The sequence below is a fragment of the Zophobas morio genome, unplaced genomic scaffold (assembly GCF_036711695.1).
Source record: "Zophobas morio isolate AGI-343-1 ecotype UQ-CSIRO unplaced genomic scaffold, CSIRO_AGI_Zmor_V1 ptg000223l, whole genome shotgun sequence".
In the NCBI taxonomy this organism is placed as follows: Eukaryota; Metazoa; Arthropoda; class Insecta; order Coleoptera; family Tenebrionidae; genus Zophobas; species Zophobas morio.
Genome location: NW_026972327.1, coordinates 61280 through 131140, shown reverse-complemented (window position 1 = coordinate 131140; position 69861 = coordinate 61280). Strand labels below are relative to the sequence as shown.

General features: G+C 30.0%; 7 protein-coding genes and 1 long non-coding RNA gene across 10 annotated transcripts; 3 read left to right on the top strand and 5 right to left on the bottom strand.

The window, feature by feature from the left end:
- Positions 1-17750: 17750 nt before the first annotated feature.
- LOC135146340 (adenylosuccinate synthetase isozyme 1 A-like) lies at positions 17751-24713 on the bottom strand. Its single transcript, XM_064078506.1, has 12 exons — positions 24588-24713; positions 24243-24417; positions 23858-24012; positions 21607-21747; positions 21282-21354; positions 20582-20689; positions 20118-20246; positions 19121-19200; positions 18550-18715; positions 18402-18500; positions 18191-18264; positions 17751-17773 (listed from the first exon to the last, which is right to left on the bottom strand). Exons 1-11 carry the CDS (start codon positions 24708-24710, stop codon positions 18212-18214), a joined length of 1302 nt encoding a protein of 433 aa, XP_063934576.1. The 5' UTR covers positions 24711-24713; the 3' UTR covers positions 17751-17773; positions 18191-18211.
- Positions 24714-29373: 4660 nt separating this feature from the next.
- On the bottom strand, positions 29374-30038 carry LOC135146337 (pseudouridylate synthase 1 homolog). The gene is made up of 6 exons (XM_064078502.1): positions 29957-30038; positions 29835-29900; positions 29732-29781; positions 29592-29660; positions 29474-29542; positions 29374-29424 (listed from the first exon to the last, which is right to left on the bottom strand). Exons 1-6 carry the CDS (start codon positions 30021-30023, stop codon positions 29419-29421), a joined length of 327 nt encoding a protein of 108 aa, XP_063934572.1. The 5' UTR covers positions 30024-30038; the 3' UTR covers positions 29374-29418.
- A 2528-nt stretch (positions 30039-32566) lies between these two features.
- On the top strand, positions 32567-33181 carry LOC135146341 (uncharacterized). Its single transcript, XR_010283794.1, has 3 exons — positions 32567-32606; positions 32827-32943; positions 33051-33181. It is a non-coding gene; the product is annotated as an uncharacterized LOC135146341 (long non-coding RNA).
- Positions 33182-33627: 446 nt separating this feature from the next.
- LOC135146349 (syntaxin-binding protein 2-like) lies at positions 33628-36667 on the bottom strand. Its single transcript, XM_064078515.1, has 19 exons — positions 36630-36667; positions 36453-36537; positions 36317-36402; positions 36085-36237; positions 35728-35817; positions 35619-35676; positions 35482-35558; positions 35314-35423; positions 35169-35261; positions 35026-35111; positions 34871-34964; positions 34727-34817; positions 34618-34676; positions 34392-34568; positions 34277-34336; positions 34112-34219; positions 33953-34059; positions 33758-33891; positions 33628-33698 (listed from the first exon to the last, which is right to left on the bottom strand). The coding sequence occupies exons 2-19, from the start codon at positions 36530-36532 to the stop codon at positions 33628-33630; spliced, it is 1734 nt and encodes a 577-aa protein (XP_063934585.1). The 5' UTR covers positions 36533-36537; positions 36630-36667.
- A 3256-nt stretch (positions 36668-39923) lies between these two features.
- Positions 39924-42382, top strand: LOC135146338 (dihydrolipoyl dehydrogenase, mitochondrial-like). The gene is made up of 13 exons (XM_064078503.1): positions 39924-39993; positions 40221-40297; positions 40361-40496; positions 40550-40650; positions 40716-40865; positions 41015-41116; positions 41169-41257; positions 41313-41428; positions 41497-41571; positions 41631-41771; positions 41831-41959; positions 42018-42134; positions 42207-42382. The coding sequence occupies exons 1-13, from the start codon at positions 39924-39926 to the stop codon at positions 42380-42382; spliced, it is 1479 nt and encodes a 492-aa protein (XP_063934573.1).
- Positions 42383-42426: 44 nt separating this feature from the next.
- Positions 42427-47459, bottom strand: LOC135146348 (N-acetylglucosaminyl-phosphatidylinositol de-N-acetylase-like). Its single transcript, XM_064078514.1, has 9 exons — positions 47422-47459; positions 43845-43983; positions 43456-43612; positions 43309-43398; positions 43144-43259; positions 43006-43086; positions 42825-42928; positions 42598-42670; positions 42427-42543 (listed from the first exon to the last, which is right to left on the bottom strand). Exons 1-9 carry the CDS (start codon positions 47457-47459, stop codon positions 42427-42429), a joined length of 915 nt encoding a protein of 304 aa, XP_063934584.1.
- A 4241-nt stretch (positions 47460-51700) lies between these two features.
- Positions 51701-57359, top strand: LOC135146347 (uncharacterized). Its single transcript, XM_064078513.1, has 12 exons — positions 51701-51791; positions 53462-53526; positions 53774-53869; positions 54126-54221; positions 54280-54313; positions 54824-54893; positions 54948-54996; positions 55094-55186; positions 55408-55506; positions 56760-56842; positions 56895-57174; positions 57276-57359. Exons 1-11 carry the CDS (start codon positions 51701-51703, stop codon positions 56983-56985), a joined length of 867 nt encoding a protein of 288 aa, XP_063934583.1. The 3' UTR covers positions 56986-57174; positions 57276-57359.
- A 2144-nt stretch (positions 57360-59503) lies between these two features.
- Positions 59504-64729, bottom strand: LOC135146342 (uncharacterized). 3 transcript variants are annotated; one of them, XM_064078507.1, is made up of 24 exons: positions 64646-64729; positions 64538-64580; positions 64278-64337; positions 64168-64222; positions 63912-63974; positions 63777-63829; positions 63587-63721; positions 63428-63489; positions 63157-63255; positions 63036-63096; positions 62850-62974; positions 62712-62778; positions 62510-62580; positions 62335-62409; positions 62171-62275; positions 61951-62052; positions 61809-61895; positions 61544-61682; positions 61414-61474; positions 61068-61122; positions 60947-61011; positions 60824-60887; positions 60616-60755; positions 59504-59641 (listed from the first exon to the last, which is right to left on the bottom strand). In XM_064078507.1, exons 1-24 carry the CDS (start codon positions 64667-64669, stop codon positions 59587-59589), a joined length of 1866 nt encoding a protein of 621 aa, XP_063934577.1. In that variant the 5' UTR covers positions 64670-64729; the 3' UTR covers positions 59504-59586. The 3 variants fall into 3 exon arrangements, with proteins under 3 accessions (XP_063934577.1, XP_063934578.1, XP_063934579.1); XM_064078508.1 differs by having other exon boundaries at positions 63428-63486; XM_064078509.1 differs by lacking the exon at positions 64646-64729 and having other exon boundaries at positions 64538-64612.
- Positions 64730-69861: the final 5132 nt, after the last annotated feature.

The following is a 69861-nucleotide window of genomic DNA, read 5'->3' as shown; positions in this document are numbered from 1 at the left end:
TTCATAAAATTAGTAAAACGTTTGAAAAAAATTAATTTAAAATTTTTTAAAATAAAATTTAACTACTTTTTGATAATAAAAAAGGAAAACACTTTTTATTAATTAAATTTATAAAATTAAGAATTTATTAATTCAAATTAAATTAATTTTAATTAATTTCAATAAACAAATAAAACTTTTTATAAATTAAATTCAAATAAAATAAATAAAATAAAATTTTTGATATCGAATTAAATTTTAATGAATTTTAATAAAAAAACAAACTTCTAATTTAAATTAAATTTAATTAACTTTTTAAAGAAAAGTAAAAACTATTAAAACCTTTTAAATAAGCCATAACGGCCAACGCGCTTATAGTAATTGCGATGTAGCCTTTGAATAAAAAAAGATTCCACAAACTCAAGACAATACCGAAAGGCAACTTTTCCAGAAAGCAATTCAAAAACCACCGCGCCGAGTAATCGGAAGGATTTAAATTTTTATTCTTCTATTTAAAAATTTTTTAAAAAGTATTAAAAAGTATTTTTGAAAAAAAAAATTACTCAAAATTAACCTCGCAAAAAATCATGTATAATGGAACAAAAACACTCGTTCTTCATTCTCAGCGCTTTTGCCTGTGCTTCTTATCTTTCTCCTTTACTTTTTTGCAGGCATGTTTTCGGAATCCTGAGCTAGAGCGGGCACCAAAGCGATCTTGGCTATTATTCTGTCATAAAATTAAAGTTAGATTACCTATCGGCTGTGTATGTTTAGATAGCGTCAGTCAGGGCTGTCAACTTAAAACATTGGTAGCTTTGGTTCAATTGTGATACCCCTCGTAATCGGAATAATGATTGCCTTCTAGTCACCAGGGTGCTATCTTGAAGACAGAACAAGCCCGGTTTTATAGAAATATTTGAAGCTATTAATAAAATAAAAAATTTAAGTTGGCACAAAGACAAACTAAAACACGACAATACAGTTGAAATTTGCCAAGTTTAGAATAGCAACATCAAGTGAGATTATTGGTCAAGAAAAGTTAATTGTTTTTAAAACTGTTATGTAATGTGAGGGTTACTCGCTCGAGGGTTTTGCAAATTGTAAGCGAGTTAGCTCACGTTGGCCAGATTTTCTTTTGTTAATAAATCCACTCGCTCTGTGTTCGAATGGCTAGGCTCTTCGAAAAGTGAAAAATTGTCAAATATATATCACGATTTTCTTTTAGCCTTCGAATTTTCTGTATTATATGTATGTTTTAAAATATACTAATTTTTGAAATTCTCAGCCTGTGAAACCTACAAAACCAAAAATTTTTACTTATAGAAACAAAGAAGCTCATTGGCTGAGATCTTCGTGCCTACCACGTGCTACGTATTTTTCCTACAGCGCCGAGAATTATAATAATAGTGGGTAACCAATTAGTAAACCATCTTTATGAGGAATTTTTCTACTCAATTTTATTACGTTATAAGCATGAACCTATAACCAACTGAGCTCTCTCTAACACAACATATTCAACTTGACAAGCCCCTCCCCTCTTCATTAGAGGTCACCTTTTAACTTAGAGGTTAGTTTCCATGACTACACGATATCATCTGTAAGATTATCCCATAGGTGAGGTTTTCATAACTAAGGGCGAGCAGCTTAAAAACTTCAGCCGCCAGTATAAAAATTTAAAAGGGTACAAAGCTTGACATTAAGAAACCAGAACGGTTATTCAAACGGCAAAGGCTGCGTAATTGAAAGGAAATCACTATCTAATTGATGAGGAAGGTAAAAGAATTATGCAACAACACTTCTATTAATAAGGACGATTCGCTAAACACCTTACACTCTAACCTGAACAAGAGAACGCTGGGAGTGCTATAGCAACCGCCTTAACAAGAAAGAGCACACTCAACACTAATTGCTACAGGTGGTAATGTAGTCGTAAACCCAAAACTGCAAACATATAATATCACAATGGTGATATTACTTGAAAATAGGACATATAGATATAGCGTGTAAATGCTATAGATGCCATGAAAAATCACAATTATTACAAAATTCATAGTGATCTACTGCCGTAAAGTAAAACATCTTGAACGAGTCTGCAAAGAAAAAGCATACAGGTCAACTATAACAGCGCAAATGAAAGCATACTAAAATATAGTTGGCTTAAAGAATCTTAAATAAACTTGACACTAAAAGGTTAATGCGCTAATTCACCCCGGAAATAAGTAGTCAACATCATCAATCGAATCGACATGCATATCATCAGAGATAAAGAATTATTAAGTGGAATTAAAACTAAATGTAAAATAATAAATACTAAAAAAGGAAAAGTGTGCGCAAAAAACCCTAGAAGACCATAGGCATGTACGACTAAAATCTCTAGTTGTCTCAAAACTTAACGAAAACAGTTACACAACCATTTTTAGTAAGGGGGCAGTAACAATCACATTGGCTAACGAGGATACTATTATAATAACAACGAAAAAAGGCCTTAATTAAAACACCAAACAAAGATACGAATCACTCCCTTAAGACCACATCTGAGTCTTGCCAAGGCGGAGGATACCAATATGCTCCACCCTGAAAACTATATATACAGTTCTCCAAACTCCAGAAAACTGAAACACATAATACCTAAAAGATCCTGTCATTTTATTACATTAAAGAATGAGAAATTTGATATTCTACAAAGCTAAAAAAAGAAGGTAAACAAACGCAATAACCACAATCAAATAGATTTAGGTGAATATTACTATATATAGACACTATATCTAAATTAGGCAACAAAATGCAGCGACCATATCGGATGCTAATCCAAGAAGTCTTTGTTTAAATTTTACCAGAACCAAAGAGCAAAGTTAGCATCTACTAATCAGATGCATTACTGTACACAGTAAGTTTTCAATGAACGAATAGCCTTGTTGGCTTCATGTTCATTACATAGGAAAACCAAAGTCACTGAATGTTTGCTTGATCTCGGCTGGCATCACGCATGTAATTTTAAGTATCGTTCGCGTTAATTAACAATTGACTTGCCATTGGACCCTTGCCATTTTATAATAGGTATACAAGTCTTTACCCAAATCGTCGAAAGTGTAACTATGTAACAACGCTTAGCCGTTAATTTCGGTCTGTGTCTTGGAAGAGCTTCTTCAATCTTTTCACTCTGCCGGTTGGCCTTTGGAAATTTGAGGTACTTCCTTTAATTTTCCAGAGTAAACTTCCAATGCTAAAATGTACCTTGCGTTATAATCCGCGGAACTTTTTATTAAAAATGCCATATTTTCCAGGCTTGTTTTTTATTAAAGTACACCTCCCCTGGGGTGTAGTAACCTTTCAAAATTTGTTTACAACATATCATCTTTGTTCTTTTGTAGTCGAATATTCAAGGTATTTTCCAAGTTAACATTATGCTACTTCAGCTCATAGTGGAAATATAAGCCTGCCAGTCAAATTGTTCAAACCACAAAGATTCATAATCAATGTTGTTGATGTCGATCGCTCCGATAAGATAAAAATACCTGGTGAGTGCTAATATTTCTGTTTGGTCAGTTTCTGCTATTTCTTGATTTTTGTGCAGAGTGATAATTTCTAGAATTTCAGGTGCCACAAACTTCTTGAATGATGCTTTCAGACTACGACTATTCCTTTTAACAATATTCCCTTACTTTGTCGCAATGTATATTAAATTGTTCTAAGCGAAGGCAGGCGGGAAGCTTAAACAGATACTTCATACCAGTCTTTTCAGCATACACATAACGCCCACTAATATTTGATTAAAAGCTGAGAAATATTTTTAACAAAATTTTTTAATGGGTCATTGGCTACAGTTACGTACTAAATATAGTCCTTTGAAGTCTGTGGTAGGGACACCCTTATTTTAAACTAGATACTGGTTCTATCTCGAAAAATAATTAATACTTTTTCTTTTTTCAATCGTGTTCGTATTCACCTTTTTGGTTTCCATTCTCATTCTTTTCTTCGCTACTAAAGCATCCATCTTTCTCGAACTCTCTCCGTGCAATGTATCTAAACAGCTTAACTTTGTAAGAGGAGAGCACAAGCTATACTGACAACTATAATAATATGTTTTCTAAGCTTAAACGAAGCGCTAAATTATTTTAAATATGTAAAGCAGCCGAATCTACTGTGGTAGCAGATTGAACCAGGGATGAAAAAATTTTAGTAAAAAGAAAAAACGCGACACCACTGTAATTTCCATACAACCGACCAAAATAGGGAATTTTCTGAGAAAATTTAAAAAATAGAAAGTTAAAAAATATTAGAAACTAGAATTTGTGGTCATTTCGTGCCACGGTTGGTCCTGCGAGGAAAGGGAATAAGTAAAAATTTTATTAATTTATATGAAATTTGTTTTACGTTAAAATAAAAATAAAAAACAAGACATACATTTCAAATCAAATTTTATAGTAAAAAAAATGCTAACTTTATTTATTTTTTAATTATTAAGTAATATTTTTTTTGCTTATATTACGTATATTCTCAAAAGATTTATTTCAAATATAACAAAAAGCTTCCTTCAACTTTCCTGAAGGAAAAATAACATCTTTTAATTTTTCCATAAATATAATGAAATCCGTATAAAATTTTTTTATCACCTTAATAATAAATTTTTATCAACTTAAAATAAATAATTATTACACTGAATTGGAAATAAATTACGATCAAAAGAAAATCTTTATAGTCTATGGAACACCGATTAAAAATTTTATTGCAAAAAAATTATTTAGGTAACTTTATTTTTATAAATTTTAAATTTAAATTAATCAGATATTATTTTCATCTTCAAAAGTAAACCTAAATTATGTTTAAGTGACGGCTTCCAAATGCTTATTAAAATATATAATCCACAAAAAATTGTAGCAAAGAAAAGTAAAGCAATTAATGAAACTAAATTATTAAATTTAAATTTGCACTGAAATCACAATAAAAAAAAATTAAAAGTAAATGTACTGTTTACTTAAATTTTTCTCGCTAGTTAGCTTATTATTTATATAATATTGGGTGCATATTAATAACTTCTTTCCTTACAATATGTTGTATTTCTTTTTTTTATTATTTGTTGATCATGAGGTTTTATAGTTCAATAATAAAAGATGGTCTAATAAATTTATGATAAAAATGTCTCAGTTGGTGGATATATTTACCGGTCTTTCATTATTAAACCTATTAAATCGCATTATTTTCAAGTTCATAAATTCCTTTTTATTTATTGTACTTTACACAATTTTTTACAAAAAATTAATACTGCTTATTTTCTTTTTTTTTTTTTAAACTATAATTTTTAATATATATTACTATTAAAATATTTATATTTATAATTTATTATTCAAATTATATTATTATCTTTTCTAAAAAAAAACTTTGCCTACTATCCTAATAGTTTTGCCCTACTCTGTCTTGAGTCAAAAAGTCCTTGTTATTGCCTTATACCAAGGCTACCACTAGAGTTAAAGGCCCATGTTATTTCTATTATTATTGGTATAAATAGTACTGTATAGTAGTATCTAGAAGATTGGATTTATTAAATTATACTCTTAGAAAAATGTAAATTACATAATATACATCTATATAACTACTCCTAGTCCCTTCTTTAAGGACAAAAAAAGTTGAGTTTATATTAAAAAGTAAACCTTTTCTGGTAGAGTATTTAATTTCTATATATAATATTAAAAAAAGTGGACCCTCAATTATATTATTTTTTGACATAAACAGCAAAAGAAATCTTCGTATTACAAATCCTCAGTAGAGAGCCGGAAGAGTTTCCGCAAATTTTTTTAAACTTTGAAAGTCCTACTATATTTTTTCTAACCCCTAGGGAAGGCTAGAAGTGGTAATAAATCTTTTAAATTGAGTTACAACTCATTATTACTACCTTCGAAACACTCTATTTATTAAACGCTACAAGTAATAATTGACTATGATACTACATGAGCCTGCTTGATCCAAATAACTTAAATATGAGGAAAAAGTAGACTACAATTTATTTATTCATAATCGTCATCGTCCTCGTCATCGTCCTCGTCATCGTCTTCATAGTCAGTCTCAGTTTCATCCAATGTCTGACCACTTCCAGTTTCATTCTTTATAAGTGTTTATCATTTATATAAATTATAGTTTAAAACAATACTTAAAAAAATATAACGATAGTTAATTAATACACCTCTTCCACATATTGTAATTTTTCTTCTGTAATGTCACTTTTTAAGTTATTGAAATTATTCTGTGGTTTCAGATGTTTATCAATCTTTGCAGGGTCTACATAAACATTTTTATTTATATTATGTACACAGTCTTCGTCTACTAAACCTTTAGAAATAGTGGATTTACTAAAAAGAGATATAAAAAGTAGAACCCCAACTACTAAAAATCGTGGTAGCATTATCAGTACTAAAGCAAAGTATTCTTAAAACTAAGGATAAATCAAATTATTATCAAACTCTGCTTCATTTATATTATTTTTTAAGTTTATTAAAAAAATATATTTTAAACAATGAAACCGTTTTTAACTGTAAAATTTTCTAGTCATAGATATCTTAATGATAAAAAGATTTTAATAGTAAAATAATAATTATTAAAGTTTTCATCAGTAAGCTGTTAGGTGAATATGATTTTAATATAAGAATGCACTATCCTTCTGACGTCATTGCAATTTATTCGATATAAAATTTAGCACTTTACAAGTTCTTGCGGTTTCTGCCTAAATTTGCTTAGCTTTGAACTAGTTTCAAATAGCCTTATGTTTACTCTTTCGGTCAATAATTTTTTTGGTTAAAGAGATACTAAATGAAAACTAATTAGCCTAAATGTAGGTGGAAGGGGCGATTAAACTTTATTTATTAAAAACAAGGTTTATGCCTATATGTAGCTTAAAGTCTATGATGTCAACGGTATATAATCACTTAATTATAAAAATTAAACTAAAATTTAAATAAAATCTCGAATTTATTTAAACAAAACAATAATATTTTAGTAAAAACATTTTTCAAAGATTATTAAATTAATTAAACATGTAAATTATAAAATACTTTAAGAAACCTACATTAATCGATTTTTTATAGATTATCGACTAAATAATTATTTTGCAATACAGTCTCCACAATAGTAACTTTACTCATACTTTGTTCTAACTATCGTTGCCTCTATCTCTCTACCATAAGGTACTTTATCCATTTCGGTTACTATAGGTCTTCCGAATTTTTATTAAAATTCTTTATTAAGGTAAATATAGACATCAGTTAGTGATTTTTTAAAGAAAGTCACTCTTGGACAAAAATTAAATATATTTATGTTAGGGGCCAGCTATAAAAAACGATTAGCATCACCATAAGTTTCTACATCTTGATTTCCTCAACTTAATATCAGCACTGAACAGTTATTTGGCTCTTCGCAAATAGTAACTAATTATTATCTTCAGCTTATAAACGGGGCCCCTTAAAGAAAAAAACAAATATTAGTAAGTTATTGCATTCAAAAAAACTATTAAATCATTATAACTGTAACAACAGTTATTAAGAACAACTATTTAGTATACTTTACCTTTTTTGTTAATAATTTTCTTTTTGCACGTTCAATCTTATACTACCTGCTTTCTTAGTAAAGTTAACGTATTAAGAATATATGTACAATAAAAAAATTTTGAAAATTGCCTTTTTTACAGAAATTTTACTATGTGTGAAATTTTTCCTACTATGTTGAATTATTTTAGATAATTTACTTCTCATTATACAAGTCTTTTGTTATTTAAGGCTAAGTTTAGCAGTTCTATTTTTTCATGGGATAATTAAACCTGGCAAAAAAATGATTTTCATTAACACTAATTTTGTAAATGTACCTTCGGATTTAAAGGTGCTTATTGCGAAGAGGCGAAGTAAAAATAATATAATAATAAATTTTTTAATTACCTTAGAGAAGTTACGGTCTTAAACTAATTTAAAGTCTTATTAAAGCGTTCAAAATCTATTATTTTATTATTAGGAGGCAGACAAAATTGTACAATTTTGACCTGTTTTTTATAATAAAATTACAACTTGTTTATTATATAATGTTTGGAAATAAAGGAGAGTAGTTGCAGTTGCAAAGTATTAAACAAGTATTTACAAATCTATACTTGCATATAAAGAAAAATAGCATAATTGTAATATGTTGTTGAGCTTCTAATAAAAAGGGAAAGTAACCGTAGACCTTGACACCAAGAAAACAACTGGCAAGGTTATCAAATTAAACTAAGCTTGAATTATGCAAAAGTCCTTGGTTAAAGCGAAATGCAGATATAATTAATTCTGCTTTCATTCCTGGGTCCTTCTCAGAGAGATAAATAACCCTTTATGACACAAGATTAGTAATATGTTCTCAATAATTTATCGTCTAACTTAATAATTTTGAAATAGTTATTATTCATAGGTTAACAAAATTTATGCTCAAAGAATACCTCCTGAGCCATAGGATCTTAAGGACAAATGTTATACGACATTATACAAATTTAAAGTAGTCTTTAAAGGTTTTTACTTTAGAAACAAAAAGTCTCGTATTACTCGACATTAAAAAAAAAAGGTCTTTGACGACTTATGACTTCTGGACCTTAGTGCAAATTTTCTTATTTTAATGTCATCTATTATTAAGATTACTAAAGTTAATTCAAAAATAAGAGTTTTAGGTTGAAACATATAGATTCCTATTCTAGTGTGTCCACGATATGAATCGAGAGTACAGCAAGGTTTCTTGCTGTCTCTTATACTTTTTCTCCATATATAAGACGGACCTTGTAGCCATTAAAAAAACAAGTACAGCACTTATAACCGGATATATAGCCTTATTGTTTTTATTTAAAACTATTTTTTATTGCTTGGGCAGCCTTAATAATTCAATTAATTAGATTTAATGTGGTACAAAAAGTGGGTTAAAAATTAACGTTTATAATGCTAAATATCTATTCATCTCCGACACATAGACATGAAAGACACATGGAGATACATACTAGGCCAAGAATTTTTTTATAGAAAAAATAAATCTAATTTTAAAAGAAATGGTGGATAAAATTGAATCAATAATTCGCTCTATGTTAACCTATGCTTCTTTGCAGGGGCTCTCCTTGGTCTTTAACGAATGCTTACCTGCACGCAGACTTAAATTCCGAAACCATAAGATAGTACATAAAAGCGTTGGATGTTATTACATTTGATATTAAATTCATGTTAAGGTTTTCAAGTAACTAAGAAGCAGAGGATTACTCCAGGTAAAGAACTCTCGCTTAATTAAGTTGTGCTGTAAGTATTGTTAGCAATATATAAACCAATCAAAATGAGAGATAAAGCAGTAAAATCAATATGTTGGCTATTTATTAATGATATTAATAAATAATAAAAAAACAACTTTTTCTTAGTTTTGAGAATGTAGATACCCTTTATTAACTACTAGTATAGTCGACTTCTATATTAGATTCTGCAGCGAAAGCTCTCCCCAACATAATATAAAACTACCTCCCTGTTTTACCTCGTTACCCTACCAAGCGCCACATTGTTAGTTAATAATACACTTGAGATAGAGAGCTATCAACAAATACGTTATTTAATCTTGATATTATAATAACTGCTAATGAGTCAAAGTGGAAAAAAGCGAAGTTTTTTAAAAACCCGCCCAATCATCTGTAAGCTGAAACAGAGGATCTCGACCACAGTACTGATGTTCTTTTGTGAAATTGGGGCTTGCAATACCAACAATTATGCAAGTGTAAAAATACTTCGAGAAGTTAGTGAGAAGTTTAGTAGGTAGATACAGGCAATTAAATAGATATTGTTTATAAAAAGGAGGGTATATGTATCCCTTTTAAATATAGTGAAGCGTGCTGAGCCTATTATACATTTAAAAAAATTTATATAAATTTTCCTGTCCTTGTGTTATCGCTGCTGCACGCACAGAAATCTTAGTCTTAAAGATGAACTTGAAAGCTTAATGCTCTAAATAAAGAATACATGGAAGCCGTGAAGATAATGTTTACTAGCTTAAAAGTGAGCTAGCGGGGAGAGTATATATATGTTGCTTTATATTTCCTGGTTCATATAGATTATTCTGTAAAGATCTAAAGCTACAACAAACAATACAGAAATTATTCTAGGCTTAATATAAGGATGCAGAATAATCTTGGCCTTCCCTCAACATAAGGTTTTTATAGTGAATACAAAGTTCCAAAAGAAAGACAGCAGTATATGTGAACGTCACTTAATTAAGAGTATAAATTGTATATTGTTAAGTCAGAGAGAGTTCAAAGAGCTTTATTAATCATTCTCATTAACGAATTTTTATTACATCGTTTGGAAAGCCTAAGAAGAAGGATTAAAAGTTGTTATAAGCAATTTTAGGGATGAAAATGAATTCTTAAGCGAAATAAAGCAAGCAAAAAAGCTTGCAATTTGAGGGCATTATGATGGGCCCTAATAATAGCTAAACAATGTTAATTAAACCTCATCAAGTCCAAAAATTTAAAAGAGGTAAGTACCAAAATATGTGTTAACAACATTACTCTTTCTTAACAAGAAGAACAGCAATTTTTATTTTAATATTATTCCTACCGCTTGAGACAATTTACTAGGAAAAAAGGATTTATAAAGCTTTTTTTCCGTATCTCTAGTATACTATAAATTAAGGATGGAAGCCTTGAGGATACTAGGAGATATTGCAGAGACAGTTTAATTAGGTGCCTGAAGAACTGACACTATAGACTATGATAACATAGAATAAAAAAAAGGTGAGCACAATTTATAAAGATATATTGAGCTCTTCAAAAGAACTGCTAAAAAAGTGTTATTCGTGAGCTGCTAAATAGTTTTAACTTTGCTAGGATCCAGCTATTAAACCCTTATTTAAGTAAGCTTAAAGATTATATGAGTTATAATGACCAAATATAGTGTTTAACATAAAATTTTAATCGGTTTTTATGGAAAAGCGAGGGGTTGCCAAAAGTTGGTTTTTTTAAAAAAAGCAGCCTTGAAACTGATATATGCAAAATGGGGGTCGAAAAACACAAAGATTGAATTTTATGATTATAAAAGAGCCTAAAGATATATATTAATGTATGAGGCATTACAAGGCATTAACAAAAAATGTGTAGCAAAAAGGTTTTAAACGTTATCTCTACATATATGGAAATAATTTTTTTTTGTAAAGGTGTAAAGAGAACCAGCAATCTATAGAATTCTCCAAATACTTTTGCATACTTAGTATATTTTATATATATTTACTTTATACGTATACACTATTTTTATACGTATATTTCAACATGTATTTATTTCATGTGTACATTTTATACATACAATTTTTTATAAAGTGTACCAGCCCTAAGGGACTAAGTTTACTAATTAGGAGTTCTTACTAGTTTTGGGGTGCGGTCGGGTAAAGAGTGAGCTCTAATTTTTATAAAAAAATTTTAAACCGAAAAACCAAAAAGAACTATATAGTTTTTACAGTCTTTTTACTTTGAGCTGGAATGTTGTAACGAAACCGCTGAGTGAGTTGTTAAATAATTTTATGTTTGTATGAGAAAATGTTTATAAAGAGAGGAGTTGAAGATAGAATACAATCCCAAATGAAGATTGAGACGTTATACATTCAAAATTATACATGAATCCCAAAAACAAATGTTAGTTGTGTAGGAGTCAAATGTGTTCTATTTTATTAATAGAACAGAGGCGTGCATCGCATGTTCTTCATTAGTGTTAAAAGAAAAAAATTTTTGAGACGGACCAGAGGCTTTGGCACACTATATAATTAGTGAATAGTAAATAATAAGCAAACTATTAGAGACGCGGTAAATAATATTTAATAAATAATTTGTAATTTGTAATGGAATTTTTTAGTGTATTTATTTTTAGTGTAGTTGCCACCGAAGTTACCCAACCTGTTTAAGAAAAAATAAATATAATTAAGTATGGATTCTTTGGGTATCTGAGGCTGTCATACTAAAGTTGATAAAATTTTGAAAAAGAAAAGAAGTGATGTTAAAAGTTTGAAATTTACCAGAATTTTACAAATAAGTGTAAAAGACCCACGAAATTTTATAAATATATTGAAGAACAAGACAAGATGTGCAGTGTTCGTTATGGTCAATAATAAAGAAGCATGAAATATATGACAGTATATTTTTTTAATAGTTCTATAGAACTACATGAGATTCTTGTATTTTTGTGAGTGGTTAAGGCACTCAATTTTGTAATAGCTGATGCTCATTATATTTAACAAATCGTCATCTTAGCAATGCTACGGTTTAATGGGGCAACCGTTAAAAATACATTTAAGAGACTTATGTAGAGATATATAGGGTGAACCTCTACTCACGGAACCTACAAATTAAATAGACTACTCGAAAGTAGTGCAAAGTTAACGATTTTTAAAAAATAGCCTTTTTAAATTTTTTCTACATTTCAACTCTATTATTACCAGTGAAAAAAAAAAAATTAAAATGTTCAAGGTATATAATAGTGATTAAGGAAGAAAGGTGGTGGCGCTAAAAGCAACTGGACTTAACAAGCAAGTGTTTGTAGTGAATGAATGAAGAAATACTTGATTATAGAGAATGAGGAAAAAAAAAGGCGTCAGGCGAGTCAAATGGATCTTGTTAATCTCACAGAGAATAGACGACAAAAACTGGAGGGAACATCCAGGGCCACTTAAACCCCTTTAAATTACACACCACTACAAATAATAAGCGCCAAGCTTAAAAAAACAGGAATCATTTATTAATGTATTAAGTCCTAACTTACCTTTATAATTTTACTTAACTTTTTCAAATTTAGTAAATAAATATTTCTTGGGGGTCACTAGGCCATGTGCCCAGCTTTAGGGGCAATAAACCCCCACAAACCCCAAGCAACGATTTGCATGAATGAAGTTGTTCAGAAGGATTAGTTATGCAGAGGTATCAGCTGATGAGTTCAATTAAGTATACTTGCTTAGCAATTCAGTACAAATAAACGGGCTACTAGCAACAGCCTTTGCGAGAAAGAGAAACTAAAACTGGCGTGTAGAGATCTCACAGCGTCTCGCATACGAGTAAGCGATAAAGACCCTTTAGCAAAACAAGAGCTTTTACTTACTCATATATTAATCCTAAAAAGTCTAATATAAGAAATCCTGTAGGCATATAAAGATTGATGTACGGTATGGGCCTATATCAGGCTAGAAGTTATTATAAATCTGTAATTACTTATTTAATTAACATATTTTTTTCCCGTATACCTTTCTAATTTTTTAAAATTTATATATAAAAACGTTATAAACCAAGATTATAGACCATTCTCACCCTTTTTGTTTCTTTATTTTATTATAATTATCTCTGTTTTACTACATTTATCTTGGACAGTTAGAAAATAGTATGAGAAAAATTTTATTACGTGACCTTCTTGCCCTGGAAGAAAATCATTATTTCAAAAATCGCATTATTAGGACACCTTTGATTGTTTGATTATTGTATCATTATTTATAAATACGAGAGCGTTTACTTATGAAATCATATATCTTCATGAGGTTTAAACTGAATAATGCTAATAATTAATTCATAAAAACAGCATTATACCCTCTAAAACGACTAAGTGATTACAAGATAAATTATGTAGGTTGCCAATAATAATTTATTGACGAAATTAATTAAAGTAGAAAACGGGTTTAGAGAAGATGTTATAAACACCTTATTTACCTTAAACTAACTATTTCTAATCCACTTATATTTCTGGACTTCACTTTAAATTTCAGTGCTTGAGACTTCTATTACATAACTTTTTTTTTAACAGGAACAATAACTGTTTTCGAAAGGCCTATTTTTTAATAAGTGTGTTTTGTACAGCATAATTTTCTTATAAAAACTTATATTATTTTATAAAATGGGATTTGAAAAGTAAAACTTAGCTAATGCAACCCTGTTCGAGGAGAGAAAACCATGTTACTAGGATTGCTTCTCTTTTAAGTACATTTTTTTTTCCTATTTAAAATTATATTTATAGTATTTGTAGCCATGTCTTGAAAAATAAAATATAAATTTTGTTTATACTTGATCTCTATATTGTACGTATAGAGTCCATAAAATATTTTGAACTAGGTAATATCATCATTCATCTATTAACTACACCAAAAGAATTAAAATTTTCAAGTATTCTATTTGGGTACGTGAATGGTACACCCTTATGAGAGGCATAATTACAGCTTCAGTTTTCGCTACAAAGCTTTTTTGTAAAGATTGATTTTCACTTGTTATTGTCAGAAGATGATTGACAACATTATTGACAACCATTATATTCCCTATTATAGTTTTTTCGAATTAAACTAAATCAATGTTTTAAAGGTAGTTAGCAAGTACAAATTTATTTCAATGAAGATATCACTTAACTTGGATAATTAACCTGTCTTTGCTCCGTTTTTATATCCTTAAAGAACAAATAAATTATTACAAATTAATATTAATGGTCAGTTAAATTATTACAGGTATTTGTAAATAACATTATTTTCTTAATCGGTTTTTAAGTAAAAAAAAAATTTGAGTTGCCATCAGCATGATTGATTCATTTTCGGTTTGCTAGTTATAAGTTTCGTACCGCGTTAACGTGTAGTTGTATCTTAACTTTTAATGTTCTTTAGGATAAGCTTGTGTATATGTATTTTGATATTGAAAGCCCAAGTAAGTATTAATCTTCGTTAAGTTAAATATTGATTTTGTAAAGCTTTAAATTTTTATTGTTAATTCTTTGTATCCATGTGTAAAGTGGTGGTACGATATTTCCATAAATCAAAGTATTTTATTAAAAGCATCGCTCTGCAAGTGCTTCTTACTACTTCATTATTTGCGCAAAAAATATAACCTTTGTCCTTCCTTGTTCACTGTTTGTGTGTATTACCTTTGCTTTGCTCAGTGACATATACTTATCTTCGCAAAAGACTTTAGACTTCTGGGGTAAAGGATTGCCGTTAAGTATTACGCGGTCTATAGTTGTGTAAAAGTTGTAATTATTTATCCACCAGGCATCAATATTTCCTTTACTTTTCCGCTATCTTCTAGTTTTATTTTTCGTTTCGTATACAGCGTTGGAGTTAACTCTGATGATCACGTGCTTTATACCTGTCCAACATTTTGCATTTCTTCTCTGAACGTATAAATACTTCTCCCTCTACCAAATGAATTAATCGCTCCTCTTTTCCTTCATCGGGTTAAGAGTTCGTTTCTAGGCCCTCGACAAGTCTTTAGGTCAAGGTCTAACCTGGGGTCTGTTCCTTTAAGTTTCCTGCGCAGCAAGCTCAACTGAATTTTCGGAGAGTACTATTATGAACTTAAGAGGAAATTCTATTCCGTACCTTGACGAGAAAGGCAAGCAAGGTTTCCTTGCAATGAACTCTAAATGAATGTGATCAGGTTTGAAACGGGTAGAGATCAATGCTTTCAAAACAGTACGCCCGTGCAGCCAGAATCCTCACACTCTCCTTTGGTGATCAGGCTATCAGTCACCTACCTACTCACCAAAAGTATAAAGGAAAATCGACCCAAAGTCTATTCTACTTTGAGCACAGACTGCATCGCTTAAGCCTCTCAGGCCACCCAGGTGTACTTAATTGAGCAAGCGGTGAACATGGTTGCCTCACAGTATTCTACATTGTTCCAGAGGGGTCTTTATCAATGACGAGGTTAAATTTGGATGCTTTTTTTAGCGGTCTACCCGACAAATACTCCAACATCATTGATATCAAACTCCCAAACCGGGCCTTCTTTTCCGAATGCTTTTACGGCGATTTTTGATAAAGAACTTAACACGACCAACCAGGTTGACAATGTGAAACTCTGCTTGCCGTTGGGATGAGACGTAATAGAGACACGAGAAAAAGGGGAGAGCGAGGAGAGGGAGATCTTTTGTTACAGAGATGTACTGGGTCTGTAAAAAAAAGTTTCTTGAAGTATCCTTGTACGAAGTGCTCGAGATCAGGACACGCCCCAGCTGATTGCCAAACTAATAAATCTGTTGCACTGTCCCTTTTAAAGTTGCTTCGGGTCGAAAATGTAGTGATTTTTGTTTAAGGCCAAGAGTAATCACTGACAGTGTCGTAAGCCTCAATAAACCCAACGATTATACGCCCTTCCAAACTCTACTTCTTAAGCGGAAATTAATAACGATGGCTAACGGAACCTTATACATGCAACTCATAGGGAATAGTTAAGATCTTATATGAGGAACTAAAAGACTATTTATGCAAGGTGATTAAGGTAAATATACTCGCCCGGTAATAAACTTAACAGCAGTAGCTATGACATACACTCCAGCTAGGATGGCACAGGAATTATAAGCGAAAATGGTGAGGATCTCTCCATTGTAATTAATGAACGCTAGTGGAAATCAGTAATTTCATTGGTTAGCCCATACTGACGTTCCCTTGGTGCTTTAGCACAGGCGCCTTGGACATACTGCAGAGCGTTTTGCTACTAATATGTTCAAGAAACAATACCGCCGATAATTTAAATATTACGGGCACCGTTAAAGCTACTATCTGTAAGTGTTGCTAGATATCTAAAGCACGACCCAAACTTGAAGCACGAAACTTAGAAACTATACGGGTTACTTATCCTGAAACAGATGAAAATGCACCATTTGCTACACCATCTCTCTGATACGCTTGGCGATACTACCATACCTTCTGAAGACTCAACTCCAAGTACAGCTGAGGATCCAAAAACGCTGAAGTAAACATTGCGTCGCGCCGAGCCGATGTTTACTAAAGTCTTGATAAAAGATGTAAACTTAAGGCTACAACCTTATGCACCTATGAGACTGCGCTTTTTATTCTATGCCTTATTAGGCAATGCCAGGGAGGTACCAGAACCCAGATCATATCGTAAAGCCTTGAAATGGCACTGATTAAGACCAATGGATAAAGTCCATTGAGCATAATTTAGCGAACATGGAAACCTGCTTTCCTACCAGCTGGTCACAAGAATATTGACTGCAAATGGTTCTTCAAAGTGTAAAGTAATGCTGATGCTCTTTCAAGTTGTGGGGTATAGCTCTGCTATCTCAGTTTTTACAACCGCTAGCCCAAAGAAAACCATATACTTCATAGAATTTAACTTTTTTTCAGCGTTTTTCATGCTGTTACTCAACCATCGTTAAAAAATGGTGTCAGCTAATTAACACTGAGATTAAAGCGTTCACACCTGTTATGTATTCCTTCTTTGTCGGGAGTGTATGATTTCCATTAAAATTACGTAGTCATCAACGTATACTCCACTGCTCATTACACCTTTTTAAATATTAAATGCATTCTTCAACTCTACTTCTTTCGTAGTCGTGTATGTGAAGCCTTTAAGTGGAGTCTATAAATAAAAGTTGTGTCATACGAAGCAATATTAAGTTAAAGTGCATTTACAACATTCCCAAAAGTAGTCTTTATTTTTTAATATAAACCACCTAAGCCCGTCAAACACAGAAAGTGCTTAATTTAATAGTGTTTAATGTTGTTTATATTTATTCTATAACTCATAAAAAAATCCGAGATGTATAAATCTATTTAATGTTAAGGGTAAAGCAGCTTTTCCAAGCACTTTTATTTATTTGTTTTAGTTCAATGAGTTCGCTTCCATTAGGTTTATTAATTAAATTCTTTAATGATTTTAATTTTAAAAATAATTAATATTCCATTCATGAGTTTATTTTACGACTAAACTTGTAAACCTCTGGAGGAGAGTAACAGAAAGAAGTTGCAATGTTCCTTTCTAGGGATGCAAGAGCCAATGTCTAAGTTATAAGGCGCCACCCTAAAAAAGAGATAGTAATATAAAGCTAATTCAAGGAAAGAGCGAAGCAACCGTGCTCCCATAAATATTTTTATTCTAAATAAGATTTCCTTTCTATAAGTACTATTATAAATACTAAAATGTTAAATTTTAAAAGGTTTGAGTAACCAAAAATAATTCGTTTTCAATTGTTTTTTGATAGCGAGCTGTTAATATATATCTATGGTGCAACTATTTATGTAAAATCTAAAAGTATAAAGAAAAATGAAAGATGTAATAAATACTTTATACAATATACTGCAAAATTCTTATACAAGTAAAACAGCGCAGTGAAGTGCAATTTTATTTATCGAAACGGTAACGAGCTAAAATATGTTTTTTAAAAAAGTAGTTCACGAGAAACAAAAAATCGTATATTTTATTTAATTATATTAGAACATGTTTTCTGATGCATCAAATTTAAAATAAGCGAATGGTGGCTTCGCGTGAAGGCCCAACGCCGATCCACTGGACTGAATATGGGGAATATGTTGATATTAGCAAGTATATTATAAAAAATAATTTTTAGTTAATTTATTATATATTCTAATTATTATTACTTAGTTCCCTATTATTAATAATTTATTATATTATATATATTAAAAAAAACCCGGAACACTCAGCAAATCTTCTACTTTCTTTACGTAAAGTTTTGCATTTTCTGGTAATTCTTCAAACTTACGACAGTTACTAATACTTTCCTGCCAACCTTTTCACAGTATTATAAGAAAGAAGAAAAGGAAGAAGAAAAAGAATACCGGCCATCTCGATATACTCAACATCCACTTTTGAAAGTAAATTGATGTCAGAAGGGAATCCCTCGATAACATTGCCGTGAAGTTTATAGGAAACTCCAATTTTTATAGTTTCAAAAGTATCCAGAACGTCCAGCTTCGTTAGCATTATCGAGCTGAAGTCATTAACCTAAAAAATAAGTCATAACAAACGGGTAAATAGTAATATTAGTAGTATATGCAAATATAATAAATACGTTATTACTATAGGGAATAAGAAGATAAGAGAAATAATTGTGTAAATATATTTAAAGCCCAGTAGAAAGCATATGTAACCAAGAGCACTAATCAAACTAATTAAACAGTAAATTCTCATAACTAATTGGACCACGCTAACTTACATAAAAGAAATAAACTTTACTAAACCATAAAAGCCAATAAAAGGGATCTTCATTTACCAATTTGTTGCCACTATACTAAAAGCAAACTAAGCTTATTATAAGATTCAGGATTAACAAATCCAAAGGCAGTATTTCAAAAATATCCAGTTACAAGAAAGTTCCAATTCAAGGTAACAAAAACGCATAGAAAGAACCATGTGGGCGTACTTCAAAACCACCAAATCCAGCCAACCACAGCGTCGTGTCCTTCCAGTCGTTACTCCAACTTCACGGCCTAATAGGTAAATAACAAGGAATCAACCATAATGTAAAAGTTCTCCTGTAGATTTTTAATCATTCGATTCGATGATAGCAAGAAATATCTGATTTGTTTATTTACAAACTATTAAATTTATTATATCTTGTAACTACTGAAAGCTATTGTTATTATTTTTATATTTAATAGCTATAAAAAGAGCGTTAACGTATATAAAAGCTAAAAATTATAAAACAACAATTATACAAAAAATATTTTACTTTATAAAGAAATTCGTTTTTAAAATGCTTAACTAGTTTAGCTTCAAAATTTATTATAGTCAATGAACGAATAAGAAACAAAAATGCGTTGCAGGTCACGCGGCATGTGCACGTAAGTTCATAAAGACAAAAGCCGATAACAACAACCTACACTTAACCACCCATCGACTAACACAAATAAACAAGATCCCTTTATTAGCCCACAATCAACAAACATAGAACCCGAATTGTTACCTGATTTTTATAATAAATTGGTACAAAAACGACATTGGTAATCAAAAAAAAATCTCCACTATTTGGTAGAAAATATTCCAAATTACAAAATAGTTATGAGTCAGGTAATTCGGCGGGCGCTAAAGAAAACTCAACCTAATGAAATATTAATACCCTGATTGGTGCATGCCAAACCAACATATATTGTTTTAAAGCTGACTGATACATATACTTCAACACAATAAAGAATTGGACAATAAAAACATGGATTTTAAAAAATAATGTAAAAATTAAATGAAAAATAAGCCAATAAAATATTTTTCAACTTTTCGTAAGTTAAAACTGTTAAGTTCTACCAATAATAAAGCTTAAAGTTTATTCAAACTAAACTAAACTATAGAACATTACTATGATATAAGATAAAATAATAAAAAACAAGTAGACATAGAAAAAGAACGTCACCAATTTGCTGAAGTTTCTCTCCAATCACATTCACCTGTTCTGTAGGAAACTTGCCTCCCCCAACACGCGTTGTGTAAGACTTTACGACTCCTATAACTTTACTGATTTTTGTAGGGGGAATGCCGAGCCCTAAACCAAATATTAACAAGAAAATAATAAGGATATATAACAGAACTTCGTAAGTATAATAAAGTCTAATAGATGGTAAAGTATAATATAACAAGTTTTATAATATATTTAAGATATATAGCTATGCATATTGAATAGAAAATATTATATAGTACATATTGCTTATATATTAAATTAATAATGCTAATATTATTGAATATTACAATAATAATATAACTTTTATTATAAATTAAAATAATAATCTTTAATGAACTTATATGATTATAAATGTTCTTTAAAAAATAACATCTATAGTCCTTTTTAAAAAAGAGAGCACTAATAATTATAATAATCACCTGTGCAGGCCCCGCCCACTGAGCAATTGGAAGAAGTAACAAAGGGATAAGTGCCAAAGTCCACGTCGAGCATGTGCGCGTTAGCGCCTTCTATCAGAATCTTCTGGGCTTTAAAAATTTATATTATTAACTAAGAGTAATATTTTTTGCTTATTATAACACTTTTATTTATATATTTCAATGAATTTTCTATAAATGAGCTTATTATGTATAACATTGTTCAATTGGTAATGACTTCTCAAAAATATTAATTTTTTAAATCCTATCAAAATTCGAATAAAAATTTCAAATAAATAATCCCGTTTTCTATTCGTCAACAAATTCATTATGTTTCTAGCATGCTTGGTATTTTGGTTATTTTAAAATATATTTATTTAATTTTAGAAATTTTATATTTGTAAATTTTTTTCTACATGTTTAAAAAATTAAAAGATAACATCTAATATTTATTATAATGTAAACCGATTCTGTTTTTTAAAAAAAAAAATTCTTCAATAAAGTTTTAAAACATTTTTTTTCTTAATAATAAAATAAAAAATAATATTATAAAATACAAATAACTTCTATATGAATATTCATTTTACTATAATTTGAAATTTGTAAAGTAAAAAATAATTATTCTTAATTATATTATAATACTTTGAAATTACTTTTTTGTTATATTTTATTAAGAAAAGAATAATAAATATATGAAACAAACTGTTTGAAAGAACGGCGTTATTAAGCAAAACAATTGTATCCCTCACAAGCGGGCGTAGTTTACTTGAAAGTTTCTAATTTTTCCACATTTAAAATATATAATAAAATATTTTATGTAAAATAAAAACAAAAGAAGAATATATAAACAAATATAAATATACTATTAAAAAAAAAAAGTAATATATAGAACGCTCGTATTAACACTTTTGCTCAGTTAAGTGATAACATAAACGATAATCATATCCACAATAACAATAAATAGTAAAACTTCTTTTTACTAAAAAAGTTTTCCTTATAGAAAATACAAATTAAAAGATAAGTATAACTTTGCATAACTGCAGTTCCTCCTCAACATCCACGTGAATTCCAGGATAAGCTCGTGTGTAGTGCTGTGCAAGGGCGCGAAACCGCCTCTCGAAATAATCAAAATCTCCAATCAAGTCACACACACGCAAGTTTTGTCGAGACTATAAAAAAAAATACTTTTCATTATACTCATAGTATACTACTACTTTTTACTTGTTTATTTAATATTTTATATATAAACTTTACTATTTAATGTTTTTATTATTTTCGTATAGTTTATAAAATTCTCTACAAAAATATGAATTTTTTTGTTGCCTTCTTATAAAAAAACTTTAACTTCCCACGAGTTAATAACCAATAAAAAACACTCTCTTTTTGCAGACTGTAAACTTTACAAAACTAGTAAAGACCTGAAAGCTCATAGAAGCACATGAGGGTGCTTTTAAACTATAAAATCATGTGGTTCTTCAAGCTCAGTCAATAAACAGGAGCTGGGGTCGGATAAGAAAGATGATGGTCACGCTACGACACGTGAATGCCTGCCTTATATAATAAAGAAAAGTTTACTCTCTAAAAAGAGCCAAGCCCTACCACGTGACAATCCTCTTTAATCCTCACCCACGTGCCCCACAGTTTTATCAATGCCGACCCAAAGCTTCTAATTGGTTACTAAAACTTCACAGTGAAGTGCAGTATAATGATATAAAAATGTCATAAGAAAAATTGAATATTTAAAAAACTCAAAAAAATTGTTTTGGCTAAAAACAAAACTTTTTAGTGGCTGTATAACTTTATGTAATGTTTCATTCGTCGACTTATTTTACAAGGGTTTGTGTTATGCTTTTCATTATATTAAGTTTTCTTAAGAAATACCACGAGGCCTCTGGTTGTAGGGGCCACTAAAATTGCGCCAACAACTGCTTTTTTATTTAATATTATAATTCATTTCAGTAAAGCACCACGTGGTTTCCGGTTGTTGGGATCACTAAAAAAATTGCCAATAAATTTTTTCATCAATACTCCCCGAGGATAAATGCTATATAAATATAATGGCTCTTGCACGACGTTCTATTTAGTATTTCATTGGTATACTAGCGTTGGGGGATTGACGCTACCCAAAAGCCTTTAAAATTATAGCCTTCTCTACTTTATGATAGTTTATAGTTTAGTAAATACCGCTATACTATTCTATACTAAACCAATTACTGTTTATAATATACTTTATAATAAGTTAATATTTTTAACAAAAGTTTATATTAAACTTTTCTATAATAATTATGTTATTGTTCATATACAACATTAAAAATTTTCATATGATTAATTTTCTTATAAGTCTTATATAAATCAATAACACGTAAAATATTATTTACCAGTAAAAATAATAATAGTTGTGCGCAAATTAAAATATTATTGTATAAAAAAATATTTTAAATAATATTTAATAAAAAATTATTTTAAATATGATAAATAGTTATATATATATATAAAAAAAAAGCAAAAAAGCAAAAATATCAACAATAAAAAAAATTATTTATATAAAAATATTCAAAATTCTATTAATGAAAAGTAATAATTGTAAAGAAATTTATGAAATAAATGCAAGTTAAAAAAAACAATTTAAAAAAGTAATTAAAGCTTAGAAAATATTAAATCAACTATTCGCTACAAAAGTAATAAAAAACGTTGGGAAAATTAAATCTAAATTAAAAATTCACATAAGTAAAAGTTTATAAGTAGAAAACAACATATACAAATAAATAAATAAAAATAATAATTTATAATTTTTCTACTATAAAACAAATAAATTGGTAAGAGTTAATAATTTAAAAAAATCCAAATAAAGAAATTAAGAAATACGAACTTACAATAATAAAATTAAACATGTTATGAATATTATTAAAAAAATAAAGTAAACAAAATTAAATATACAAAAAAAAAAATAATAAATAAAAATATATACCGGTTATAATTGGTTATTACAAAAAAGTAATCATCAGTTAATATATAACTAATCTCAAAATGTTTACAAAATAAGTATATAGTAAAAAAAATTATAGTTTGTATAAAAAATTTTACCCAAGAAATTCCATAAACTTAAGACTTACTATTTCTTAAGCCTATAAATTTTTATAAAATTACCTGAAATAAATAGTAAATTTTTACTTAAACTTTAAAATATTTTATCAATTATATAAAATAAAAAAAATTAAATATTTAATTTCATAAGCTAAATAAAAAGTAATATTTTAAATTAAAAAAAAAATTTAGAACCAATTTAGAACTGTAAGAAGGGCCGATGCCTTTACCAGTTGTACCGATATCAGCGCCGGAAATCCTTTTTTCGGCCTCCTGATGACTGTCGACTACTCGATGCATGGAGAACACAAGATGCGCCCGATCAGAAATAATGAGTCTGCTTTCCCAGCCTTCAAAATAAAAAATTCAAATTTATTATATTAATTGAGAATAAAGTTTATACTATTAGTAAGAAATGAAAAAGCGTAACCCATCTCGCTATATGCTATTTAAGTTAAGATTGAAATAAAAAGTTCTTTAAAAAGAAATGTAAAAGACGTATAAATAACTACACTATATATAACTTTGTTACTAAAATATTTAGTAACACTCAAAATTCAAACAGCAACAGTAAAAAAACCTGTTAAACCTTTATGTTCATTACTTTCAATTTCAGCAAATAAAGATTCCACATTAAGAACTACACCATTTCCAATAATGTTCAAGCAAGAATTATGGCAAATTCCACTTGGGAGCAAATGAAAATCATATGTAACACCGTCAAAAACAACTGTATGACCCGCATTATCACCGCCCTATTATACACAATACAATGAGTAGTGTATTCCTTTTAAAAGACAGTATAAGAAAAAGAGGAACCACCTTTTCTAAAAATTTTAACTTCTACGACAAAATATTTTAATATTATACTTTCAGTTGTTGTAGTATAACAATGTAGAATATAAACAAGGTACACATAAGATACAGCGCAACGAGCTATAATGTCGCATTCGGAGGCTAAAGTGTCTACAAGCTTTCCTTTTCCTTCGTCTCCCCACTGAGTCCCTAAAACTACACACACATCACCAGGATTTAACACGGGGACCATTCTTTGGAAGAAGTAAGTTAATCAAAAACAATAATTGTTACTCACACTTTTGTATTGCACTTAAAATAAAAAGCAGCATCGTTAACGATTGGTTGTAATTTTAGTTTAAGGCACATTGGCACGTTAAAAAAAACGTTTGTTCGGAGAAAGGTCAATGTAGTAAACGAATATCATTAAATCTATAGGACAACGATATCTTTTGAAAATACATTACCTTTCACGTTAGGTGCACATATGACATTATCAAGTATTTAAGCTTTATTTAAATTTCTTTATTTACTGTACTCCCTTAATTAAATGCTAGGGCCGTCAAGTCTTATAGCATTTAGCTATTTATTGTGTTTATTTCACTGACTAATAGTTTTATAAACTAGTATAGATAAAAGGTATTATATATATTAATTTTCAAAGGACTAAAAGTAACTGCGATAATATATTTGATAGTCTTTAAATTCCCCGAGAACCTAATCACCTCAGAAAGGGCGAGCAAATATAGTATAATAGTAATAAAAAGCTAGACACACTTGCCTTTTCGCTTATACACTACAAAAATATGTCTTCTAGCGAAAACCTCTCACTACATAAGCAAAAGATTTGAAAAAAAGTAAAACTAAGTAGTGTAACCATCTGGTACTTAAAGCGAATTCATTGGGTAGAAGGCAATCAAGACCTAGTTTTTCCATAAAGAATATCTCAGAATTTTATAAAAAAGAGCTGCTTATTTAAGCAGACCTTAAGAGCTTTAGGGTTATTACTAGAATATATGCGGAGAACTTTTACAAGGAAGGTGTTAGCTTCTAGCATTTAATAATAGTAAGAATAGTTCTAAGAAAAATGCTAGCTGTGGCCACAGAAATTCCAAAAACATTTAACGTTAAGTTTATTAGGTCATACAAACTTTTACAGTAAATATACTAAAATATCTATCTATCGTCATACTATTTTAGCAAAAATATTATTAAATTATAACTCATATTTCCATATAGTACTTTGTATCTTGTATAGTAGTACAATGTAAATTGTGTCTAAGAGAGGCAATGAAAGCTAATTAATGATATTTTTAAATATTAATTGGACATATTTGAAATTTTTAAGCGAAATTTAACTATGGTATTAATCAGTATTTGAAAAGGTATAAGTTTAAATGTTTACTCTATTAATAAGGTTGGGATGCCCATAGTTTTCATTTATTTTTTATTGTGTTTGTGATTTAATATTTTGTGTTTATACGTTGTTAATCAGCTTTTAGACAATATGTAAAAGAGGCGATAACTGTTCAAAGAATAATTTTTTCGTAATAGATGGGGTCTGCATAAGTGCCCACACTGAGCATTACGCGCTGTGCGTGCATTGTTAGCGGACCTTTGACGGATGGAGAAACCGCAGAAAAAAAGTTCAAGTTGTGTTTAAAAAATTTAGCAGTAGAGATTCTACTCAATGCGGATACTCTTCCGAATATTTACCACCTCTAACTTGAAGATGGGAGACAACCGCTTTTCCCAGTAATCTATGTACATATGCATTAGGACCAGGGATATGGTTGCTCTTTCCCTTGACGGAATACGGGGTGATGGTCACAGGCCTGCCTCGACGTAAAATGATCGGCTCGCCACAGGTATTGCGAAGGACGCCTTGTAGTGTCCGTTTTATAGCAACTGATTAGAAAAATATTGTATTCTTTCCTCAAGCAGAAGCGCTATGATAACGGGATATTAATGTGTGGATGCTGTGTATGTAATGCTCCTGTCTCATTAGCTATTATTTGTCTACCTAGCACGCATATATATATATATATAACATTTTACTCTTACTAGCAGTCATAAATCTCGATGCTGGCAGGTGCCAAAGCATATTTTAGCTATACTATCATGCAGGATTGTTTTTAACTGTATATGCTAGTAATGCCTTATATTTCTGTTCTTGTTTTATTTAACAAAATACATTTGAACCACTTTCTGTAACTTCTCTTACTTATCGGTGTAGCTCCCCGCCACCTTCATAAAGCATTTCATGAGATCTCTTGACTCTTCAACCAAAAATACTGTGAGGTTAGCACCGCTATTTAACCTTACTGTCAGATGCAAGCCAAAGGGCTAGTAGATAGTTAGTTTATTGCGGTGTTTTAGGGGTTGTAAAAAAGAAAGATTAATTTTTTAAAATATATATAACTCTGTAACTGTGAAAGTTATAACGCAATCAACTGCCCACTCGCATGGTGTTGACGTTATGAAACCGGATTTTAACCACGAGCACATAGTCCAAATCCCTGACTGAAACTATGTGCATTTCTCGGAAATCACTTTTATATCTGGGAAAGGATTATTTATTAGTTGGGCAATAAAAGGCTATCTACAATATGGAACTATGGAGTTCTTGGCACGTAGGGGGTTTCCCTAGTGCTCTGCACCTTCTGGCTGGTAGTGATAGCCACTGCTTTCTATTCGTTTCCTTAGTACTTTTATAATATAAAAAGTTTTTATCCATTATTTCCTCTACGAGCGAGTTAATTTTAACAGTAACGAATAAACAAGATTGAGGGGAACTAGGCTAGTTATAACCAAAGTAAAGATTATAACGTTTTATAGAGATAAAAAGCGCGAAAGTAACCGCATTAGAGTAATAATAATTCAGAAACTTGATGAGAAAGTATAAAGCAAACTAATAGTAAAACAAAGAAAAAAAAGATAAGCAGAAATTATGAAAAGAGCAATTAGATTAAAATAAAACTATAGAAACATATAGGAAACGACTGTGAGCCAAGAAAAAAAGATAAAAACAGTAGCAACGTGCTTTAGTATAAAGAATATAACAAAACCTGTGACCCACAGAGGGGAGCTTGCTAAACCCATCCAAGCAACTAAAGTGCTCGTGCCTGCCAAATTAGGTACAAGGTGTACTACAGACCCTTCCGTGGATTATAAGACTAATAGCTATGTTAGCTGGTTTTTAAGGAACATTGGTGTTTTCCTGTGGCTGCCTCTTTCAATATTACTTTTCTTTATTCGATTTTCCACCGCTCCAGATTAAGTGACAGTTTCTCAGTCCCTCTTTATAATCTATACTTGTTTGAGTGAATACATTAATTAGCATTCGTACCTTTATTGAGATAAAGCATGCGTTGGGAGGACAAGTCAGGGAGCGTGAAAACAGTTATACTGAGATTTTACACATCTTTGGAGCGGGTTATAAACTTCACTTCCCGTAGTTCTCCCGAATAAAAAGCTATTGAGCCTAATTTGCAAATAATAAAAGGGTAGAATACTTCCTTAACGAAATTGCGCTTAGTCGCACTACTTTTGCTCACGCGCATATTATTAATTGACGAGGTATAATTAATCGAATTGAACCCTTTAAAATATTTTCGCAACTTTGATAGTTTATTTATTGTTGGCTGTGCATTTACTCGTAATATCTATAATTTGGCGCTTATTTACATTTAATAAAATATTAAAACTTTGTAATATCCGAAAGATATTGCAAGCAACATTTTAAAATAAAAAAAAACTGTATTCTAAGGTAAAGTTTTTTTTTTTCGTCTAATATTATGCTGGTCTGAATTACAACAACTGCCCATGTTATATCCTTTTAGATGTTTTAACAAGAATTTGTCAACTTACTATATATATTTTTACTTAATACTAAAATTAAATGAAAATTAATGTTAATCCGCCAATTTTTTTCAGTAACCATTGTTAGTTCTAAAAGTTTTTTTTTTTTAATATATACTTGTAGAGTGATTAAAGTATGAACTTTAAAATAATATGAATGTATATAAGTATCAAGTAAGGTATAGCCCATTAAGTCAGTCTACTAAAAGACAGATGCAGGCGCACTAAGAAAATCCCCCTAATTTTTAAATTGCAAATTGTGTCCACTATATGATTAGCTTCATAACCAGGAAATGGAAATAATTTCCAGACTTGGTCGCCACCAACCAGATTTAACCAAGCGCTAGTGTTGTACACATTGCCAAAAAGGTACATGGGAACATTTTGCATTATGCTTGCGTGGGTTGTGTTGGGTTTCACGCATATTTTATGTTGATGAGTTGCATTATTTCATAGTTGTATATCATTACTTCACTTTTTTTTTTAAGTTATTTTTTTCATTTTTTTATTATTATATTTTCAAGAGAAATAGACTTATATTCATTAATTTTTTAAATCTTTTTTCCACGACGGTCATACAGTATTTATACACTTCGATTTAATTATCCTTTTTTTTAATATTCTGAGGTGACGTTTCTTATTCGTAAAAAACTTTTTTTTATTATAATTTGTACTTTACAATGATTTGTTGTAATTCTTAGTTAATTTTTTTAGACACGACATAAACAAACTTTTTGCCTTCATCCACTTTCTAATCTTATCTTTTTTCTAAATTATTTGAAATTAATAATGCTGAATGCGTAGATGCTATTGTTTAAAGATGCTTTAGACTTAATAAAATTGGTAATTTTCCTTCCATTACAAAGTGCAAAGCAAGACGAGCAGAGCGTGCTTATGAAAATAAACTTAACAGAACTGTAAAAGTAAATTAAAAAGGCTGACTTGTTTTTAATTTACTTTTTTTCAAAATTGAACTTCTATTTATTAATTTTATTGGTATATTAAAAAAAACTACAAACAGAAGGAAGCTTTATTAATTACAGAAATTTTGTTCAGGTTTATCACATATTTTATTTCTATAAATCTGGGCCAACCATCTTTCAAATCTAAAAGAAAATACTTACAAATAATAAGGTAAGGTACTAAAGGTTACACTCTTTCTTCGAGCTCGGCTTCAACTTGTCTTCTATAAATCATTGCTCTAGCAAACTCATCCAGTTTCAGCTAATTTCAAGATGGAAAAATAAAATATTATAATTATTAAATATTTTACTTTAGAAGCTTCCAAGTCAATAAAGCCATTAAGATGGCCCAGAGAATTATTGTAGGGACCAAAATCCATCTAGAAAAGTTCAGTAAAATTTAAAAGAAATAAAGTTTGGCTAACTTTCATTTAAGCATAAATAAACGAACGCTTTTAAGTGAAAGGCCCGAAGCAGGTGCTAACTCCAAATTCAATTTCGCTATAAAATTTTAAAAATAACTAAATATATTACAAACTATTTTTGTAGAATACCAGGAGTAAAAGAAAAATCTACATCGCTCTCACTCAGGATCTTTTGAAGAACACAAACAACCGCTCCTTTTTAAAAAGAGAGATCCTTTAAAATTTTCTTATAAACAATTTAAAACACAAACCAATTATGTAACGAATTTGATGGTACATAAAACTTTGTCCGGAAATTTCTAATTTAACAAACTCCATTCCTCTTACTTTAAAGTTATCAGCTAACTATAAAAAAAAAATTAAACAATATATAAAATATATAGCGATAACGCACCATAAAATTTTTTATATAACGAAAAGCACTGGGATCACCAAATTCTTTTTTTTTAGTATAATTATGAAAGCTTTTTGTTCCTGTAAATTTTAAAAGCAAGCGTCGAATCCTAATTATTTGATCCTGAATATAATAATTATTTATGAGACTTCTTTATAGCATCTTAAAATAATTAAAAATTATTATTATTAAGCAACTTGAAAGTTGAGTAATTTATTTTCAAAAATTTAAAACATTAATTTAAAGATTTAAGTACGTGCGAACTTCGGATAGGCTATAATTTCTAACGAAAGACTCAAATGATTTTTTGCCTGCTGAAAGTTTATCAAGCGCAGGAAAAAATGCAAAACTGGGGAGAATGTAATTGTAGACGCGCTGAGCACAGTAACATCTATTGAACCCTTTAGTAACACGAAGTACTTGCATAATGCGTATATCTGGGGGCAAACAGTGATTAATTTCCTCTAATAAAGAATCTACAAGAAAAGTTTTTTTTTAAAAATTATTCAAGTAAAACAGCAAAGAAGCCCAACCGCGATACAAAAGTTTACAAACAACAACGTTAGCTCTTGCGCTAACGCCTTTATCTGTGCGAGAAATTGTTTGAAAGCAATTCTATTTAATAAAATAAGTTTACATTTAGAGTTATTAAATGATATAACAAAAAAAACCTTTTGGACAAAATCTTCGCTATTGCTTTCCAAAATAGCACCGCACTTTACGAATGCTTGCTTTAATTCAGAAGAAATGGTGTTAAACTCTTTTTGACTTTCATATAAATAAGTTAATATTTTAATAATTGCTTAAAATTTTTAAATAAAAAATATGACTATTGCAAGCCGTAATAATTTGTTCCAACATAAGAGAGGACTAAGGCCACCTATATTATTAAATAATAATATATAAAGAAGTTAAAAAAAAAAGTAATTAAAACTTTTTTTTTAGGAAGGGCTCGAATGTTATGAGAAAGAAGCTCCTTGTAGTGAATGCTTTTTCCACTGGCGTAGGTTGCCAAAGAGCTAAAAAAAGAAAGACGGATAATAACGGTAAATGCTTTAAACTTTTTAGGACAAAGAATGAATTTCATTTCTTTTTAGGCTACCACACGTAGAGTGGGCCCTTATTTTACAACAGTATGAACAGTTTGGCTAACCCCCATTGCTTTTGTTATATCTATTTAATGTTGTTTCCGTGATCCTACGCGCCAGCTAAACAGACCTTTCATAAGGTTAGTAGCGTAATAAGGCTTAGCTTAAATTAAGTACACTTTCTATCTAAATTTCTTTTTACTTATCGTTCTAACTTAACCTCGAACATCATAAAAACTCGCATCCCGCAGACAACCATAACTTAAGCCGTTTCACTTCTCCTGAGTTCACTAGTACACACCCTGTTAAATTATGGGTTTGTTTGGAAGGAATTTGTAGATAAAATTTAATATCGAAAATGAAAGTTATCGTTCTAGCTCAGCGTACTGATGGTCACTTCTTATGTTCCTTTCGGTCACCTCTGGGCGTGTGTAACTGTATCAATGGTGGTTGACTCGCTTCTTATAAAAGTATTTTTTGAAGGAAAATTTTTTGAAGGTATAATTTATGCCTTTTGGCAACGGGCTGGAAACTTACAAAAAAAAGTAGGCACAGAAACATTTAATAAACTATTACTGATTATACAAGATTATGTATACATAGGGATTGTACAAATTTAAGCAGTACAAAATTGTAGGCAGAAGAACAATAATAGCCCCTATAAGACCCCACTTACAGACACATGAGGCAATTCATACATCAGGTTAGTACAACTTAGACTTAATTTGTAAAAATTAAAAGGAATTGCTTTGCAAGGATATCACTTCCCAAGGGATTGCCTTTGATTATTTTATGTTTTTATTATTATGTTTATAAATTTTAAATAAACAATTTATCAGTAAACTTAAAACTCATGGCATGGTGATAACATACATTCTTCAGTTTTAATTTGAAAAAATCGAAAATATTAAAAAAAGATCTGGTCATACAAGGCAGTCAAACTGTTTTAAAGTGTTAGGCATAGCATACATACAAAAGTAGCGTAAAAAAGTCGTTTTATCTTAAAATGAAGTGTGTGGAAAACGATATAACACTTACGCACAAATATAATTAGTAAAGTGTTATCTGTAAACTTAATTCCGGCTTATACGAAGGCATCTATAATAAGGAGTTTTGAGTGTATTTATTTAATTATACTTGTTGTATACATATATGATTATCATTTAATAAAGTCATAAGCCTTATACATTAATTTTATCACAGTGTGAATACTCTCCTTTAATAAATTTGTAAGCAGTCAGTTATTTTAATTTTGTTCGAAAATTTATTTATTATTTATGAGGATTAGTGTATATACTTATTACTACCAAAAATAACACTATTTATTATATATCACTATTGGTTTATATTTATTAAATAAAATATACGTAGACTGGGAATTCTTGAAGTTTAACGTAACACAATGTCTCGCTATGAAAGGTGTGCAATTGTTTTTTTTTTTTTACCTTTTTATTTCACTTTTAATTTGTTAATAATTCTTTTTAAATTTTAAATTCTGGGCGTCTTAAATACTGATAGTATTCAATTACCTTTTTTTAGAATGCCTTAGTTATTTGAAAACTGACTACTTACAATAAAACTTTTACTTATATTTAGTATATAACCACCAAGCTACGCCTTAATTATTTTTTAATTATAGTTTAAGTGAGAAATTAAAAATTTTGCAAAAACATGTCGAAGGCTTGAAAGAGAAAATATCCACCGCCTCGGATTTATCTGATACGGTTTTTCAGCTGTCTGTCTCGCACACTTCTCTGTAATCTCTCTTTTTTTTTGTAACTTCCTATTCACTTACTTATTTTACTATCCCTTTGATAACTTATATATAATTCAAGGATTAATGTATTTTTTTTATAAACATAGTTTCATGGCCGCCAAGGAAATAAGTTGTAAGGAAGAGAACAGCACAGAAAAAATAGAAAGTTTTTAGAGGGGATAGAAAATGCGTTGTTTAAAAAATATATAAATGATAAAATTTCTTGCTCATCTCTTTTTATAGTAGGTGTTATTAAACCCTTAAATAAAAGCTATTCACTTCCTTTGTGGATCTGTACATTAAAAAAAATCGCTATAAATATTGTAATGGAAAAGTATATATATATTTGTTAATAGTATCATAAGAGGAAGTTGCCTGGATGTTGAACTTCTGCATATAACAAGAAGCAGTATATAAGAAACTGTCTTAGCAAAGGGATTAATCCTGAACGGAGGTATAGTTTTTAAAACCTATAAAGTGGAGAATGTCTCTATTGGTTTTTTTATGTCGGCTTTTCTTCCCTTCACACCGTAACAAGCTTAGAGGCGAAAGCTTATAAAAAATATTTTATCTGTTATATAAATTAGACTTAGAACGTATGTTTTTTACTAATAGAAAGTTTTTAAATATAAATATATTTTTAGCAATAAATTCCTTTAGTTAAGGTGCATTATTAATTAAAGTTTATTCTAGTGGATCATCCAAATCTTTAAGCTCTTGTAAAAATATTTTTGAAGTTAACACGTTTGTCGAACCTGAAAATTTGTACAAATATCAGGCAAAAAAAATAAAGAAAATTTAAAAAATTGTCTACCAATCAGAACCGGTGTACTGAACATTTTAGAAATCTCGTAAACTGATCGCATTTCCGAATAGGTTATTCCGCCAATAATAAATATAACCACCTTTTCAATGTTTCTGTCTTCCGTTTGTGATATCCAGGTCTTTCTAGTTCGTTGCTATTAGAGCTCTTGTTTTTTTTTTTAAGTATATAAAAAAATTAAGAAACTTCTTTCGCCTGGACTGAGCGGCGGGTTCTGTATTACTAGTTTTAGTCGTTGGCTTTGGATCGAGATAGTTAATGCCTATGGAGGCGGAGCTGCCCTGCAACACCGCCTGCAACTCATTTTAAAATTATTTAAATCAATTTTTTTGGTTTTCATACGACCTGTGCCACATCCCACACAAAAGGCGTCCAGCGGGACGTCGAATACTTTTCTCCGGTATGTCTGCCAGCGCGTGGGAATTCTGGTGTTCCCGGGTCTTGATTAAGTATCTTTGAGACTTCTACGTTAAAAAAAAGCGATGATGAGCTCATATTGGTTGCGTCTACCTTCCCGCCCAGAAGCGGTAATGTCCTAAATATAATTCGGTCCTCGTTCGCTATATCAGCCTTGTTAAGATGCTTTTAACAATGAAAAGGAAACGCAGTGCCGCTTTGAACGCACCGAATCCAAAAGCTGCTTCAGCTCAGACTCGGAGACGCCTCGCTTTCGTAGCAAGTAAAGAAGAACGAGACGAAGTTTGTTATCGTAAGTGGTTTGGGGGTCCCTCAACAGAGGCAGGATGCACGAAAGGGTGTTCTTGATGGGCTTGTTATTAGAATCCATTTGAAAGGCAACGTTCTGCAACAAATATTGAGTTTCTCTATAGGCGGAAACGAAAAGCACGCGCCTGCTCCGCCTCGCATATATCGTGCAGGTTAGTCTTGTTTAACTCGGTCATGCACAATGCTTACGCCCGCATGGGTTAGTAGTGACCTCGCCCTTAATAGTCTAATTACCTGCATTATTATAGTGGAAGGAGACTATTTTTCCTTCTTCCTTAAGGCTCGGAAGTTTCCTCATAATTGTTGCGAGCTCTTGAGCAGAAAGCTATGACGCAAGTACTTTTACACCATCCAATAAAAAAACACTACCCCCCCTACTTTCTCTTTAGTTGGTCGATACTCCTTCTCTCTCTTTTTAAAGTCCTGCAGCAGCCCAGCGACCTTCTTTGACAGATCGGCAATGTGAAGGTGCCTGCCAATGGAGGGCACCAGTAATGACGTGTACGAAAGCAGGAGCATGGTGAGTGAGAGACCTTAAACTACACCATAATGGGTCGTTTTCGTCAAGAATGAAAGCCTCGTTGTTCGCCATTAGCATGTTGTTCTTGACGTCAAAGCACTGGAAAGAAGTTTTTCTTTAAGCAACAAGCTTAAACAAGAGGAGAGTGGTGCGTACGTCGTAAAGCATTGCCTGGTAGGTCAGCTCATGGAGAACCGGAGAGAATAAGTCCGCTCCCCTGTCGAGGATGACCAGATGACCTGCCCTTTCCTGCGCGTGTTTCGTAAGGAAAGAGCAGAACAAATAATGCACATGCGCACACCGAGGGGACCGCCCCAAGCTGCACTAAAAATTGGAGGCGGCTGTGAACAACTTCTGCAAAGGTAAGATTCTTTTCGCTACTATTCAAGTAGCCAATATACGGGTGCTGCCCTTGAAATTTACTACGGAGTGACATTAATTCAACGCAAAGTTTTATAAAGGAAGCTACCCAAAGTCGAAAACAACGTGGCTAGTTGGTCAGCAGTATACAAAGTAATACGATCGAACTCATCTTTGCCGTGCGGACTAAGATCATGTATAAAGTTCAATAATAAACTATTATAAAGATAAAAAAATTAAGAAAACCTATAAACAGCCCAAAGTCCGAGAGGTTCGTCCAAGGAAAATACTTGAGACTCAATAGCTAGATAGTAAGTATAAGAATTATTTTTAAAAAAAGGAAAGGAGCTCTTACCCAAAAAATTAAGGTTCAGCTCTAAGAAGGTTAAAATGTACTTTGAAATATTATTTATAGCTAAAAGAGTGAATAATTTCTCCGAAGTGGCTGGTAATTAGAGTGATTTAGTGCGGAGAATAATGTTAATAGTTAGATATACTATTTATGAAAGTTAAAAAAACGCAGGAATATCAGTAAATATGAAAAGACCACTAAAAAGGTTAAGTAGTTTTAAATGGCTAGTTTGTAAATCAATAGTATGAAAAATATTTCTAAGTAAAATTTTGTCCAAGTTTCTTTTCCTTGTGAATAGGATTTAAGACAAAATTTTTAAAAGCCTGCTTATAAATTAATATTTGTATATATATAAAGTACGGGTCAGTGTGAATATGTGAGCTCCCTTATAGAGGACATTTCCCGGCTTAAAATCTTCGATGAGCTGTTGGAAGGATTCGAGACAAGGATATATAATATAGATAGCTTCAAAGGTGGCAAGACGTTGCCTCTGTTGATTAAGTCTTTCAACAACTAATGAAAACAAAGGCGAGGTGGAGAATTCTGTGGGAAGAAAAAGGAGGGGGGTGTACGTTTATAAGTTATATAAAACCTGTTACACCGGAGTCGGTGAGTTCTGTCATACGTATAACCGATGATATTACGCGCGTACTATGGCTGTCTACTAGGAGAACCTTCCTTTATAATAATTATTACCAGGCTCATCACTATCTACCGTGAGTATGTACCATTTAGATTGGGGCTTGACTTTGTTAATGCAGTCGTCGAGGAAGCGCTTTTTAACTTCCTGTTTCAAGTTGTAACTCATTTGGTCTAACCGTAAGTGAAAAGCCAATTACAACAGAAGAATATTGAACATTTAATTTGGCTTTATTTTACAAAAACTAAATAGTAGTCATGTTTACCGCACGGGGATAAAATAACTTTTGAGAGTTACTAAAACATAGGAGCTTTGGAAGATCTTATCAGACCCGGTTACGTGTGATAACTACCTATCACTGGACGAATTTAGTTTTTATCTATTTAATTACATTTACCTAAAATTTCCATTATTTCCAATTTTTTTTCTGAGCCTCCATTGTAAAACTAAGTTATTTTCATTTCCGTTGTGAATATTTGTTTATACAATGATGACTTTAAATTATAGTTAAAAAGCAGTAACGTCGCTTTTCATATCTATGGAGTCACTTTTTCAACAGCAAAACTTAAACATTTTTCAGAGACCAAGAAAGATTTTACTTCCTATGTATCCTAAAATTAATCAAGTGTTATAAATTAACTACTTTTGATATAATAAATTTTCTCTTATGATGATATATGTTTATGTTAATTAATAAAGAATGCTTAGGCAGGCTTTGATGTCAATATGTATACTTTATATATTAATTATAGATCCGAATTATTTTTTTTGTATATATTAAAACATTACTCTGTAGAAGCATTAATATTAAACCCCGAAATTGACAATTAATTATCATTTATATTATATGATATTTCCTTTCATCACCCCTATTCCTTATGTAATAATTTTTATTAAAAAATGCGTAATGGTTATAAATGAGTAATACAGTGTTACATACATAAATTTGTTACGTACCCCTTTTCCACTGGCCATAATTGTTATGACAACAACATCATATAGTGCTCCTTAATACCTTATAGATTAATCCGTTTCTTAAATTATATTAATAATTTAAAGGGTTTTTACTTCCCTAACATTAGAACCTCTACAATTTTGTTACTTCAATAACATACTCCGCGCTTTTTATCTTCATAGAACTTTGAAAGCGGTTTGGTCATAACAATAACTGTTTACTTTTTTTTTTAATATAATAAAAAGAAGAAAATCTTTAAAAAATTACAATATAGTGTTGTAATAACATTTTCTATGACAGCAAGGATAAATTACTACTAGTCTTTAATAAACACAACCGGGATGCAAGATATAATAGATCAGGCTCCCACCTTATTACAATTTTCCTCACTTAAAAATTCATCTTTTATTACTATAATTAATATACATAAAAGAAATGTTTTAAAGTACTGAAATGAGGCTGTCTGAATAAACCAGCTCTATGTATAATATTCTAAAGCTTATAATATAGATGCCTTAATCGGTTTTTTATGCAAGCATAATTTTAAAAATAATCTGAATAAAGTAAAACCTAAGGGGCATAGAAACAAAAATACACCTAAAGGGAGGATTTTTACTCAACGTGAGCACACTTAGAGAAGTTGCTATGGCAACAGCCTTATTTCAGCGCTCTCTAACGTCATTAATTTAGTCCGTTTTTCTTAAATGGTAATCCAAGGGTCTCAATATAACTTGACGCCATGCCTACAATACTAACCTAGTTTAGTTGTAGTGAATATGCAGTTCAAATATTTTCTCTTCTCTTGCAGGTATATAAAGTAAACGTCTTACTCTCGAATGAAAAAAATTTATAATAAAGCTATCTTTTTGTTTTAAGTTCTTTTATTCTAGGTTATTGTTCTGCAGTCTTCTTAATTCCATTTTTACGATCTTAGTATCTTTTAGTGCCCTCGTTTAGTTTCCTTTTTCGTTTTATCGAAGCCCACGTTCTCTGCTACCTATCTTAATGGTAGTTTCTTTTATCTAACATTAGTAATTCTTTATGATTTGTTTTACAAATCACGCATTTTTGGGCTTTGTTGGTTATAACATAATAGCGAAATACCTTTTTTAAAGAGAATAAGTGCTTGGTTATAACAGAAGCAATCACCTAGTTGAACAAAATTTAATAAGATAGTTCTAGCTTTCTTTAGTGAAAAACATTGCTGAAACTTTTCGACTTGTTAAATTGTGGCTTGGTTTAAAATGTTATAAAGATAGTGCAAGTGTCGTTCATTAAAAAGACGCAGGAGTCATCTAGTCCTAGTTTAAAAGTGTAAATATATTGAAGTTAACAATACACCAGCTTTAAATAACAAAAACGAAATATACTAAACTTAAAATATTACAATGCAAAAATGCAGAACAAGTTTCATGACTATTAAAAATAATCTGGTAAAGAAGCAAACAATACAAGGAATCTAGTTAATAATAATATTTTGAATAATTTTGAAATAACAGTTTTAAAAAATTGAAATTTACAAATAACTGAACGCAAACTAGAATCCATAATTTGGTAGTGAAAGATTGTACTTTACATTTCTAGAATAAATTCTTATAGTGTGTAAAACTACGTTGAACAAAAGTTCTTGAACAATTATTTGTTTTTTTATTATTTTTGGTTAGTAATGCCCTTAGTTATTTTAAGAAAGACTCCAGCTTCAGCTATCCTTAATTTTGTGCGGAGTAACCGAGTGAATATTTAGTTCTAAACAAATTTACGTAGCGATCATTGATGCAAGTGTTAATACAACAATATTCAGCTTTTATTTAGGTAATATTCATATCTTTATATTTTGAGCTATCTTCTAATTGTAAATTACCTTGGGCAGCGTACATACATAAAAGATCCTCAAAACTCTACTGCCCGAGAATTAAATTCTACCGAACGATTGTTTTAGGAGGATCTGACGTTGGAATAGATCCTTAAGGCGACGACTTTGTAAGTGTCGATGAAATTGCGAAAAAAAAAAATTAAGCAAAGTGATAACTCCAGTAATTTCAAAGAAACCAGAAGTACCTACAAGCTGTAACCATTGTCAAAAACGGGTTTTTTTCAAGGAACAGGTTAAAACGGTGTAAAAGTGTCGTATGTGACAATTATTACTACGTAAAAAGCTGCTAAATATATATTTTTTTTTGAAAAATTATTCAAAAGTAATAACGGAAGGTATTTAATTTAGAATTTTTGTCTTATAAACAAGTTGTGAGTACCAGATACCTATCATAGTTATATATGACACAATTTAAACAATGTAATTAAAACTTAGCGACTAGTAAAGTAAAATAAGTTATAGCGACTAAAATTTAATTTTGAACTTTATTGCTTCAAAGATATTCGTCTATAAGAATAGTTAACAATCATTAATTAAAAATAAAAAACTGCGGAAGATAGATATAATTTTTATTGAGCTGTTCTATAATACTCATTAACACATTTTTTAAAAATTGATGAAGGGTTTTTGGGCATTATGAAAAAACCTACCTTATAACCCTCTAAAAACTGTTTATCACGAACTTCCGCTCACCAGCGATTTTTTTGTTTGTTTACAAGCGCAGATCGGTCATGTTTGCAAGGGCCTCTCTTAAGACTACGTTTAAAAAATTATTTTTTCGCACGTATTCCTCGACTAGTGGTTTATAATCATGAACTTGTCTTTACTTTTCTACAGCACTAGGCTAATTTTTTCTTACCTAAGAGAGTGATAATGGCTTGTCTTCTCTTTAACGTTTGCACTACTTTTTTTAAAAAAAATTCTAACATATTCAAACACTACTTCCATTCCGCCTGAAGTTTTATACTATTCAATCAACTGCAAAGTTTTTGAAAAGAATTGTCTTTCTTATATGCCCCTTTAAACAGACTATGACTTGGTTGTTCTTGGCGGGGGGCCCGGAGGGTACGTTGCTTCCATAAAAGCCGCTCAACTTGGTCTAAAGGCACTGCAGTATATAACTAACTATGAACTTTAGTAGACAATGACGATTCTCTTTCGGTGCTAGGTCGCCTGCGTGGAAAAAAGAGAAAAATTAGGAGGGACTTGTTTGAATGTGGGATGCATTCCCTCTAAATCTCTCCTTCACAATTCGTATCTTTATCATATGGCTTTGCACGATTTGAAAAATAGAGGAATAGAAGGTTTTGAGATAAAGTTACTTTCATTTTAACCTCAGATTCTTTTTATTTTACAGTGGAGTCTGTCCGTTTAAACCTCGATCAAATGATGACCGCTAAAAATTCTTCAGTTAACTCGCTTACTAGTGGCATCGAAATGCTTTTTAAAAAAAACAAAGTAAAAATGATGCATAGTTCTAAAATTATTTTATAGTCACTACAATGTGTTTGGTTTTCAATAAGGTTGACTACATTAAAGGGGTTGGCAAACTTTCGGAAGGCAACAAGCTTGAAGTCAAACTGTTGGAAAGCGGTGAAAGAGTGTTGACCTCTAAAAAAATATTACTCGCAACCGGAAGTGAAGTTTCGCCTTTCCCTGGTGGTGCCGTGGAGGTTAAATATGCTTTATATCATTAATACTGAAAAGGATGCTTTTTGTTGATTAGTTTATACCGATTACTTTTTGCCAAAAATAATTAATTAAAGTAATGATTTTGAGAAATCGAATTTCTATAAGTACAATTAACTTTCTAGTTTTATAGATCGATGAGGAGACCATCGTATCTTCCACTGGCGCACTAGCTTTAAAGCACGTTCCTGAGAAACTGGTTGTTATTGGCGGAGGAGTTATAGGTCTAGAGCTGGTTCTGCCTCTTTATTTGCTTGTTGCTTTCACAAAAGTAGAATCTCTTTTAGGGCTCTGTCTGGTGTCGACTGGGCGCTGATGTCACTGTTGTGGAATTCACAGCGAACATTGGCGGTGTGAACATTGACTTAGACATTTCGTAAGAATGCGTCTTATAAGTGCAATTCTTGCGGGTTTGAACTTCTGCTTTACAGCAAGACGTTCCAGCGGATGCTCAAGAAACAAGGAATCACCTTCAAACTGCAGACCAAAGTCACACGCGCCGAAAAGACGTCTAAAGGCGTTCACGTCTACATGGAAGACGCTGCTGGTCCTTTACGAATTCCGCTTCGGCACGTGCAGCATTGACTCATATTTCGCCCTCGCTTATCTGCCCAGGCGGGGACGAGAGCACCCTCGAGGCAAACGTGGTGCTAGTGGCGGTCGGTCGACGACCGTTTTCTAGAGATTTAGGCACGTGTCTCCCTTTGGTGATTATCAATAGGCTCCCAGTTAATTCTTACTTGCTGCAGGTCTTGAGCACGTGGGCATCAAGACGGACGCGCAAGGACGAGTCGAAGTCAATGATATGTTTGAAACTCACTGTCCAGGTATTTACGCCATTGGAGACTTGATTAAGGGGCCAATGCTGGCGCACAAAGCAGAGGAAGAAGGTTGGTAGCTGGCGAATCATACGCTTCCTCTGAACAGATCGGATGTACTTTTCTTGCAGGCATCATATGCGTCGAAGGCATGCTCGGGGGCAGCCCCCACATCGACTACAACTGCGTTCCTAACGTGATCTACACTCACCCGGAGGTGGCGTGGGTGGGCCGGACGGAGGAGCAACTCCGCCAGGAAGGTTGAACCAATCCCTTCTGCTCTGCTTAGTTCTTTTTTTGGAAACTTAAAAACTACAGGCATTGACTACAAGGTGGGAAAGTTTCCTTTCGCTGCTAATTCGCGAGCCAAAACCAACGATGAAACTGAGGGTTTTGTGAAATTTCTGAGTGACAAAAAAACGGATCAAATGCTCGGTAGCTAATTTTTTCTTTATAAACTCAGCTCCACTCCATCTCATTTTTAATGCTTCTCTGCGGCTTCTTAAGGCTGTCACGTTATCGGTACCAACGCCGGCGAAATGATCAACGAGGCCGTGCTGGCACTGCAGTACGGCGCGTCTGGCGAGGACGTGGCGCGCGTGTGCCATGCTCACCCGACTCTAGCAGAGGCTTTGCGGGAAAGCGCGCTTATGGCGTGGGCCGGGAAAGCTATCAACTACTAAACTTCCGTGTTAATAAAAAAAATATATACTTTTTTGGGGATTTATTATTTCATAGCCGTAAAAGTGTTGATGTACACGTAACGCGAAAAATAGACGTAAAGTTTCCTAAACCAGACGTACTGGGAGTGGTGTGCTCGCATTGCTTTCCGAATGACAGAAACCTATTGGGAAGATGCGCCATTTCATCTTCACTCGTTAAGTTAGTAGAAGTTAACCTGCTCGGCACTTGACACACATATTCTTTCTTGGTGCGCAGAAAAAAGAAGGTCAAAGATTCCGATGTACTTTCTTTAATTATGAAGTTAATTTTATCTATAGTCTTACGAATTCCCAAAAAATAGGTAAGTAGCTAATAAAATATAAAGTATAAGTCTTAAAGATTACAACGATTTTTTAAAAAATATTATGCATATGCTGAAAAAATCATATTTATTTATGGAACCTAAAAATACTCACAGAAGTTAAGGTAAGCACGGTAGGTACTTCCTTTTGGCTCAACTTTTTTATTAAAAATCTAGAATTATTGGAAAAGAATGATTTCATAAAAAACAATATTTTTTAAAATAAGTTGAACTTTTATGAACTTTAAAAGATATATTAAATTAAATATATAAAGAATGTAAGAAATCAAGATTCCTCAGGCCATAGTATATAGAGCGATGATTGAGATGCCCAGAGATTCCCTTTTCATCAAAAGTAAATATCTGTTAAAATACACAATAATTTACAACTAAAACATTCTTTTGTATTGCGATAAATACCAGATTTATGTTGTACTTTTTAATAAACTCAAAAACCAACTCTGCAATACTTTCTTTTGGCCATTCTTCTAAAGGGTTGTCGAGGAATTGACAGGTTGCAAGGTTAAATATGTCCTCTTTAAAAAATATTCTTAGTGTTAAAATTGTAAATTATACAATTTATACCTATAAAACAATTTTCTTCTTTAAGACCTAAAGCTGTGCAACTTTTAAAAAATTCTCTTTTTCTTGAACTGCCAAGACCATTAAAATTACCTAAATTCTCCTGGTAGGATTTTATTAAGTAAAGTTGTTAGCAGAAACAAGTCTTACCACTAGAGAGGCATATAACGTAAATATTGACTTTTGGTTCTTGTAACAATTTTAAGAGCAAGGGGCCGAAGAACATGCACTCATCATCAGGATGAGCGATTATTAACAAAACATTACCATTGCTTCTTGTTAGAGCGTTTTTCTGTTGGCGGTGTACCTAGTTTGCTAAGCTCAGAGCTTTATACTTTTAATAAAAGATTAAAATAAAAAACTAACACAAACCTCATAACTGAGAAGTTTTTTTATTATAAAGAGAAAATAAGCGTTAAAAACAATTGTTGTAATTGTCAGAGCAAAAAAATTGTTCATCAAGGTGCTAAAATAGGTTGAACCATCATAACTAAGGTGAAAACCTAGCTTAACTATAATATTATAACTACTGTCAATACCTTATTATCGCGTAACCTTAGAGCTAGAACGTTGAACGAAAAATAGCCCTGCGATTTTCTGCTGAACTGGTAAAAAAGTTCCTGCTGGCCTTGCTGTTTTCTCTTTTCCGCTGTTAAACCAGCCGCGCTGCTGAGTACACTGTTTAACTATTTGAGCACTTTTATATTTTAACGAAAAAAAAGTGCCAACTTTTCCATTAAAAACCTTAAAAATTAAAAAGTTTAAAATGTTTTTTTTAATATAAGGAATCTAGCTGTGAATTTATTTGGTAATCGTAAGATTACAGTTATTACTTAATCTAAGAGGCCCCGTTTTTTTTTGGGTTAAAAAATAACTCTTACGGAAAAAATTGGATACAGTAGTTACTCAGTTTTCAAGAATGAATCTATCTTTTTCTACAGAAGCTCTAAAGTTATACCCTTCTCTATAAGTTTATATTTTGAACTAAACTTTTAGTAAAAATCCGCTTGCCTCTTAAGCATTTATAATGTCGAGGAAAAAAAAGATTGGTATCCTAAGTCTCATTTATTTCTCAATAAAACTTACACACACAGATATATCTATTATTAATAGTATATATGTTCCCACCTATATTTAGTCTTCACAAGCTATTCTCTACCATCTCTACGAACTCTGTAACCTCCACTACTAGTTCTTATAAAAACGCCGTCAACCCTTTTACTTAGCACAATTCACTAGTACTCTGACGGACCAGACTTAATAAAAGTGCCATGAGAAGTGGCGTGAAAGTTTTTTGTATAAAATAATTTTGGTTATCAAGCTATTTTGTCCTCCCTTCTAGGTGAGGAGCTCATAATCAGGGAGGCCTGGCTGGCAGTAGTGTAAGCCAGTGTCTCCAGATGGCATCAGATTTTGTGCCTAAGGCTCTTTCTCCTGGTGGTGGTTTTTAGTGGTTTTCCACCACACTGGACAGAATGGCGGAGATCCGGGGTCGATATTTTCCGCTTTTTCAGTTCTTCAGGACATCCATTGTAGCGCCCCAACCCCTGCAGAAGAAGGGGATCCAGAGTAAGCGGCTTAAGGCCTCAAGAAGGTCGGTCGTAATATGCCAGTGCTAAAAATAAAAAAAAAAGAGCTATTTTGTCAGACTTGAGCGAGTTCTTCTGGGCTGTTGTAGTTGAGCGGTGTGACTAAAAGCTTCACTTTTTTTAATAACGTGTTGACATCTTAGTACATGGGTCATTAAAGTTGAATTACATCATGCCTAAGGAAATAGGGGTTTTTGAAAACTTTGAATCTATTATGAAGTTATAATAATACATTTCAAGCAAAAGTGGGCCAAAGTGTGTCTTTTCGGGGGTGGGTCGGTTTTTGCTTTAAAGCTGGTTTCTTAATAGGCTAACTAACGAAACTTTGGTAGCTTGTTATCTTATGGTTGCTCGCTGCGGTGCTGTATTCAAGTTGGATGCAAAGCCGGCGTTAAAAGGAATATGGCTTTCAATATAAGGTAATGAGAAAAGCAAACTAGTTGTTTTTGTAACTGTGCTCAGAGCAAGAAATTAGGGGTTAAAGTATAAATTTGGTAATTCTTTATGGATAAGCAATATTGATTTATTATATGAACTTTCAAAAACTTATGCCTTTTTAGCATTAATATTCTTCGCTAGCTAAGATACTTAAAAATCACAAATGCCGTGAAAAATGCCGTGAAATTTTTACTAACGCCTTTTGGCTTGTTCGTGGTGCTTTACAACACCGTGACCTAGAAGAATTTGAAACTCTTTTTGATTACTTTCATAGCACGGCATCGAAAGTTTTAAATTCTTTTATTATACAGACAGCTTTCTTGTTTAGCAATTTTTTTTTATAATAACGAGCCTATACAGAAAGTACAACATATATATATTTACATCGGTGTATTAAAGACCATGCTAAAATGGTGGAATAGGTTAAACAGTATATTAAATTCCAAAGCATAAGGGACTGCGCTCAGTTTTATAAAGAATTATAGAAATCAAATTTAAACCCGTACAACTTTAGTTTTCTTTTCAGTTAAAAAAAATAAGCGGTATTACTCCTCAGAAAACTGTTGTAAGTCAAACACCGAAGTAACTTGGACACCCTAAAAGAAATCAAGTAAAACCACCCGCATAAGTAGCATGTGTATTTATTCTTCTCATTTTTATATAGTTTCATATTAAATAACAAGAGAATAGATATAATTTTATTTATCACAACATACTAAGTAGTTATAGTTACAACTGGGGGTATACTTCAGAAAACCTAAATAATACTGAGGGCAAGTAAACTTTCTCATTTACATGAATATGTCTCCTCAACACAGTAATTAGAAGAAAAGGCAGCATTCAAAATTATACAACTTAATGTTCAATAATCAACGAAATGCGAAAGGACAACGCAATAAGTACACACATCACACTACGACTACAACTGTCGATTCCATTATAATGATGGTCTTACGTATTTAACCTGCTATACCCCCATGTCAGGCCGGTTTATCATATTTTTTTTCAGTTAGCAGATTCTCCATATGGCAGTTGAGTTATTTACTAAAGTATCTGCGATTTTGAATGCGCCCCCTCTCAGTGTGTCCTTTATTCAAGAACAAGTGCTTACTAAATTAATGTTGGGACATTGATGTGTGAGATGTCTCCTGTACATCTGATACAAATAAGCTTTTATAGTTTGTGTCTGTGCAGGAGTTTTGTAATTGCTTCATAAGGAGGTTAAGATTGTGGATAGGTGTTTATAGTTATGTGTTGTCTGTTCAGCGCCACTAACATACTCGTTTTGGGTATTCGTAATTGAGTTGTTAATTTGTGATCATAAAATGTTGTTCGGTAAGAGCACTTTGTATGCGGTATAAACCCTCCACTGTGAAAGGTGGCGTCCTCTCTTGAGGTTTGTTATGGGTATGAACGTATTTCGAATGTGTATAATTCCTATGATCTTAATCGTCTTTGTTTAAATTGTTTTTGCTTCCAGAAAAATGCGTTTAACATGGTCTTAATTGAGTTGTTTGTTAGTAGGTGTAAAATGTTGCTCAGTATCGCACTTCATATACTGTGTTCTTCCTCTTTTCTAAATGTTCTTTTCTATTGATTTAAGAATCCCCACTGACTTGAGAGGCTATTTTAATTTTGCTATCACATAATCTTATAATTGAGACTGCCAGATATCCGATTTTTGTAAGAGTATTTTTGGTTGTATAGTTTCCTCTTACAAAAAAAAATTTCCTTGGTAAGCATAACTCCTAGTTTTTTCGCAACGTTAAGGGTGACATAGTTTCAAAACATCTTTTATCGTCTGGAGGCTTGTTGGTGTGTTCTCTATCCAAGTCAGCGATTTTTGTTTGCAGTTTGTGAGGGAATTTCGACTGGTTAGATTATTCCCTTATTAATTTTTGAATTTGAAATGAAATGTTCTTCTGATATTTTTCCCTTCCGTAGAAGTTGTCCGTTTCTTTCTAACATGATTTTGTTATATAATCATCAGAGCGATTTGTGCTTATGTTTTAGAATTTATGAGGGCGAGTTTAAATCGTGACCTTTAAAAAACCGAAAAAGAGAGTCGCGTCATTGGGAATTCATCTACATCATCAACGCCTTGCTAGGCACGTCGAAGGTAGACATTTCGAAAGGGTAGTGGGCCTTGCCATCTTACTAAATGTCTTACTGTGAGGTGATGTTAGCTTTGTATTATAGTTAAGTTACTAAGTAACTCTAATTAGTATATATTTTTTAATTGGTTATACAGTACTAAAATATATTTGCATATTTTAATAATTAAAAAAAATTATAATAAATTTAAATTTTAAAACTATAAAAACCTCACTGTAGAGGTATAGTTATTTTTATACAAATAATTATCAAGAAACTCTTAAACTTTAATACCGTAACAGAATGCACTACAACTTTTAAAGACAAGTAAAGAATTTAATTCTCATGTCACTCGAGTTATTTCCTCAATTGCTATAATAGACGATAAGAACAACGTTTGCTACCGGATTATTCTTGAAGACTGCAAAGTATACTTTATTGCACATTACATAATTTGTTTTACGTAATTTTATAAACTTTTTGCTTATTTATAACTTATGAAATTAAAATTATAGTTATTAAAACGAGGCGAAGAACGCATTTTTAAGGCTGTAACAGGCTTGGCTTCTGCCCAGCCTCGAGGATTGTGCTTCGTTTATGAAGAAGAACACTCGCAAGATAAACTTGTGACGGCCGTTAGAGGCCTACATAAGTTCAGTTATTTCGAAGACATATCGTATTTGTTTGAGAAAAACATTTACAAGAACGTCAAAACACTTGTTTTTACCGAAAAGGCAAACGGAGAAAATTGTAAAGTTTGTACCACACGCGAGTTTTTTTGCTTAAATTTTATTAAATTGAAAAAATAATATTTTCTGTAATGATTTTTTGAAGATGAAAATTATTTTTCATATGATTAAATGTTTACTTATAGTATAATCTGCCAGACTTTGCAAAAATGTTTTAATATTTACTCAAAAGTATTTGATTATTATTAATATATAATATTCTCTGTACTAACTTTGTAACTATTTTTTAACTATTTAGTTATGATATTTCTCTAATTTTGTTTATTTACTTCTAAAAGCCTTTTAAACAAATGTTTTATAAATTTAATTTTTAGGTTTTTTTATTAGAAAATTTTTTTCCCTGATTTGCTACTACTTCTAATTTTTGTTAAGTTCACTAGAATTAAACCATCTTAAACACTTTTATATACTCTAAAGCATTTGTCGATATTTATACTTTGTCAATTATTATAACTTTAATTTTATTTTAAAGATGCCTGAAAAAATTCTTACTCTTATTTAACTATTATACTGTTTATTCACGTTTAAAATTATTTTGTATCAACTTCTTACTTTTACAAATTTTAAAGTAAAAGAAAACTATTAAAGCTTTTACTCCTTTGCTTAAAATTAATATTCGTTTACTTTTCTATATAATAATAAAAATCATTTTTTAGTGTTATTGACAAAAATTTCATATTATTTATGTCTATTACTAGATTTCGGGCTTCTACCTTCGTGTTGATTTTTTTGTTTGGCTAATTTCCAGCAAACAAGTGACTTTGGCTGTTTCTGACGAGTATTTCCTACGAGATCTAGACTCCACTTCCTACCAAAGCGAAAGATTTCTTGTACAAAACTTTTTCAAATTAAAATACGAAAATTCCTTTACACTTTATTGCTCCAATGGCGCCCCGTCATTTACGCTCTAAAAGTTAAATACACCAATATGATTTGTTTTTTAAAAAACGAACTGTACTACTGGTTGGTAATCGAAAGGATGTTGCAAACTTTTCCTAATATTTCATAATATTACGCTATTGGCTACATTATTTTAACGACCACTTACGATATTTAAAATGAATGTGATTGGATGACATACGCTTTTCGCAGCTCATATTGGTGTTTATTTTTTTTTCTTGCAAAATTTTATATAGGAAACCTTGTATTAGTCACAAATACATTTATATATTTGTTTATTAAAAGTTTCACAGTACTCAATATTTATAAAAATTATGAATGTATTATTTAATAAACTTTTCCTTGCTAAAATATAAAACGAGCTAAAAAGTTTTTTTATAGACTTGCCGCTTTTAATATTTTTATATAAAATAATTATTATTTTTTGCTTTTCACATTTATTAATAATTTATTTTATCTCTTTTTACAGTAACTTTTATTATTCTTTCTCATTCTCCTCTACTTTTATTATATAATAATTAATATTTATATTATAATTTTTTCTACTATATTTTTTGTTTATGACCAATAATATTTATTATTATATTATCTTTTTTATTATTTTTATCAGTATTATAATATTATTAACTTCTTTTTAGATGGCAAAAAGGATCGCTAATTTGTGGTTTAATATTATTAATACTCTCAAAAAAAATTCTGTTTCTAATATAATGAAGTTCATCGTAAGTTTAATTATTATATGTATAAATGTTTATGAAAGTTTATCTAGAATTTTTGTATAGTAGTTATAATATTTATAAAAGATACTAAAAAAATATAAAAAAAAATTAGATATAAAGAAAAGAATAATATTATAATTAGTATTACACACAATATTGACGTAATTAATATATAATATATTGCCGAATATTAAAAAATATTAATAAAGAGTTTCTATAAAATCTTTAATTATTATTATATTATTATTATTATTAAATAGGCGAAGCATTGCGCTACGCTGATTGGAGAAGTTTTGTTTAAAAATAAGCAACATATTGTAGATTACACTCCGCTGTTGGACGCTGGTATACATAGAAAATATTTTTTAAAGTTTTTTATAAAACTAACATTTATTATTTATTATTATTATATAAATATCTATACTTGAATTACTATTATATATGTAATATGCTTCTCTTTTATGTATTAAAATTTTACTTGTTACTATTTATTACTTTTCTTTTCTAACATTTATAGTGATTTTTTCAAAAGGTTTTTTTTATAAATAAATTTTACTTATTATTAATATTATTAGTGTACAATTTTTATATTTTCATAAATTTATTAACTTGAAATAAACTATTCTTTTACTTTAGATTATTGTTTATTTATTAATTTTTTTTTTAAACGTGCAAAAGTTTTTTTAAGAGCTTGCTAACTTTTCTTATTAATCAGTTTTTTTTTTACTTTTTACTATGTAATATAAAATTTTTTTATAATATTTCATAAATATGTTAATTTTTAATAAAAAGTTTTCTTGTATATATTAAGAAATTTACCTATAACTATTATTATTGTTAGAAGACATTCTATTATTATTGATATATTTTTGTATATTAATAAGTTTAAAATATTATATTTATATTATTATACATAAAAGTTCTCTTTTGTTATTATTATATAATTTATTATTTTGTGAGTACTTATTATTATTCATATTCACTTTTATTATTTTTTTATTATTTTTTTCTGCGAATAATATTAAATTAAAAAACTAAAACGTGTAATAAAAACTTTTCTATATTTACTTTTGAGTATATTTTATTTATTATAAGTTTTCTAGCATCATTATTAATATTGTATAATTTTTACTTAATATTATCAATTTATATAAACTTTTGTATACTTTTTATATTTATATTATATTATATTATTTTAGACATTGTGCAACACATTCGCTTTTTTGTTATTCGAGATTTGCGGCCTGAAAGTGAAGGACTGGCCTTTGCTTCTCCTCTTCGCTGCCGGAAACTTTTAGCCTCCTGGGTTAGGCCCTCCACTATTCTTAATTAATATTTTTAATTACTTTCATTATTTTATTATTTATTTGAAGTTTTTTATAAGTAAGTTTTATTATTTATATTTATTTTAATGATATACATTTTTTGTTATACACATTTTTAGTTTTAAAATAATTATTATTATTTAGATTTATTTTTATTATTTTTTAATTTCAACTTTATTATTATAATAATATTATATTGTTTTAAGTTTTAATCTTATATCATAAGTAGTTAACCATAATTATTATTTATTAATCATATTCAGATTTATTATTATGAATATTATTAAATTTATTCTTGAACAGAAATTATATTAATTATTCATTCAGTTTTAGTTTTACTATTATTATTATTTTGTTTTTTTCTGTTTACATTATTATATTTATTATATCATTATTTTATATATTATCATTTGTTATATTGTTTCCCTTTTATTTTTAAATATATTATAATTATAAATGTTATATTTTTATATTATTATTTTATTTTCATGTATAGAGTTATTATAATGAAAACAAATATCATTATATTTTAGCTTTACTATTATTATAAATATTATTATTAGGGACTTGCTTGTGTGGAGATGAGTTGCGCTGCTGTTGATTCTCCAGAAAAGTTTGAGCGCGAAACCGACTTCCAGCTAGCCACCAATGAGGAGGGCGCCGTCGTTTACTGTCTTGACTCCGCTGAAAAAGTATTTTTTCTAACTTAATATTATTTTTTTGTATAGACATTTTTTTTTATACTTATTACTATTAATTGTTGAGTAAAAGTTTACTATAACAAATGTTTTTTTACCAATTTTTTTTATAATTTCAAAGTTTTTATTATATTTTTTATAATTTTTTTTGTATACTTATTTTCATTTATATTTCTTTTAAATACAAATTTGTTTTATAATAAAAATTTAAAATTTTTCTTTCTTTTTGATTATATTTTTTTTATTTATTTTTATTTATTATAATTATTTTTAAACTTTTTTCTTGCGAAGGTAGTCTGCATGTACAAATATAAAAGTTTGTGGTACGTTTATTGGCGGTTTGTTAGAGAAAAAATGAAAGCGAGACGATCTCTGGAGCAACTCAAAAACGGTTTTTTCTATATAAAATTTTTTTTTAATTTTTTTATGGTTTTTTTTATTATATAAACAGAATAAATAATTTTTTTTCATATAAAATATATTTTTTCTTTATTTTTTCATGTGGATTTTTTAAAATTTTTAATAAATGAAAACTTTTCTCTATAAATGTTTATTTTTTTATATATATAAAAAGTATAAAAAAACCTTTTTTCCTAACTTTATAGTAGATTTCAATGTTTTATTAAATAGTATAAGAACTTTTTAATATTATTATTATTTATTTTATAGATTTTATAAATGCTGTTAATTTTTTTCATTATTTTGTATATAAAACTTTAATAAAAACTTTTTATATATATTAATAAACTTTTTTATTTTAACAATTTTTATTAACTTTTCGTATAGGAAACTATAAGAAAACTTTTACTTAATATTATAAAAAAGAATGCTATATATAAAATATTAATAAATTGTATAATATTTTTATTTTTCTTGAAAAAAAATATTTAAAGAAACTTATTAATATCTTTACCGGAACTTTTATATAATTCTGTTACCTAATAAATTTAGTAATATTTCATATTGTAAAAACTTATTAACTTTATAAAAAAATGTTTTTTTCATTTTTTATAGTAGTTTATATTAAAAACTTTATAAATAAAAACTTCTAAAAACTTTTTAATAATATTATCAGTAAAACTCTCAAATATTTATTTTTACCTTTTAATAGAATTTGGGTCTATTTGCGCTTGATTGCGCTGATTTATAATTATTCATGGTAGATATTGCTCGCCATAAAAGCCGTTTCAAAGGACTCGACCTGGAGAGTCTGACACATGACATGGCTGCTTTTTATTCGTTTTGTCTGCAGCAAGAAAAGTCTAATAAAGTGATTATCATTATTATTATTATTTATGTATTCAATTTTTTTTTTACTTTTATTATTATTATTATTGCATTCAGTTGCAGTGGAGCAACCTCATGGACAATTGGATTTCCCTGCGGAGCGCTTTTAAGGCTTCTTCAAGCTTGCTAAACGCACCAGTCGAGGACAAGCTTTCCGTGAATTCTAGTACAAAGCCAAAAAAACTTCAGCTTGTTTTTCAAGGCATCATGATTTTTTAATAATGAAAAAATATATAATATATAAAGTTAAACTATAATAGTATTTTTACTACAAAATAATAAATATTAAACTTTTTCTTTATTAAAAATAACATAAACTTTCAGTTTCTTATTATATTTATTAAAAAGGTCTCCCAGGGACCGGGAAGAGCACACTTGCACGTGCGCTTTCCCATCTGCTTGACTTGGATTGGATTAATCAAGTGACACTGTTTTTACTGATTTTTTGTTTTGTATATCGTGAATTTCAGTGGATACGTATATATTTTTGTTTTATTTTTTCCAATAAAGTTTTGTTTATATTTATAATGAAATATTCTTCATATTTTATGAGTTTTTCTACATGAAGTCATTTAATTATTATTTATTTTATCTTAAAAAAATTATATTTAATGATTTTTATAGTTTCATATTTATTTATAATCATATTTAAATATTAATTAAAAAAAGGACAACTGCGGAAATGCCCGGAACTACCATCGCAGGATAAGCACCAATCAGAATCCGAAAGGGCTAATAGCTGACAAGTGCCATCATCTCGCTCAAGTTTTTGTTTATCCTTTTTTTGTCCCTCAATACCATTTAAAGAAGAAGACTAGCAGCCAATCAACAATAAAATAATTTATACATTATATTTATTATGAAAAGATTATAATAATATTATTGAAGCAATTTGTTTGGGCACAAAAAGTTTTACTATAAATTAGATTTTATTAAAAAGCGCACTTTCTCTTTTTAATTTGGTACATGTTTGGATAAAATTTATCAAATTAATCATTCTTTTCAATTTTTTTTAACGAAGCATCGAGTTAAACTTTTCCGCGCACTGAGTCCCACCGACGCGCTTGTGTTAATTATTATTCAATCTCCACGTGACGAGGACACCCTGACGCACACGGTTGGCTGCTTTCCTCCCCAATGTGTTGGGCATTAATTGTATATCATTTCCGTTACAGGCTGCTTTGGCGTTCGAACGTATCAAACTTCGAGGTTTTTTTTCTTCACTTTTCTAATGATTTTTGATAATATTTACTTCACATTATAACGAAATTTTATATATAAAAAGTTATTAATAAATACTATAAATGTTTTTGGATTGCTTATGATATATTTTTCTTTACTTTTATTATTTATTGCATTTTACTTATTACTTATTTACTTTTATATATATTATTATACTTAATCTCCTTAGTACAAATTTTTTATTTACTTTGTATCATTTTATACACATATTTGTATAGTAATAAACTTATCATTTTATTATAACTTTTTTTATTCTCTTTTTATTATTATTTTATATATTAATGTAACAACTTATTTATTAATTATTCTATTTTTTTTATCGTCTGCTAATATATTTATATACTTTTTATTTGTTTACTATTTATTCTTCCCTTTAATATCTTTTTATCTTCTTAATAAAAGTAGTCCAAGTTTTTTCTTTATTTATATTTTTATATCTTTTTATTATTATTTACTTACAATATTAATACTAACCAGGATTGGGCCATACTTCCTTGATCGACCACAAAACTGCGCGGCACGTTATTGGTCGATTTGCACGAGAACTGTACGCCGCTCGTTTGTGCTTCTATTTTTATAATGTTTTCTTTTGACCATTTAGTGAACCTTTTACTTCTGAGGAGTTGAGCAAAGCTTCGTTAGTTATTCATGTATTATTATTATTGCTATTATTTATTATTATTATTATTTATAAACTATAAACTATTTTTTATACAAATAACTATATTTATAATTTATATATAACAGTTGGATCCCCGTCTCGATTCATTATCTCTTTTAATGCAACTTCTTAAAGAACTTAAAAAAATTTGTCGTGAAATCCAAAGTTTTACTAAAGAAGTAAACTTTCTTCCTTTTCACTTATTTTTAACTGTCCTTAATAGTATTTTTTATTTATTGATATATTTAGCAGTTTTTTGTTAATTATGTTTCCATATAAAAGTTTATATATGTTTATTTTTTGTTTAGAGCTATTCCTATATTTAAAAGTTTATATATATTTACTTGTTATTTAATACTATTTATATCTATATATATTTTATATTTATTTCCTTGTAAAGGAAATGGAAAGTGCTTTGAAAAGCTCGAGCGAGTACGAGAAGAACTTGGCAAAAAGAAACACTTCCTTGTATAAAATAGTCTATTATTCACTGGAACTGGTAACTTATACAGTAAAAGTATATAAAACTTTATTATTAGAAAAAATGAAATTTATACGTAAACTTTTCTTCTAAGTAATAGTGGAGGTAAAAGTAGTTGATAATATTCATCTATATTTTTTCTAATACTTGAAAAAATTAAGTATTCATTATATATAATATAAACTAAAAGTACGTTTAAATATAATTTTATATACAACACTCAAAAGAAAACTAGACTTATAATAAATTTAAAAAATTATATATAGTAAAAAGTAAATACAAAAAAATAAATTAAACTTTATTTAGTTTACTTGCCTTAAAATTAAAAATGAAAAAAAAGATTTATACTTTTTAACCAATGAAAGATAACTTTTTATTAATATCCAATAAGAATTAATGCCAACTTCACAAAAAGAAAAATGCAAAATGATATAATTGGCTAATAAGAAATGCTTATATACTTATAAAAAAATATTATATAAAACTAAAAAATAAGTGGCCGTAAAATCTAAATGAATTGTTCCAATCAAAAACTCTAATTTTTCGCATTAAATAATTTTTATTATTATTATAATTTTAATACTTATTAATAAAATCAAAATATTAAATGAATACGTTTAGAGATACCTGAGCGGGTTACAGAAAATTATACTTTTTTTTCTTATTATTTAATAGTATATAACTAAACTTTATAATAAAATTTAATAAGTATTAGTGGTAACCAATAAAGCAACTCAAAAAATATGATTTGTGCGCTTTTGGAAAACATTTTACTCCTTACAATAATTTTTAACGTAACTACCAATAATTTTTATAATATATGTTAATAAAATTATTAAATTTTTAATATTTTTATTAATTTAATAAACTTTTATTATTTATATTTTAAATTACTTTATTTATTATAAATTTTTTTTATAATTTTATATATTTTTAATTTTTTTGTTGCGTTAAATATCGCAGCCAATGAATTATCACATAATTGGCAAGTAAATTGTCATTTGGGATTAATGAAAGGAATGTAGTTTTACGCTTAATAAATTATAAAATATAGAATCAATGACTGACCAGTAAAAAATGTTTTTATAATAAATAAATTGTCTTTGGTTTTGATAAAAGAAATTTATTAACCAATTGACTACATATATATAGCAAAAAACGACAAAGTGTAACTGACCCATAAAATCAATATATGTTTATGAAAAGTGTTATAAGATAATTATTAACCGAATAAAAATGTTATACCGCTTAACCCTGAACAAAAAAAATAGGATGAAGAAAGTAACGGAGCCATTAGAGAGCATATTCCTCCGCTTGTGAAGAATTTAGTTACCGGCTGCACCTTCCCTAAAGAGTTCTACACTATTATCAATATAATATTATACATTAGGAAATATTTTCTACAGTTTCCATATCACTTTATTGCACGATGAAGATAAAAGTATACCTCCTTCACAGAAAAAACTGTTGGAAGAAAGATTAGAGCGTGAGGCATAAAATCTTCCATTCAACCAATATATATATATTATTTTGATATTTGCTAGATTGAAAAGGGAAGCATGTGGGAAGTCATCGTAAGCCGCGTGGCCTATAATAGTCACGTGGCTGCCATCATTCTTGATTCCAGTCAGCTGGGAGGTTTAGTAGACGGGCCTCTGCAGTTCGTTCATATAACTGTTGCTTTGGGTCTTCTTGTGCTTAATTATTATTATTGTTATTATTATTAATAACTTATTGATATTATTATTACTGCCATATTATTTATTTATTTCTCTGCTTATTAAAAGGATTGAACCCAGAATCTCAGAAACGGGCTTGCCCTGTAGAAAGCCATAATCTGCGTGATCCGACCAAAAGATCGCTGATTACTTTAGCCTCTCCTCTACTTCTCCGAGGACAAGTTTTTAGGCACATCAAACATAAATAATAAAATAAAAATTATGTTAAATTGTTTCTTTCAAAAGTTTATGCTTTTATGATCAACTTTAAGTTGAGGTTTTTAACAAAAGTTTTCTATATAACTGACTAAATCTAGGTGAGGTTAAGGCTAAGATTCAGGAAATTCGGAATAGACTGCAAAAAAATGTAACCTCTTAAAATTAGAATTGCACCAAATTTTTAAGTGTGTAGCACAAGCTTAACGGTGTTTTTTTAACGTCTTCTATTTTTCAGTAAGCCTCAATAATATCACATTACTCTTTTAATTCCTTTAGGTAAAAAAACAGTTAAACAGAAAGAATTTTCAAAAGATTATTAATTTTGGTGTTTATTGGCTTTCCAGAAGTAATTTATCGTTACACTTGCTTTTGATATATTAGTCTTAAGCAAACTTTAAATTTAACTTTATAAAGTCTTTGAGGAGAGGAAAGAAGAAAGGTTATGGTGCTTTTACTTGAAAGGTCTTGACCTTGTATTATTCCGTGGGGTACAAAACCTTAAAAGCAGTGATGAAGGCAAGCTCTTTAAGTGCCTGAAGCTGAGTTATTTTTTAATAAAATTATAACAACTGTAGCATATCAGAATAATTAATAGATAAAAGTCCATGATTCTTTTGTAACGAGACCGAAAGGAGTGACCGAAATTTGTAAAGTTCCCTATTAAAAACTCGTTTTTAACAAAGTTTATGCAATTTGCGGTCCTAATATTTTTTTTTTTTGCGAAACAGTAACTACTGAAAAAGAAGTAATCTTTTTAGATTCTTAATTTAAAAAATCGACAGTCATCTATATCCTTTTGGATAGTTACAATACTCTTTGGTCTTTTTAAAACTCGATTGTAGTAGTATGATAGTGTTTAAAACTTGGAGATAAAAGGCATTTATGTTGATCGAGAGCAACGAAATCCTCCATGAAAAAGTTTTACAGAAAGTTTTTATAAACCTTTATCCTAACATATTATTTTTAATACTTAATATTGTACAGCTTGTTACAACTTCATAGATTATTTTCGACTTATTTTTGTGGGTTGTTAAAACCATTTTTCACAAGCTTTACTAAAATAAAGTTCTGTTTATTAGGATAATTTCCTCAAGATTTTTTTTTAATTTTTTGTTTTAATCACACACAAAGCGAGAAAACCTATGAGCGGTTTATTGTAACTTTAAGACTCGTATTAAATGAAACACATACTGGGTTGAGTTATTATTATAGTACCACGACTTATATTTTGTCTCTTTTCAAATTTTAAGTAAGGAGCATATGACAGATACGCTCTAACAAAAAAAAATCCGCACCTCTTAAACACTCAACTATTGTATTCTTTAAAAGAGCATAAAGCAATTAAAAGTAGCAAGCCAAGAATAATCTTTTTAAATTACAAATAAATCGATTAAGTATATAAACGTATGGATTCTGTTATTCATAATTGGTTGAACTTTTCTGAAAACTTAACTTTAGTTTCTTCAAGTTATAATATAATACTAAAAGTCTTTTTTAAGATTTGCTTGGGCTACTAAATTTTTATTTTACTGTCAAGGTGTTTTAAAATTAAGGAGACATTACACGCTCATTTATCGAAAAAAGAGTTTTTAACAAAAGCTATAGACGTTAGACACAAAAGTTTGTAAGACTTACTTTCAAGTTAAGTAGCAGAAACAGATCAAGCCAGAGGAAGACGCACAGAGTGGGCTCGTATATATTTACTTTAAAGTCTGAGTTATTTTATTATAATTAAATAATTAATAATTGTTGTTCTTGCTTCTTTGCTTAAAATTTTTAGTTTGAGGTTGTTCGATTTATCCACCTTCCGTTTTTGTTTTTACTTTAAATAAAGTTATGTATATAAATGTTTTGGCTTGTCGCTAGCTTTTAGGTATTTAAAAATTACAAATTACTCCAGCTACTTTTTATATTTGCAAGTAGGAAATAGTTGTAAATAATGAAAACGTAGGATCGTTATCAATTTTTACGGTGTTGAATATGCTCTGCAATTATAGTGTATTTTATTTACAGTTTATAAATAAAAAGTAATTGTTTTCCAGTTTGCGCGAAAATATAGAAAAAAAATTAAGTGTTAATAAATTCAATCGGAACTTGTGAAATATGGCGTCCTTGAGTTTATATAGGCAAGGCAGCTAGTTTTTTAGTACTTCATAAACATTTAATTTCCACCGCGATAGGCTGAGGCTCCTATAAAGAAGTCTCGAAATTCAACCCTAGTATACAAAAATAGGTTTCACTTAACAGTTGTACATTATTCTTAGCATAGTAAGTGGAATTATAACTGGCTTATCAGCTTAATTAATCAATACGCGACCATCATTAGTTTTTCAAAAAATTTTAACTTGTCACGTAAACTATAAAACAGTTTCTTATATAGAGTATTGAACTTTATATAGTATAAACACTAAATTATAATTTTTTCCTTTAAAAAAAGATGGGCAAGCTAACTTTTTTTATTGTTGTCGTTAACAATTTTTATAACGCTAAAAAGCATACGCCCTCAAAAAATAGGAAGGTTCTAGCAAAGTAAAAGTTCTAAAGTACCCAATTAAAGTGAAAAACATCTCACTTATATTTCCAAGTTTTAGCATAAATTAATCTACATTAAATTTACAAAAACGGGTTTCCAAAGATTGCATACACTACACAAAATGTACCCTGTTAGTATTCTCCTTTGTCTTCTTGCATCGAAATTTCACAGTAAAACAATAAAATTATTACTGAGGAGAGGTGTAGTTACGACTTTTATCATAAGATTTTTATTGTAAACCGTAATACCGTTATTACCTCACTAGTCACCAAGTGGAAGTTCAACTATACTATTTTTTTTACCCTTTCAAAAAAATTGTGATAGAGATCCCTTCGAGACTACCAGAGGCAAAAGACTAATACTATATAAGGCTTTTATAAATTAACTATCTCTCAATAGAACTTTCTAATATTACTACGATACTATATATATTTTTTTAGTGAATTAGCTTGATTAAGTGGAATTACCTACTGGCTAGTTAGTGTCTTTATATGATTCATTGCACACACAACCTTTACTTTTCAATAATTTTTATTAACTTTTAATTAAAACATGGTAGCAAAGTTTGCAATCAGCGACAGACGCGCATTTTTACAATGGTATTAATCAATCTACCTAATAGAGGAACATTCCCTGCATATAATAGTAAAAACTCACGAGTCCATCAAAGATCCATCGCGACTTCGAATAAAAGGAGGAAGCAACGGTGTAACGTGCGGATTTTTAAATGTTGAATTCTCGGAGCCCACTTTGAATCCAGGTAACCCAGTGCTGTACAAAATGCATTTCCATCCGACCTAGAAAAAAAAAAAGAGAAGTCAAAAAAACTGTTGTTATTATTATAGAAAGTTAGAATGGTTATTACTTCCATAAGATTAAGAAATATTATATTTTTTAATTCGCAAAGTAACAGGGCCTTATGAGCTTGTCTACAATTTCCATAACTTGATACAAATTTGGAAGCATAATTTGTAAATTAATTTATTACGGGTCTTCAAGGATACCAGCATCTAAGTATAACCCCCACTGCTTTGGGCCCTTCAAGTATATTTTCTGAATCAACAAAATTTTATAACATTACTGAAACGCAAGGATATTAGAAAACACACCTCTTGCTGTTGTGAAATTTCGTCAAAGGATATTAGCATATCGCAGAATTCTATCCTTTATACAAGAATTCATTACTACATTAAGGTTTTCAAAAATATATGCTTTTAGGAGATGCTTAAATTTTTTATAGTCTGGTGCAGTCAAACCATTTTTTTTTTATATATTTTCTGAGAGGTCCGCACTCATTATAGTATAAACTAAGAAACAACACTTTATAACCAATTATAACCCTATGTTCTCTCCATTATCGAACTACACAAAAATTTAAATAAATGGTAACAGATTTTTTAAAGGTGTGCGGAAACGAGAGTCTTTAATAATAAACAAAGTTATCGAAATTTAAGCCTTTCGGTGGGCCGTGTTTCCCACATCATCCCCACTGACGACGCTATGGCAAACATGAGCCCTATTTGGAACCAACATGGTGGCAAAACGTTAGCAAATTATAAAAAACCTGCCAAATAACTGATTCAACCAGTCCGATCGCACCCCGACTTGCAGTTTACACAGAAAATAAAGTCCAAAGTCACGTGCAGGACGGAGATCAACAACAGCTCGCAAACTCGTGACACAGAGCCCACCTCCACGTGCGCTTGAAGAAGTCGACAAAGAGTCTAAATTCCAAGTGGTATAAAAGATAAATAATACAAGATCGCAAGTGCGCCTTACGAAACGGCAATACATGCTTATTCTCAACTATTTTGTAAATTAAAATAATAAAGGAATGATAATAATTTTACTTTTAAAGCGATGCTAACTTTTAGCAAGGCAGTTACTTGCTGCCGCACATTCTCATTCGTACTATTTAGGAACTTTCGAAAGCACTTCTGCTTGAAGTACTTATTTAAAAATTTAAAATACTCGTTTATAGTGCTAATTTACTTCATAATAAAAAGATATTGCTCTCATGCTTGCTAATAACTTTTTATCAGCAGTACCGTTTGACAAGTTGCAAAGCGCATGCTCTGTACGCTTTAATAATTCCTAGAGTATAAAAAACAAAAAATTGAACTACTATTCATAATAAAGTTGGTAATGGATCTAATTAGACCACTTAATAGCCAAAGCTCCTATAACAAAGCTTTTATAAATATAAAACTACTGCTTTCATGTCCTGGAAAACGCTAAAAGTCAAGCACTCTTTCAGATCTTGCAATGCCCAGTGACAAAGTTGGACAAGTGCAGCGTGATTAAGGCGTCGAGAAGACTACCCGAAGCATTTTTAAGCACCCTTTTTTTTTTACTAAAGTTCATTAAAGCCATTACAGCTTCACCGACAGAAATCCCACTTATTTCGTAGAGATTTGTTTGATAGTTCATATGAAGAAAGCTCGGTTTTTTCTATAAATATTAGTGGCATTATATATTATATTAAAAATAAAATATAAGTTTTAATCATAATAATTATTGTCATTATAGAAAACTACAACTTTAAACTAACAAGTTCGCTGACGTTAAAAAAGGAATCGCAGGACCGGAAATTAGTCTCTTCAAAGGCATCACAACTGATTTCTTTTAATTTTTAAGTATCAAAAAAACACTATTATAACGTAGTAGTAACTATTTGAAATAATAGTTAGGCAAACAATTCTTTTTATTGTTGTAATAATGGGAAAAGTCACAATTATAGATGCATGCATTACTGGTCAGACTAGAGCACGAGCGCTTCTGTCCAGCCGCCCATGAAAAAAAGCCTGTCTTCTTTGGTAGCTTAAATAAGTAAATTGCACAGTTATGTTTGTTTGCACCAAAATAGATTGTATAATGCCCGTTTCAATTACACTGAATTGGCTGTGCGACCCAAAAATAGCGGACAAAAGTTCGTGCTGGCACTTCACCATTTCTTTTTCGCTGTTGGAAAAAGAAAAGGTTGAGATGAGCGAGAGAGAAGCCACGCGCTCGGTCGCTACAGAGTTATCAAAAAAAATTTAAAGGAAGAAAAATAGTTTAGAAAAAAAACTATATACAAAGTTTCATAGAGAGCCTTTCTTTTAACACGGCTTTAACGACTTCTTTGTATTGTGCAGCCTGATTGCTCAATAATAAATATAGTTATAATCAATATTATTATTATAATAAGAATGAAACCTTTTCAGGGGTTTCAATTATGCCACTTCTAATAATTGTATGGCGATCATTTACGTGTGTATGGTAAACATTCATAAGAGAGGAAGATTCCTTTGAATTCTACATAAATATATATTATTTATATATAGAATATATGAAAAAGTGAATTTCAAGTAAAAAAGAAGTTTATAAAATATGTTAACTATATTTGCAAAAAGAAACAAAAATCAGGTAAATAAATAAATATTATTGCAAAAATAAATTTTAAATTATTTAATTGCGCAGGGTAAACCGGAATTCTTCTCCAGGAAGTTCCAGTGGCCCCTCTACCTTTAAAAGAAAGAACTTCTCCTGCTAAAAAAATTCATTACACATCCGTTAGCCAAATCTTTTCTTCAAGTTTTTTATTTAAAAAAAACTTCATGACTCTACAATTTATTAAAAACTCGACCGCTATTATCACTAAAAGACCAATCAAAAAGCTTTAGCTCTGCTTTATTTGCTCCGTTAGACCAATGGCACCGGATGTCACGCTCCCATTTTGACAAATTACCAACCAAATCTCCTGCAAGCTTTCCCGAGACAACTGACAAACAACCATCAGTAAAAATAAGAATAAAATCTTTTAATTGGGTCTTAACTTTCTGAAATGCTTTGTATAAGCTTTTCCTTTCTTACTTTCAATTGTTTTAATCTAAATTAATAATTGTAAAGCTTTTCTTTTGTTATCTGAAAAGGCAACAATTATCAAAAAAAAAAATAAAAGTAATACTTACAAGTAAACCACATTGTTTACTTGTGTGTGGAGAAGCAGTTTGGGTGACTCTATAACGTAACTCCTAAAGAAATGACAAATAAAATAAGGAAGTTTTAATTTTAATTATTAGCTTTATCTGTATATTATATAGGAAAGAAAAATTTGCATTATAGACGTCAGATCACCAATACTATCATTTTTAAACTGTGTGTGAAGTGTAAACTGGTAACATAAAGTAGATAAAATTTGGATAAATATATGAATACACAAAATACTTTTCTTGATAATGAAAATTTTCCATTAAGTTTCTACTGGCAATCACAGGTTGAGCTGTTTTTTATAAACTAGTTCTTTATAATATTTTGTATTACAGGTTGAAAGCTACTTAATTGCTTTATTCCTTCTCGCACAATTACAACTAACATCTTCTCCTCGCAACTTAGTCCTTTTAAAAAAAAGTTAAAAAATTATTATAAATATTTACTTTTTCTATTCTCTAAGGAAACCTTTTTATGTTATAAAAAATACATTTAAAAAAATTGTTTTCTTTTTAATAATATAAATACCTCTCAAATAAATAAAGTTAAAACATATAAGTCTATATGAAAAAAAGAGAAAAGTTGCATATACTGTGGCATTCATAACCTGACTGAAAACTCAATTTTTCTATTTGAACCATTCTTGGAAACTAAATATTAAGTTTTTATACCTTTTAAAATTAATTGAATTTTATAAGGTGGGGAAGTTACTAACACTGTCCTCGCCAGTAAAGTTCATCAAATTCGAAACATTAAAAAAAATTAGTAGTTAAAAATAATTGTATTAGATGGTCAATAATTAAAGCTTCTAAGTTAAGCCACGTAAACCCATGTAACTTGGCTCGCCTGCTTAACAAAAAAACTAAGAGTGGAGAGCGGTAAAAATGGTTAAGTATATCTATATATGGTAAGTAGTACCTATTCTTTGGTGGAGCAGGTTTTCTGAAATGGTTATCGGTTAAAGTATAGGAAAAGTTAAACCAACGGTATTTTATAAAAACCAATTTCGATTTTGATTTATTTTGTAAAAAACCAAAACTCACTTGACCCTAAATACTAATAAACCTAGAAATGTTTTTAAGAAATCTGATAAGTTATTATATATGCTACTTAAGTTCCTCTTTTTATTGTAAGTCCACTCAACATGATTTTTTTTCTTTTCTTATTCGTTTCGACTGTTTTTTACTTACCAAACAGATATATTTTCTTTAATAAAACAAGCTCTAAGCAATAAATTTTTCTTATTGAGATTTACTATATTCATGAGCGGAAATGCAAGTCTACTAATGAAAGAACGAACATCAATTTACATCAAATAAGTCTAACGGTATAAAAGGTACAAATTGAGCAGTTAATTAGGACCTTCAACTCACCGAACTGTTACTCTCGTCGCCAGTGTGTACGAATTTTTTATATCTTGGTGTTACTGGAGATTCATTACGGCCTTGCTTTGAAGTTAGGTGGGATTGCCGCAAGAAAATAGGAAAACGTTTTATGAAGCACAATCAAATATAATATCACTATAAGCTTTAACCAATGTTACTTTTTAGGCCTTGACGCCAAATATATATCAATTTTTTTGTCTTAGAAGAGTTGATTTAATAAAATTATTTAAACTGCGGTAGCCTGTACTCAACGGTAAAGAAAGTATTAGAATACCATTTAACTTAAAGTTGGACACAAATACTTTTAAATCAAATGAAATATAGAAAACTAGTAATATTAATTACAGCGATAGTGATCAAACAAAAATAATAGTAATAATAGTAAGTATGGTAATAATGGATTTTAGGTCCAAACCATTAAATAAAGGACCACTGATAATAATAAAAACTAGTTTAATAACAACAAGAAAACCTCAACCACGCTCGTCTTTAAGCAGGATGGAGAATAACAAGTAATTCAACATCACAGAATTTGTGCATAAAGAAGCGAGGCAGCATATTACTTTTAACCACCAGAAGAAAGGCCACTAGATTAATTATACGTAAAAGCTATTGCGATCTCGACATTTCATTCAAGGATTACTTGCGTCTGTAAAGCTTCAATTTTTTGTGGCACAGACGCCCATGGAAAACAAGCTTACGAAAATAGCATCAAGCAACCACTACGAAATGTGACCAGTAGAAGTTTTGTATCATCGTCTTTCACTTGCAAGTGCGAATAGTAAAGCTCTGGACACCACTGCAGATAGTATCGTGAGAGCCATCTAAACCATAGTGTACGAAATCTCGAGAAGTGCCCGCCAAGTATGATAAACAGCGCCTGATTTAAAAATGGTATTATCCAATATACAGTCATTTACTCCTACTGCGGCTCAGAGGAACTCGTACGCCGTGCTTTTTTCAATTTGCTCACGCCATTCCTGAAGAGTTTCTGAAATTGTAAGTAGTTGTTGTTCCAAAGGCATTTTCCTATTACCTTTACTCTTTGCGCTTTTATGTGCACGGTTGCTCAACCCTGCATTTTCACATACACCCGCGGAATGTTTCATACGTAGGCCTACCCTACTCCACCAGCTTTTACAGAGCCATCTACTCACTCTGGTCAAGTGGGGTGTCGCTCATGAAGGTTTACTATTAACGCGGAGAAGGGCGAAGCCCTTTTTAGAACGAGATGCGCGCTTTACTACTACCACTGCACTTTAATTACGCGATACTCTCATAGTGTTCCCAGGGGAAATATCAAAGATTTTCTACTACTTCTATGGAAAATACGATATGTGAAAATTAGCCCCCCATATGTACCACATGTACTTTCATGAGAAATAGAGTTATCTGCACCATTATTGGTGTTAAGCCTTTTTAACTGCGTAAATACCTCCATTTAGTTTTTGTTAATTACGTGCATACGTATTTATACACGTTAGTTTATCCTGCTGAGGGAAGTAAAAATTCTTTATATATATTATAAAATGTTGTGTGGGGCACAAAACAAGCAGGTTTATGAAGTATTTAAGCTAATATATTGGTTTAAACAATGACTGAACCTTGCCTTACGGTAAATCGCTCTACGATGCTTTTACTATAGTAGCTGTTTATTGAGATTTTTTTCAGGCTTACAACAACTAGTCACAAAGGAGAAAGAGTGTTAAAAGTGACCTAAAAAGTACCAGCGGTATATTTATTAACTTAAAGCTTGTGCAACTCAATATTAAAACCGCGAAAGTTTTTGGCGATATTAAAGGAGACCTTTTAAATAGCTAGAGGATAAAAGCTAATAATATCTGTAATCGAATCTAGCTGTGCCTTAGATCGTGTCGGAAGATGCTAAGTATCGCAACTGTCTGAGCGTGCGTCAAAGTAAACAGACTGCTATGATTCAGCTTCAATTTAATATCATTGAAAACAAATGAAAATAAGTTCTTCTTCTATTAACTTTATTTGTGATATGCTATTCTTTGTTACTTGCCTCTTCGTTTGGTCTATAGTGTTAAAATGAATCTCTTGTAGAGAAGAGATTGGATAAAAATTTATTGATAAAAAAATAATAAAAAAACAATTAAAGTAAAACAACAACCAATCAACTAGTCGAAATGTGCAGGCACACTAGAGGGAGTCCCCAATATCTCTACTTAACCCCAGTTGTAAACAAGCTTTATAGTCCAACTTAAGAATAATCACTTTTCGGAAACTAACGTCGCTTCAACCAATTGGTTTTGAACTGTGCGCTCGCTTAAAATCCAGTTCCGTAATTGTACATAGCGTTATTTAACACCCTGAGTGGGTAGTGATTGCGTTGTTACTTTCAAATATATGACCTAACAAGTAGTTCAGAAACCAAACCAAAGACATACAAAAGCAATTAAATTAAGTTATAAAAAACAGCAATTTAAAGGATTACTGAAATTGTATTATAAACTAAACTTGCTAAAAAAGAGTTACGTTCTGTAGTATAAGGTTTCTAGAAAAAATCTGCGGTAGCTCTTTTTTAACTGCATAGTTAATCTCTCATATATATTCTACCGATATATTTAGTATACAATAGCATTAGAACTTACTTAAAGACCTTTTCATCTACAGAATAGTACCAAATCGTAAAAAAGTTTAGTTAAACCTCTGCATTACACATCCTTTAGAATTAGTTTGTTTAGTTTTACTAATAAACGCAACTCTGTACTACATGAAATTTTAATTGACCCTTGTAATTTCTGAAATATAATTTCTTTGTGTAAATAAGGTATTCACTTAATTGATTTTTTTTTCTTAAACTTCGTCGCTTACATTTTCTTTTAGTCAGACTATTAAGCTGTCCTTTTTGTTAAGTTCTTATTACTTTCTATATTCTTAGAAACAATAAATAGCAACTAATTGTGCTCCAATCGACAAGCTAAAAAAGTCGGTTAAGTTTTCTACGGCATAACTGCCAAACGAAAGCGCTTAAGAGCATAGCGCACCAGATATTTTACAAAAAGATTGGGAGATGAAATACACTAGTATTTATCTTCTTATAAACTTAAGTTTAGCCTCCATAAATAGACTTAACCTAAACACTTATCCCTTTGAAATAAAAACTATGCCTGACCTAGTAAGTGATGGATCTTTACTCTATCAGAAAACGGCTGTATTTCTCTATTTAAACACAAACAAGCTATGAAAGACAGAAGGACTTTAATGTTAGATAAGATTGAGCTATTGCTTTTACTTCGAATTTAGCATCCCCTTCATTAACCTTACTCTTAGTTGGGTGTAGTAAAAACCCTTAATATGAATTACGTTTAATAAAGATATCAAAGAACTAAATTAATCTCGGTTTAAAGAACTTACCTACAGATGTTTTTATAAAAAAATATACAATCTAGTTTTTAATAATTTTACAAGAAAGATAACTTTTTATATTATAAATTTACGAGCGTAAAAAGTATAACAGATTAACTTCGTATACACGACATTTAAGACAATTTAAAACACGATATAAAAACACCATATACGAAAAAAAAACACGAAGTAAACACAAAACAATAAATTTTCACAGGAAATTGATCCTTAGTTAATCCAATCAGAAAGCCGAGAAACACAAATAAAAATACAAAAAGGGATATTAAATTTCATCACAAAAAATTTAATATGATTAACCTTACTAATTTGATACAAACTAAACAAAGTAAATTTTATCTGGTGCAATTAAGTTTATTACATATATGGAAGGATATTTCGACTTTTTGTAAGATATAAATACAGACCGAAACTCGTCAATGAAAGCATCGTGATTTTAATATGCTTCTTTTATACATTTTACACAAAAATTTTATTAAATTAGAATTATTTAGATTAATTAATGAACTAAAAATTTGGTCCTTTGAGTTTACAATCCACTAAAAATATCAAATAGACTAGTCATATTTAGTTGATACTTAAAGATAAAAATTAAACTGCAGTGATGGTCTAATTGTTATAAAAACCATTTAAGTCCCATCCTAAATTTAAAAGATAAATGTGCTCCACTGTGGCTTTAACGTTTTGCTAAACAGCGCCGATTATAAAATTTTTTTAAACCTTTATTGCTAAGAAGTGTTATCGTTGCAGTGTGTACTGTTTCTCATCAGTTATTATTTATAGACTCCTAATTAAAATTAGTGTTCACCTTACGCTTAAATAACGGTACGTGGGATTGGAAGTTGTCTTCGTAGCTTAAATGTTAGAAGTATTGACCACGCTGATCTCTTTTTTAACTTTGCTTATTTAAATTTTGAAAAATCCCAATGTGGAGACGCCCGAATTTGGTTGCAATTTACTTTGGTATAGGATAATATAAACTTCGAGTCAGGTCCAATCACATCAAAGCTTTAAATACTTCCTTTTTTAGTAAAACAAAATTTTCGGGTAATTCTGCTTAATAATAGCAAAAATGACAACTTTTAAAAAAAAGCTTAAATAAATTGCTAAATTTCTAATTTCAGTTATAAGATTCTGTACTTACATATACAAATAA

Excerpts from the sequence above, each read along its gene's own strand:
- LOC135146340 (XM_064078506.1), bottom strand. The coding sequence starts at position 24,710 with ATGGTCCCCGTGTTAAATCCTGGTGATGTGTGTGTAGTTTTAGGGACT. Across the intron at positions 24,013-24,242 it reads TGAACATAAAGGTTTAACAG|GCTGGGAAAGCAGACTCATT; the intron begins GTTTTTTTACTG and ends TTTATTTTGAAG. Across the intron at positions 21,748-23,857 it reads CTTCTTACAGTTCTAAATTG|TCTCGACAAAACTTGCGTGT; the intron begins GTTCTAAATTTT and ends TTTTTTTTATAG.
- LOC135146337 (XM_064078502.1), bottom strand. The coding sequence starts at position 30,023 with ATGGAGTTTGTTAAATTAGAAATTTCCGGACAAAGTTTTATGTACCAT. Across the intron at positions 29,901-29,956 it reads TCAAATTCGTTACATAATTG|GAGCGGTTGTTTGTGTTCTT; the intron begins GTTTGTGTTTTA and ends CTTTTTAAAAAG. Across the intron at positions 29,661-29,731 it reads CGGGCCTTTCACTTAAAAGC|ATGGATTTTGGTCCCTACAA; the intron begins GTTCGTTTATTT and ends GAACTTTTCTAG.
- LOC135146349 (XM_064078515.1), bottom strand. The coding sequence starts at position 36,532 with ATGAGTTACAACTTGAAACAGGAAGTTAAAAAGCGCTTCCTCGACGAC. Across the intron at positions 35,818-36,084 it reads TCACATATTCACACTGACCC|CCACTTCGGAGAAATTATTC; the intron begins GTACTTTATATA and ends TCTAATTACCAG. Across the intron at positions 35,559-35,618 it reads GGACTTTGGGCTGTTTATAG|TCCGCACGGCAAAGATGAGT; the intron begins GTTTTCTTAATT and ends ACATGATCTTAG.
- LOC135146338 (XM_064078503.1), top strand. The coding sequence starts at position 39,924 with ATGTTTGCAAGGGCCTCTCTTAAGACTACGTTTAAAAAATTATTTTTT. Across the intron at positions 40,298-40,360 it reads CCGCTCAACTTGGTCTAAAG|GTCGCCTGCGTGGAAAAAAG; the intron begins GCACTGCAGTAT and ends TTTCGGTGCTAG. Across the intron at positions 41,258-41,312 it reads AACATTGACTTAGACATTTC|CAAGACGTTCCAGCGGATGC; the intron begins GTAAGAATGCGT and ends TCTGCTTTACAG.
- LOC135146348 (XM_064078514.1), bottom strand. The coding sequence starts at position 47,459 with ATGTCTACCTTCGACGTGCCTAGCAAGGCGTTGATGAT. Across the intron at positions 42,929-43,005 it reads GCCTGAGGAATCTTGATTTC|TTTATGAAATCATTCTTTTC; the intron begins TTACATTCTTTA and ends AAAATATTGTTT. Across the intron at positions 42,544-42,597 it reads GTGTGTCAAGTGCCGAGCAG|GTTTCTGTCATTCGGAAAGC; the intron begins GTTAACTTCTAC and ends TCTTCCCAATAG.
- LOC135146347 (XM_064078513.1), top strand. The coding sequence starts at position 51,701 with ATGAGTTGCGCTGCTGTTGATTCTCCAGAAAAGTTTGAGCGCGAAACC. Across the intron at positions 51,792-53,461 it reads GGAGGGCGCCGTCGTTTACT|GGACCGGGAAGAGCACACTT; the intron begins GTCTTGACTCCG and ends AAGGTCTCCCAG. Across the intron at positions 55,507-56,759 it reads TCTATTATTCACTGGAACTG|GATGAAGAAAGTAACGGAGC; the intron begins GTAACTTATACA and ends CAAAAAAAATAG.
- LOC135146342 (XM_064078507.1), bottom strand. The coding sequence starts at position 64,669 with ATGAACTTTACTGGCGAGGACAGT. Across the intron at positions 63,722-63,776 it reads TATACAAAGCATTTCAGAAA|TTGTCTCGGGAAAGCTTGCA; the intron begins GTTAAGACCCAA and ends GTTGTTTGTCAG. Across the intron at positions 61,683-61,808 it reads AAGTTAGCATCGCTTTAAAA|ACTCTTTGTCGACTTCTTCA; the intron begins GTAAAATTATTA and ends CTTGGAATTTAG.